The sequence below is a fragment of the Astatotilapia calliptera genome, chromosome 15, assembly GCF_900246225.1.
Source record: "Astatotilapia calliptera chromosome 15, fAstCal1.2, whole genome shotgun sequence".
In the NCBI taxonomy this organism is placed as follows: Eukaryota; Metazoa; Chordata; class Actinopteri; order Cichliformes; family Cichlidae; genus Astatotilapia; species Astatotilapia calliptera.
In genome coordinates, this window is record NC_039316.1 from 40,168,873 (window position 1) to 40,222,765 (window position 53,893).

The 53,893-nt window shown below is 44.1% G+C and overlaps 3 protein-coding genes across 5 annotated transcripts; 2 read left to right on the forward strand and 1 right to left on the reverse strand.

Moving 5' to 3' along the window:
• The first annotated feature begins 2,854 nt into the window (after nucleotides 1-2,854).
• Nucleotides 2,855-13,377, forward strand: rgn (regucalcin). Its single transcript, XM_026194470.1, has 8 exons — nucleotides 2,855-2,941; nucleotides 6,713-6,902; nucleotides 6,980-7,162; nucleotides 7,238-7,332; nucleotides 8,413-8,527; nucleotides 8,603-8,734; nucleotides 8,850-9,004; nucleotides 13,139-13,377. Exons 2-8 carry the CDS (start codon nucleotides 6,740-6,742, stop codon nucleotides 13,187-13,189), a joined length of 894 nt encoding a protein of 297 aa, XP_026050255.1. The 5' UTR covers nucleotides 2,855-2,941; nucleotides 6,713-6,739; the 3' UTR covers nucleotides 13,190-13,377.
• A 39-nt stretch (nucleotides 13,378-13,416) lies between these two features.
• Nucleotides 13,417-30,920, reverse strand: LOC113037424 (formin-like protein 2). 2 transcript variants are annotated; one of them, XM_026194466.1, is made up of 28 exons: nucleotides 30,328-30,920; nucleotides 29,072-29,155; nucleotides 27,561-27,641; nucleotides 27,350-27,426; nucleotides 27,178-27,261; nucleotides 26,860-27,003; nucleotides 26,662-26,788; nucleotides 26,457-26,533; nucleotides 26,104-26,197; nucleotides 25,434-25,508; nucleotides 25,150-25,260; nucleotides 24,858-25,007; nucleotides 24,632-24,733; nucleotides 24,177-24,397; nucleotides 23,980-24,083; nucleotides 22,868-23,053; nucleotides 21,081-21,101; nucleotides 20,405-20,529; nucleotides 20,116-20,318; nucleotides 19,261-19,495; nucleotides 19,113-19,181; nucleotides 18,926-19,006; nucleotides 17,138-17,267; nucleotides 16,897-17,057; nucleotides 16,004-16,105; nucleotides 15,807-15,905; nucleotides 14,931-15,054; nucleotides 13,417-14,846 (listed from the first exon to the last, which is right to left on the reverse strand). In XM_026194466.1, the coding sequence occupies exons 1-28, from the start codon at nucleotides 30,442-30,444 to the stop codon at nucleotides 14,758-14,760; spliced, it is 3,273 nt and encodes a 1,090-aa protein (XP_026050251.1). In that variant the 5' UTR covers nucleotides 30,445-30,920; the 3' UTR covers nucleotides 13,417-14,757. The 2 variants fall into 2 exon arrangements, with proteins under 2 accessions (XP_026050251.1, XP_026050252.1); XM_026194467.1 differs by lacking the exon at nucleotides 21,081-21,101.
• A 1,393-nt stretch (nucleotides 30,921-32,313) lies between these two features.
• LOC113037425 (cyclin-dependent kinase 5 activator 1-like) lies at nucleotides 32,314-39,079 on the forward strand. 2 transcript variants are annotated; one of them, XM_026194468.1, is made up of 4 exons: nucleotides 32,314-32,551; nucleotides 32,652-33,054; nucleotides 33,623-33,760; nucleotides 38,266-39,079. In XM_026194468.1, exons 2-4 carry the CDS (start codon nucleotides 32,680-32,682, stop codon nucleotides 38,755-38,757), a joined length of 1,005 nt encoding a protein of 334 aa, XP_026050253.1. In that variant the 5' UTR covers nucleotides 32,314-32,551; nucleotides 32,652-32,679; the 3' UTR covers nucleotides 38,758-39,079. The 2 variants fall into 2 exon arrangements, with proteins under 2 accessions (XP_026050253.1, XP_026050254.1); XM_026194469.1 differs by having other exon boundaries at nucleotides 32,314-32,513.
• The last annotated feature ends 14,814 nt before the right edge of the window (nucleotides 39,080-53,893 follow it).

Genomic DNA, 53,893 nt, shown 5'->3' on the forward strand with positions numbered 1-53,893 from the left:
TAAGGTCTCGCTCTATGCAGATGATCTCCTGCTCTTTATTTCTAAGCCCTTAGCCTCACTACCATCTGCATTGAATCTGCTTAGTCAATTTGGTCAGATTTCAGGGTATAAACTGAACCTTAATAAAAGTGAGCTCTTCCCGCTGAGTAGCAAAGCCAGTATGTTAGACTTCACCTGCTTGCCCTTCAGAGTTGAAATGACAAAAATTACATATTTGGGAATCACAGTGACAAAAAAACATAAAAACCTTTTCACAGAAAATGTGAGTGCTTTGCTGAACCAAGTGAAGCGGTCCCTTACCCACTGGACACCACTCTCTATGTCTCTGGTAGGACGTATCAATTCAATTAAAATGACCATTCTACCCAAATTTCTATACCTTTTCCAGGCCATACCCATTTTCATTCCCAACACTTTTTTCAATAAGCTGGACTCTGTCATCTCATCTTATCTATGGCAGGGTAAACGCCCAAGGCTCAATAAGATGCATCTTCAAAAATCTAAAATTGAGGGTGGGTTTGCACTTCCCAACTTTCGTCTTTATTATTGGGCTGCTAACATACGATGTTTGGTGTTTTGGTATTTTTACCATAATCGGAGTGGTTGTCCTGACTGGGTCACTATGGAATTGCATAGTGACAACAGTATATCCTTACCAGCTGCACTTTGTTCTCCACTCCCATCCTCTTCATTCAACTTCATTCCCAACCCTGTAGTGGTGCACTCATTAAAAATATGGGGCCAGTTTAGGAAATATTTTAAACTTTGTGACTTCTCCCTCCTCAGCCCCATTGCATCTAACCATTTCTTTAAACCTTCTACCCAGGACAGTGGGTTTGCGGAATGGCACAGAAGTGGAATAACTTGCTTTAAGGACCTATTCATAGCCAACAAACTAGCATCATTTGAACAACTTGCTAATAAATATATTCTTCCACCATCACACTTTTTCAGATACTTGCAAGTCAGGCACTTTATTTGTTCCCAGATTTCAGGCTCAAGCCCTCCACCAGAGCCTACACTACTAGAAACTATTCTACAACTCAATCCAACCAATAGAGGGCTGATTTCCTTGCTTTACAATAAAATGTTAAATTTGACACATACCTCTTCATCCAAGCTCAAGACACTGTGGGAAGAGGACTTAAACATGACAATCTCTGATGAAACATGGGCCTCTATACTCAAACATGTCAACACTACATCACTATGTGCCCGCCATTGTTTAATCCAGTTCAAAGTGGTGCATAGAGCCCATTTCTCAAAATCCAGATTATCCCGTATCTACCCTGAAATCACTCCATACTGTGACAGATGCAAAACTGCTGAAGCCTCACTGGTCCACATGTACTGGTTTTGTCCCAATCTCACTCAGTTCTGGTCAGAGGTTTTTCGTACCCTGTCCGGAATTCTCAGTGTGACGCTGGCCCCCGGCCCCCTTCTTGCTCTGTTTGGCATCAGTGGGAATGAGGTGCTTCTACCGGCCTCTAAAAAACAGGCATTATCATTCTGTTCCCTGTTGGCCAGAAGGGCAATCCTACTGAGGTGGCGGGACGCTGCCCCTCTCACTCACAAACAGTGGTTATATGACCTCATGGCCTGTCTAAAACTGGAAAAGATAAGACACTCACTTCAGAACTCCACTGGGAAATTTCAAGACATGTGGGGACCCTTTCTTGATGCTTTTCAAAATCTATAAGAATTTTTCAGCGAACTCTTAAGTCAGGTGTGGAAATACAGTGTGCGAGTGCAGGCAGTGACCTGGGTGGGAATGAATGGGATTGTTTTGCAGGGATTATGTTACTTTGGGATATATTATACATTTGTTTATATTATTATTTTTTTCTCTTTCTTTCCCTTTTTCCTTTTTTTTCTCTTTCTTTTATTTCACAGCCGAAGATACATTTTTGGACTCATTTCACAGCTTAAATGTACTACTTAACCTCAATGTACAGATCATCTGTAATCCTTCTCTTTTCTTTCTGTCTATATGTATAATATATATGTTGATGTTTATGTGTACAAAAGGAAACCTCTTAATAAAAAAGACATTGTTTAAAAAAAAACAAAACCATAGTAAAGGTAATAAAATAAGATTAGTCCCACGAGTGGGAAATTTCATGTTAAGGCTGCCGACCTATTGCACGCAATGGCGGCGCCAATAAGAATATCCGTGCTTTGTTCCAGACAGAATCTCTAACTGTTCTCCTTTGTCAGTGACATTAACTGGAAAAGACTATGGACAATTCCTAACAAGTATCTGGTAACGAATAAAGTAAAAGAAGTTTCCTTTAAAATACTGCATAAATTTTATCCTGCTAATCATTATATGACAAACTTCAAAAGGGACATAAATGTGAGCTGTGGATTTTGTGGAAGCCATCCTGAGACTGTGCAGCACCTCTTCTGGATCTGTTCATGCACTAGAACATTTTGGAAAGACTTCAGTAGATTCATTGCTGGACATCTCTATAAAGACTTTACTGTGAAACGGGAAAATGTTGTGTATTGTTTCTTTTGAAGGCAAAAAAAAAGATGATGTTTACTTTATAATAAACTTGTTAGTTATCTTAGCTAAATTTTATTTTCACAAATGCAAATACAGTAACCAAAAGGCTAGTTTTAAACATTACTATAATGATGTTTTATGTTACATAAAATTGATTCATGGATCACTTAACAAAAAGGCTATGAAAACTATTACTATTTGTAGTAATTACAAATTATTTGAATGTTTGTAATTCTTTGTGTTACACCCCCTGGCATATGTTAATTTTGTTCTGGTTGTATACATGTTCTGTATACTGTTTCTCAATAAAGTTTTAAAAAAAAAGATCGGGTAGCGACAGGGGTGCTCCGCTGGGAGGGGCGGAGCTGCGAGACTGGGTCAGTGTGCACACACAGAGAGCACTTCAGAGTACTGCGTCTGGTACTGCAGCAGGTAAGTGGGTGCCGGTTCAGTTGTGTTTATGTGTACTGAGTACATAGTAGCGCTCCAGAAAGCTACAAACTTAACTTCTTTACACCGAACCAAACTCCGTCTAAAAATGTGCTGATTTTTAGTGTCGCATGCTTTTCCGGAGGCTAGCGAGGTAAAAGTTTGGTGTTTCCGGATGAAAGCGAATCTGCTTTTAATTCGGCATTAGTGTTTGCTCCAAACTTCACGGGACTCCGTGAGAATCTGAATTTTGGCTTGCCAGGGCTCAGTTCCTCACTGTAACACGGTCGTTCACCTCAATGAAGACGTGCACGAGCCGTGCGGGGCAGGGGCGGATCTAGAGAAATTTTCTTAGGGTGGCATGAGGGTGGCAAAGAAATCAAATGGGGTGGCAAAATCAAAGCCTTTTTTTTTTTCAAACACATATGCAGGTGGTTACATATGGTTAGTTTTGATTATATGTACTGTATAGCCTGTATAATAAATAAGTATGTAGCCCAATAAGTATAAAATCCTGAAAGCTACACAACATGAGGCGGTCTATTTACAAACACAGGTCTAACTTGAGTTTCACTGTTTTTTGTTAGAAAACAGTCACATTGTTACAGCTTAAATTACACAAAATGTCAGAAATCTGCACCGTCATGAACAAACATGTAAACCTAATTTTTCATGATTTGTTGGATTAACTCACTGAGGTCTGAAATACAACCGGCGATTTTGACTCCTTTTGAGTTTACGTTTGTATTTTTTTCCCCTTGCCTTGTTTGGTATCTTTTCAGCTCAACTGAATTTAGTTGTTTTTTTCACTGACATACTGCATTAGTGTTACTGATCTGAAATCACACAAAGAACTTAAGATCCTAGTAGTATTTTTTTTACTGTAAAAAAACCCACAGACATGTTGAGTAAATTTTTATAACTTGAAATGCAAATATAAATTGTACATTTTGTAAACATAAACAACTATTTATCTAAAAATGCAGCCAATACACCTGCCGTTTTTTTTTTCATTTTGTATAACCATTTAAAAATCTTACTAAAACTAAAATGAGAGAACAATCAGGTGTTGCAATAAGATGCCCCACAAATGATGTGTGTCAGTAAAAACAGGAGAACAGCACAGGGAGAAACCTGCAGGCCTGACAACAGCAGGTGTATCACTCCGCTGGTTTTCTACTTAGTGACAGTGTTTACATTGCAAATGTGCCTTTGTGACATTCATTAGTGCCCTCACTGACACATAAAACAAAACAACGACTACACAACACACTAAGTATACACTCCACACTAAATGTCACAAATCTCCCACATCTAAAAACTCTCTCTCTCGCTCTGTCTCGCTGCCGTTACCGTCGCTCCTAAAACTTTTCCCTCTTCCTAAAACACCAAATCACACATGTTGACTTTTTTTAAATTGGCCGACATGGTACTTTTTCCACCGATAGGAGAGAGGTGGCTTTTCTTCCTTTCTTTACTGTTTTCGTGCTGTCCTTACAAAACGCTTAAAACACACACACACAAAAACGTGACAACAGTATTTAGAAAAAAGCGTGGCTTATATATATTATCATAACTCTGGATTTACTGGCCTGTAATTAAAATGTAAAAACTTTGAAGTCCGAATTTTCAATGTGGCTGAAACAGAGACTCAGCGTGGCTGCAGCTTGTTGCTGTGTCAGCTTACATCAGTCATGTGATTTGGAGGTGCAGCGTGTCCGTGGACCACAGAGGGTTAACAACACTCACCTTCCATTTCCACAGTGTAACATCCACCCACCTGTGTAAAAAGCGAAATTCCCATGGTGTTGTTCAGAATGTGCTCTGGCACAATCATAAGCATCGCTTGCTACTGAAAACAAGAAAAAAGCCGGTCCTGCTATGGGCTGAACCATTTGTTACTGGTGAGGGGGGTTTATATTCAGTTTTAGCATTTATAGTCACTGTTGACTGTAACTACGCTCAAACTGTTAATGCTATCTTATTTTAGTAAACAACACTGTCATATCCAAAACTGGGGTGGCAGGGGATCATTTTAGGGTGGCACTTGCCACCCCATGCCACCCTTCTAGATCCACCCCTGGTGCGGGGACGAGCGACGTCAAATTCACGTAGTTCACCTGTAGTTGATGAGACAGGTGAGGCCGACACGTACAAAGACACAGAAGGCGGAAGCAGCGTGTTGGTCCTGCAGGACTCTGCAGTCTTTAAACTTTTTTTATTCTGCATGTGCGCACGCGCGTGGTTGCTGGATGGTCAAAGTTAAAGACTGTGTCCTCCCTCCGCTGAACTGTGCGATCCTCACGCACGTGTCACTGCCGTGGCAGATGTTTAATGATCGGATCCAGAGCAGTCTGTGCACCTGGAGCATGATGAGGAGGACACGGAGCCATGAAACTTGAGGAGGTTCCCCTCATGTGTGGAGGCGCAGCCGTCACGGCACACTCCTGCTGGGACACCACAGAACAGATGAAAAGTGTTGAGGTCACAGTGGGCTGTCCTAGTTTGGGGCATGTCCCTGCTGTCCTCCTGCACCTTCACCTGTCTCTGTGAGCGTCTGTTGTTATGCCTGAACCTGTGAGGTTTTATGGGACATCAAAGTGACGACCAGAATGCTATCAGGCTCATCAGACTCCTGCTGATTTGTTGTGGGGTAATAAAGACAGCAGTTTTCAGTTTTATTTGTCATATGCAAGTTAGCACAGGGTCAACATTGCAATGAAATGTATTTGATGAGCAGAAGACAGTCACTCAGCAGAATGGTACAGTGGAAAAAATAGTAAAGAGCAAAATGTTAATAAAATATAGTAAAAGAAAAAAGATTAACAGTTAACAGACTAAATATATATATGTATATATAAATATATGTACACTAGTGATTGAATAAAGAAAATCTTATATAGGAATGTGAGGGGGGGGGGGCAAATGGGATATTGCACAGTGGCAGGAATGAGCAGCAGTACAGACTGAACAGTACAATAAATTTTTGCATTTAATACAGTATTGCACTTTTTTTTTCTCTTAATATAAATACCAATAAAGTGGAGTGACCAGGGAACCAGCAGCTCTTTAAAGTGTCTGAGAGATGAAAGAAAGCTGACTCACTCAGTTTAATGTTTAACTCACCAGTTAGTTAATAATCAATCAACAGATCAATATAAAAAAAACTGCATGTCATGTAGGCTGCATGTTACATAAGACTGCGTGATGCAGTACTCCTTTCTGAACATGAGTAGTACTACTTTATGTAAGACCGCAGTACCTCCCAGCACAGAGCTCATGGTCGGGGTCATTGTCGGGGTAACGGCTGTCCTGTGGGCACATTTCCATTTCCACAGTGTCAATCTGGACTGTACAACTCATAAGGTCAATGTTTGTGTTTCGCCTGTTGCCCTCATGTTTATGACATCACCAGGTGTGTTAATGACATCAGAAAGTTTTTTATTCTGGGATCAGGGTCTAGCCCGACTCGCCGTCAGGAGAACTTCCTGTTGTTATGAGTGGAGGTCACGAAGGTCGTGTCAGCGTCACGCTGTTGTCCAGGTGACCGTTATACTTCGCCCACGTTCCTCTGAGCAGTACAGGGAATGTCCCATCAGACCTGTTTCACCAATCAACAAGACACCTGCTCAGCTGCTCATTCATAAGGCGATTAGTTGATTCTCCTAGCAGCTGATTGGTGATTCACTAACACAGTACAGGTACATGTAGTACAGGTGAGTTCAGTACATAATTTGATTTAAAACAACTGACCTGCTGTTTCCATGGCTACAGTGTCCTGCTCTGTGATTGGCCCCAAAGATGTCGTCAGTGAAGGTGCACCCCATAGTGAAATCAACCGCTCTGATTGGTGAAGGGCCGGTGTGGGAGGAGTCAGAGCAGACCCTGCTGTTTGTTGACATCATAGGGCAGAAAATCCACCGATGGAGTCCTGCGACCAATCGCATCCAGTCTGTGGAGACAGGTGGGCCAATCAGCATTTTCACCTGTCTGACGCTTACCTGAATGTTGACCATGTCTCACCTGTCCTTCTCCCCTCAGCTGACACAGTGGGCTTCGCGGTTCCTCGCAGGTCGGGCGGGTACGTTGCAGGTGTGGGTCGCAACATTGTGGCTGTTGATTGGCAGACGCACAAGGTGACATCACTGGTGGAGGTCGATGAAGACAAACCGAACAACCGCCTGAATGATGGGAAGGCTGATCCGAGTGGACGACTGCTAACGGGTCAGTCTGCACACCTGGTTACTGTCTTACCTGCCTGTCTCTCTGTTGCTATGGTAACAGTGGGATGTGTTTTAGGTACGATGTTAAAAGATTACCCGTCCGGGGAAAGGAAACAAGGAGCTCTGTTCTCTGTAGCCCCTGACCTCACTGTGACCAAACACCTGAGCCAGGTAACTTAACCTGCCTGTGATACTGACTAAGATAATCCTGTTGGTGTTCTTAATCAAGTGGCTGTATTAGGGCTGTTCGATATAACGATATATATCGGATGACGATATAAAGACATCTATCATTTCATATTACGCTATTGTTTGTTTCGTGGTGTCATAAAATAAACTGTTTACGGCAATATTTATTCATGGTTTTGATGGTCACTGTAGTTATTATTAATTTCTTAAAGTTCTCTCTTTCTCTTATATTTAATATAACCACACTACGGACGGACAAGCGCCTGTTTTTACGTGTTGTCGTTAGCAACAACGACGGTAAAACCATCGCGTGGCTCCGCTGTCCGCTTGTTTGTTTTCCACGTAAACCTTTCACAATAAAGCTCAAGATCCTGTTGAGACTTTTCAAAATAAACTGAATCACGTGAAAGATGCAGAGAGTTTACGGATGAGAAGAAAAAAAAAGAGCCGTCAGGTGCTAAAAAATAAACCTTAGACTCAAACTTTGAAAGAAAATGGTGGCCGTTACAACTATCCATCCATCCATCCATCCATCCATTCGCTTCCGCTTATCCTTTTCAGGGTCGCGGGGGGCGCTGGAGCCTATCCCAGCTGTCATAGGGCGAAAGGCGGGGTACACCCTGGACAGGTCGCCAGTCTGTCGCAGGGCCAACACACAGGGACAGACAACCATTCACACTCGCATTCACACCGCCGTTACAACTAATGTCTAAAAATGTATAGTTTCATGCATCAGTAAAAGCACTCGAATCCAGGTAAAGGACGCCCAGCTGGAAAAACTTCACACAAGTCGAGCTGCCCGAGATTCACAGAATTTACAGAAAATATTACATTTTTGTGATTTATATCGTTGTCAGGACGATAAATGTCTTATATCGGGATATGAGATTTTGGTCATATCGCACAGCCCTAGGCTGTATTAATGACATCAGCCAGGTTGGCAGCTCATTAAACAAGACAGTCAATGAGCCGTTGATACCTGACCATGTAAAATAAATGTACAGTCTCACTGTACCTGTCTGTCTCACCCGTACCTGTCTGGCTCACCTGTCTGCCTCTCAGGTGGACATCTCTAATGGGATGGACTGGTCTGAGGATCAGAAGACGTTTTTCTACATCGACAGTTTGGCTCTGACTGTCGACGCCTTTGACCACGACCCCAGCACTGGACACATTGGTACCTGTGTACTTATGCTGCACATTGTGTGTGCTTATGGTGTAGTACATCTGTATTTATAGCCGTGTTTCCTAGGTAATCGCCGTGTGGTATGCCACATTCAGGAGGGGGAAGGGATTCCCGATGGGATGACTCTTGATGCTGAAGGTCGTCTGTGGGTGGCCTGTTACGACGGAGGGCGGGTCATCAACATCGACCCTGCTACTGGTTAGTTCTGGTTCTGATGATTAGTTCTGGTTTCTGCCGATTCTGGGTGTTTCTGTAAGTGCGGTCATTTTAAAGTGGTGGTGATGATGATGATGTACCTGTCATACACTCACAGGTGTGCGGCTGAAGACGATCTCTCTGCCGGTGACGAAGACCACCTCGTGTTGTTTCGGAGGTCCAGACTACTCTGAGCTCTACGTGACCTCGGCCAGTCTTGGCCTCAACCAGTCTGAGAGCAAACAGCAGCCCCTGGCTGGAAGCACCTTCAGGGTGAGTTGGCAGCTCATGTGTTCCCTTTTAATAAACTTTTGACACTTGACTGTGAGAAGATGATGAAACACAAAGAGCTCTCAGACTGTTTACAGTAGATGGACGTACTCAACTTTTATGTCACTGACCCAAACTGGAGCTCAGACTTCTTGGGTCATGTGTAATATTGTAAGGTAAAGACCCTGCAATAATACAGAGATATCCCAACAATCAGACAACCCCCTACAAGCAAGCACTTTGGCGACAGTGGGAAGGAAAAACTCCCTTTTAACAGGAAGAAACCTCCAGCAGAACCAGGCTCAGGGAGGGGCGGGGCCATCTGCTGCGACTGGTTGGGGTGAGAGAAGGAAGACAGGATAAAGACATGCTGTGGAAGAGAGACAGAGATTAATAACAAGTACGATTCAATGCAGAGAGGTCTGTTAATACATAGGGAAAGGAAAAACTCAATGCATCATGGGAATCCCCCGGCAGCCTACGTCTATTGCAGCATAACTAAGGGAGGATTCAGGGTCACCTGGTCCAGCCCTAACTATATGCTTTAGCAAAAAGGAAAGTTTGAAGCCTAATCTTGAAAGTAGAGATAGTGTCTGTCTCCTGAATCCAAACTGGAAGCTGGTTCCACAGAAGAGGGGCCTGAAAACTGAAGGCTCTGCCTCCCATTCTACTTTTAAATACTCTAGGAACAGCAAGTAGGCCTGCAGAGCGAGAGCGAAGTGCTCTAATAGGGTGATATGGTACTACAAGGTCATTAAGATAAGATGGGGCCTGATTATTTAAGACCTTGTATGTGAGGAGCAGGATTTTTGAATTCAATTCTGGATTTAACAGGAAGCCAATGAAGGGAAGCCAAAACAGGAGAAATCTGCTCTCTCTTTCTAGTCCCTGTCAGGACTCTTGCTGCAGCATTTTGGATTAACTCAAGGCTTTTCAGGGAGTTTTTAGGACTTCCTGATAATAATGAATTACAGTCGTCCAGCCTGGAAGTAATAAATGCATGAACTAGTTTTTCAGCGTCACTCTGAGACAGGATATTTCTAACTTTAGAGATGTTGCACAAATGGAAGAACTCAGTCTTACATATTTGTTTAATAGGTGCATTGAAGGACTTGTCCTGGTCAAAAATCAGAATCAGAAAGGGTTTTATTGCCAAATGTTGAGCGGGTTTACAACATTAGGAAATTGCTGCGGTGCTTCAGTGCAAACATACTGTTATAAATTAAGCTTAAATAGACATGAAAATAAAAATGAGAATAAGAATTAAAAGTGCTAAGTAGATAGATATATACATGATATATACATGAGTGCAGGTGGTGATCAGTGCCAAACATGGAATGATGCAGTGAACACAGCGTAGGGTCATGTGTTAGTGGTGGGAACAGTTATACGGTTATTGTTCATGTGTTCAACAGCAGAGGGGAAGAAACTGTTCTTATGGCGAGAGGTTCTGGTGCGAATGGACCGGAGCCTCCTGCCTGAGGGGAGCAGGTCAAACAGACTGTGTCCAGGGTGAGAAGGGTCAGCTGAGATCCGAGCTGCATGCCCCAGTGTCCTGGAGGTGTACAGGTCCTGCAGAGATAGGAGTCTGCAGCCAATCACCTTCTCAGCAGAGCGCACAACACGCTGCAGTCTCTGTTTGTCCCTGATAGTGGCTCCAGCGTACCACACGGTGATGGAGGAGGTGAGGATGGACTCGATGATTGCAGTGTAGAATTGCATCATCGTCCGTGTTGGCAGGTTGAATTTCTTCAGCTGCCTCAGGAAGTACATCCTCTGCTGGGCTTTCTTAATGACGGAGGTGATGGTGGGCTCCCACTTCAGGTCCTGGGTGATGGTGGTACCCAGGAAGCGGAATGAGTCCACAGAGGTGATGGGGGTGTCAGTCAGGATGATGGGGGGGAGTGGAGCTGTGTGCTTCCTGAAGTCCACAATAATCTCCACTGTCTTCTGGGCATTCAGCACCAGGTTGTTGTGGCTGCACCAGGACACCAGACGCTCAACCTCCCTCCTGTAGGCAGACTCATCCCCGTCCGAGATGAGTCCAATAACGGTGGTGTCATCTGCAAACTTGATTATCTTGACAGACTGGTGGGTGGAGGTGCAGCAGTTAGTATACAGGGAGAAGAGCAGGGGAGAAATGTCTGTGAAGGTTCTCAGTCATCCAGGTCATCGTAGTCAAAGGAGCTTGCAAAGAAAAGCGTCTGGACTTCTTTAAGTTGCTTGAAGACGTTTCACCTCTCATCCGAGAAGCTTCTTCAGTTCTAAGGTCAAATGGTGGAGAGTCCCAGATATAAACCTAGTGGGAGTGTCCCCCCCACAGAGGGACAAAAGGACCCCCTGATGATCCTCTAATCGCCTGAGCCAAGGTGGGAAACTGGGCATGGGTCCCAATCAGCCAGAGTTTCGGGTGTGTTCATTGTGAAACCTGGCCCCACCTTATCATGCGAATTCCTGAGGTCAGATGGCCCAGGATGTGAGTGGGCGTTAAGGCGTCTGGGAAGGGATCTCAAAACTGGATTATAGATGGCAGAGAGTTGGTGTCGTAAACCCCCGCCTCTGTTCAAAGATGGTCGCTCACAGTGGACATAGATGGCTTCTTTCACTCCTCTTTCAAACCATCTGTCCTCTCTGTCCAAAGTGTGAACATTGGCATCCTCGAAAGAGTGACCTTTATCCTTAAGATGCAGATGGACTGCTGAGTCTTGTGCTGTGGAGGTGGCTCTTCTGTGTTGTGCCATGCGCTTGTGAAGTGGCTGTTTGGTCTCTCCAATGTAGAGGTCTGAGCATTCCTCGCTGCACTGTACAGCATACACCACATTGTTAAGTTTGTGTTTTGGCGTTTTGTCTTTCGGGTGAACCAGTTTCTGTCTGAGCGTGTTGCTGGGTCTGAAATACACTGGGATGTCATGCTTGGAGAAAACTCTCCTGAGTTTCTCTGATACGCCGGCTACATAGGGGATGACAATGTTGTTGCGTCTGTCCTCCCTCGCTGGTGTCTGGTCTTCTTTTCTGTGCCTCTTTGCTGACTTTAAGAACGCCCATTTAGGATAGCCGCACGTTTTGAATGCTTCCTTTACATTTGTGTGTTCCTTCTTTTTCCCTTCAGGCTTAGAGGGAACATATTCTGCCCGGTGGTGTAGGGTCCTGATTACTCCAAGTTTGTGTTCCAAAGGGTGATGGGAGTCAAAGAGGAGGTACTGGTCCGTGTGTGTGGGCTTCCGGTAAACTTCGATGTTGAGTTTGCCGTTCTCTTCAATGTGCACAGCGCAGTCCAGGAAAGGCAAACAGTCGTCCTTTGTGCCTTCCCTGGTGAACTTGATGTTCTTATCCACAGCGTTAATGTGCGCAGTGAAGGATTCCACTTCTTGTGTCTTGATTTTGACCCAGGTGTCGTCCACATATCTGTACCAGTGGCTGGGTACTCTTCCTTTGAAAGAGCCAAGAGCCATTCCTGCGGTTTAACTCATTGGTGTGTGTTATCTGGCTTCATGGACAGATAGAGCTGGGTGTCATCTGCATAGCAGTGAAAATGCATGCTACGTATACTAATAGTTGGCTCAACAGTGCTCTGACTGTTTGTCAGCCTGGCTACAGAGCTGAAGAGAAACCTGGGGTTCTTATTTTCTTCAATCAGTGACGAATAGTAAGATGTTCTGGCTTTGCAGAGGGTTAGTGGTTAGGGTTAGGGGTTATGTCTCTAGGGGCCACCGCATATATTTATATGTAAACATATAAATAAATCCACTTTTTTTTTTACATTAGTAATTTATTTTGTGCATAATTTTATATTGTTGTTGATAATAAATTAATTAAAATGGTAAATGGCCTGCATTTGTATAGCGCTTTTCTAGTCCCTAAGGACCCCAAAGCGCTTCACACTCTTCACACTACATTCAGTCATTCACCCATTCACACACACATTCACACACTAATTAAAGCAACAAAACAACCTGAAGAGCTGGTTGGGAGCCGAGAGAGCCGGCTGTTTTTAGTGAGCCGAGCCGAAAGAGCCGGTTCTCCAAAAAGAGCCGGAATTCCCATCACTACTGCCCTGACTCGTGTGTGTGTGTGTGTGTGTGTGTGTGTGTGTGTGTGTGTGTGTGTGTGTGTGTGTGTGCGCGCGCGCATGCACAGGTCACAGGACTCGGGGTCAAAGGTCGACCTTCATACGCTTTCTCCGGATGAACTTCAGGAGAAGACCTGATCCATCAGTGACCTCTAACAGCCAATCACAGCACAGATCAACATGATGAACTAATCAACATGTTTACTGATTACTTGTCAATCAATCAGTGTACTGATACATGATTAACAATCATCAATAACACAGATTAATGATGCTTTGTGTTGGAAATAAAACCTGAGTGACAGAGGGATTGTGGGTAATGTAGTGTCAAACAGAACACACTGCATCATGTTGACAAGGTGCGCTTTATTAACACACCAAGTGCAGAATCACCACCAAACACAAACACAGACACGTACAAGCATTGCTACACGGTGATCTAGAAAATGTCTGTACATGTAGAAAACGTTGTGCTGCCATTTTTTTGTCTTCTTTGAATCTAAATGATGAAGAGGAGAGAAGGGGAGGGGCTTCAGTCTGAGACTGGACCTCTAAAAGGAAACGGGGACTGCAGAAACATCAGTGGGAGTCGAGGTGTGTCGAGCACAGAGCCCCACCTGCCAACTTCACTGTCGTCGTGAACCTGCTCAGGTGGATTCCGGTCCACAGGTGGGAGCTCCTTGTGTTTCAGCTACAGCGGCCCCTCGGTGCCACACTCCAGATTGCAGCGCTGAGTCGTGACCTTTGGGTGACCAGCTTTGCAGGTGTGTGTGCATGAACAGCTGGAAAACAGCATATTGTGGCTGGTGAGGCTCTGCAAGTTAACAGGCTAACTGACAGATGTGGGCTCAGGAGGGTGGAGAAGGGGCGGAGCCACAGATAGAGTGATACTTCAGTGAGGCTCTGGTACCTGCAGTAAGGCCAGTAGATACAGTAGAACACAGTAGAATATAGTGAAGGTAGAACCCTGTACAGTTAAAGAAACAGACCGGAGAAGCCCATGCACTCTGACCCCCCCCCCCGACCTTTGACCCTTCGGATGTTTGTTAGCCCTCGTGGTGTGAAAAGGCATGTATGCACCTTTGCTCCAGTCCAAACCCAAATGCTGCTCTACAGCATCGTCTGTGGCGAGGCACAACTTTGTTTTTAGCACCGCGGGTTCTCGGTTGTCACGCCAACGGCGTTCAGAGCCGCATGATCTGATTACAGGAAGTGGAATTCTACCTGACCACAGACCACATGATCTTTGTCAGGAGAGGTCAAAGGTCAGATTCAGTCTGTAAAGTGCTCTGAGTAACATCTGCTGGGAAGGTCATGTGATCTAATCAAGTGTTATTTTATGTCTGTGGCGAGGAGGAAAGGCAATGATTAGGACTATATCAGTTCAGCTGGAGGGACGCTGCCCCCTGATTGTTCTGCCACGCTGCTGGACTTCAGTCAAATGGTGTTTAAAACACCTGCTGAAGTGTTTAGCTGACAGCCAAAAAGCCAATCACAGCAGGACAGGGCATCCTTCCGATCGATCCGGTTTAGCTGAGGTCAGGTGTGTGGGCGCCCAGTCTATGCACAAAGAAACCAATAAAATAACATAGAAAACATGATGTCATCAGTTAGAGCGATCAGAAAAGTTCAAAGTGCTAATTGGTCCCATCAATGAAAAGTGGGCGTTGTCACTCTTCGTGACTTCTCAGTAGTGCTCCTCGGTGTGGGCGGGGTCACAGAAGAAGCGAGAGCTGCGTTTGGCAGTCCGAGCCGTGAAGGGGACGGTCTTCAGAGCTGTAGATAAGCGAATAAACAGTCAATCAGAGGACAGCTGACACGCCTGCTGTGGTCACTCACGTGCCTTGGCAACATGTTTACCTGTTATGATATCCTCGATAGCGCCGTCCTTCCCCTCATAAACATGGCGGCTGTCTTTTCCTTGGCGCCTTCTGAGCTCCGTGATCAGCTCCTGCTGCTGCCGCTTCCCTCTGTGGGACGGAGACTGAGAGGGGGAGGGGCTTCAGTATTAGACGCTGTGACACGTCACGTCACCTGATCGATCGATTAGTGATCTGAATAAACCTAAATCTGACCCCCTGGAGCCTCCTGACCAATCAGAGACTGTTGGAATCATGATGTCAGTGAGGACAAAGAATTACTGAGCTTCTGTCATGGTCTCCATGCCTGCCCAGCTGGCCCCGCAAGGCTACATGTGTTTGTTTTGTTTTCTCTCTCTCTCTCTCTTTCTGGGCGGAGCTCACTGCGGGCTCCCGCCCTTGGCCCACACACCTGTCCACTATTTGAGGCTGGGACACAGATCTTCTCGTCGCTGGATGATTGTACTACAGACTTTTCCTTCCCGTACCTGTGACCTCCCTGCAGTGCGTGTGTGTGAGGCTGGGCATGAAGACGAGAGCGAGTGTGAGAGAGCTTCCCCTTGGTCCCTTGGAGCCTGGATTTTCCCCTCACTGTATATATTGTGCACCGGTGTTGTAAATAAACTGTGTTTGGAAACGTCAACCTGCTCTGCTCTTGAGTCCTTACTCTCAGTTGTGACAGCTTTATTTTTAAAAACAAAGATGTAAAGAAACTTTCAGAGAACCGAGGTATTTTAAAAATACCTGAAAACTAAACATTTTGGTTTAATGTAGGAATTCAACATGGAGGTGCAAGCATAAGCTCCTCCTCCATCAGGAGGTCACATCCAGCTGACATAATGGGAGCTAAGTAATGGATTATGTCATGAAGTTTCACCCTGGTCTCCTCTTCCTCCTCCTGCTGCTCCTCCTGTTCCAGTTTCTCCAACAACATCTGCTCCTGACGCCTCCTCTGCTCGTTCTCCTCCTCAGCCAGCTGGAGACACACAGAAACATATTAATGCAAAACTAAACTCAACTGATATAGGCCTACTATCAGAGAGGGAGCATGGTCTATAGACAAAGGTTACCCACCCTGTAGGCTTTGATGAAACGAACAAAGATTGGGAAGAAGACAGACGGCGGCATCGTCTTTGAACTCTCTCCGAAAAACTTCACGGCATCTTCAAAGGCATCCTAAAGTTTATATATACACACACAAACACACACACACAGAGCTGGTTATCATCAGTCTACCTGTTCTCGTACCTTAAAAAGACAAACAATACATAAAACTGATTAAGAAACAAGTTAGGAACATGTGTAAAGCTTGTAGGTTTAGTGTTGGTAGTGTTGTGGGTTTACCCCTCTTCTTCTCCTTCTACCTCTTCTTCTTCTCCTTCTTCGTCTTCTCCTACCTCTTCTCCTCCTTCTTCGTCTTCTTCTCCTCCTTCTCCTTCTACCTCTTCTTCTCCTTCTACCTCTCCTTCTTCTAATAATAATAATAATGGATTGCATTTATATAGCGCTTTTCGGGACACCTCAAAGCGCTTTACAATACCACTATTTATTCACTCTCACATTCATACACTGGTGAAGGCAGCTACAGTTGTAGCCACAGCTGCCCTGGGGCAGACTGACAGAGGCGAGGCTGCCATATCGCACCATCGGCCCCTCTGGCCATCACCAGTAGGCGGTAGGTGAAGTGTCTTGCCCAAGGACACAACGACCGAGACTGTCTGAGCCGGGGCTCGAACCGGCAACCTTCCGATTACAAGACGAACACCCAACTTGAGCCACGATCGCCCTTCTTCTCCTTCCTTGTCTTCTCCTTCTTCTTCTTCCTCTTCTTCTCCTCCATCTTCTCCTTCTCCTACTCCTCCTATGTGCTCGGCTGTTTGGTGTTCACAGTTTGAGCTGATTCTGCAGGAGGAATTGCACCTGAATCATGGCTGTGTGGTAACACATGGTGTATGTGTGTTTCTCACCTGAGCAATGCGTGCGTCCTCCTGCAGTTTGCTGAGCCGTGATTCGTTCCTGCTGATGAAGTCTTTGAGCGTAGCATTGTGCGACACGCTGAACTCTCTCCAGGTGAGCTCCATGCCGCGCTGGAGCTCCTTCACATCACTCAGCACGTTCTCCAGACTCACTGCACAGTACAGGTAAACGAGCTCAGGTAAACGGGCTTCTCGCAGGGAGCGCAGCGTCCTGATTGGCTGTCAGACTCACCTGCGGCAGCCTTGTCCACGTAGTGAAGCTCGTTGTAAAACAGAGACACAGCAGGATACTTCTCTCTCACCACGTTGCTGATGTAATGAAGCAGAGTTTGTGTCCTGTCGGTTGACTTGGTCTCCAGTAACTATGCAGAAAACGCACAACCATGGTAACCGCAACAAACAACAAGGCTCTAGAGCAGGGGTGTCAAACTCAAATACACTGTGGGCTAAAATTCAAAACAGGAACAAAGTCGCGGGTTAACGTTAATATTTATTGAAATATATTTATTCCTCCAGATATAAGAATGAATCTTTTCTTATGGACTCAAACACGTTTTGCTGAAAAACTGAATATGGAACAAGCAAAGCTTAATACTAAACAATATATATATTAGCTGTATAATACCAGTAGGCCAGCTCTAATAGTAATTTGGTATGGCTTCGCGGGCCAAATGTAGTTAGGCTGCGGGCCAAATTTGGCCCGCGGGCCAGAGTTTGACACCTATGCTCTAGAGTGTGCTCCAAATAAAGAACTTTGTGATGAGAAGATTGTTCGTTAATCATTTACAAATCAATACTGTCTGTATGGACAGCAATTAAAAACAAGGTGAACATGTAAAGCTGTGGTGTTAAGCGATGCGGTTGGAAAATTTGGGTGCACCTAACTTTTGTGCTGGTGCACCTAAGAAAAAAAGTTAGTCTAGAGCCCTGAAACACACAAACAGTCACAGCTGCGTGTTGGGGCCTATTAAAGCTCGCTCTGGGGATATGTCCACACTAATGCGTTTTTGTTTGAAAACGCATTGTTTTCTCTCCGTTTTGGCCTCCCGTCCACAGTGAGATGGCGTTTTCCCCAAGGAAAAACGCAGCGTTTTTGAAAACGCTCTCGAAAACGAATAAATATGAAGACAGTGCATTTGCGTCGTAGTGTGGACAGTGAAAATGGAGACTTTCGAATCGATGATACATTTTAGTCATGTGATGCAGTCATGTGACCAATTAAACAAAGATAGCAGTTGTTTTGTTTGCTATCAATTTTGACAGCCCTATTAAAGATAAATATCAGCTTGTACATGCTTCAGGTAGCTTTTCTTCAAATTATTTAATTCTCACACGCTTTTGCAACTTTGTTCTTTTGTGTTACTCGCAGCAACAACTCCACCTCATTGTTAGTCCATTTAAAAAACGTGGTGCTTTTCCTTGACGCTTTGCCGCAACGTTTCAAGGAGTTGGAAAGTAAATAAACGGCTGACGGAAATGAAGGGGGCCGAATCTTCTTGCGCTTCACGCAAGTACTGGAATGTAAGCGTTCTCGTCCGTTTCAATGTGGGCGCACAACTCTGTGAAAATAACTGAAAACGCTAGTGTGGACGTGGATTGTTTTCAGATGAAAACACTGTTTTCAAATCTATCCGGGCTAGTGTGGACGTAGCCTGAGCCTTTTGGTGGGATTCACTGTATCAGACTATAAATAAACCCACCAGCAGGGGACGCCTGTGCTGATGTCTGATGGAGGTCTGCGAGAAACTGGTTCAACCCAGCTGCCATGGCAACACACCAAGTTATAAAAGTCAAGAGATCTATGACTGACTCATGTGACACAAGATGTGATGTCATTGCTTATTTTGGTACATAAACTCCAAACATGTCAGGCAGTTAAACGTCAATTATTAGAAATTAAAGCTGTTTAAGTGATAAAGATACTAAATTCAAAATAAAATTAATTAAAATCATGTTGTGCTGATTGGTCGGATCAGTGATTCAGTGTGTGTGTGTGTGTGTGTGTGTGTGTGTGTGTTACCAGGTCTAAGCTCTGCAGCTTGAATCCATACACCGCTCCTCTCTTACTGCTGTTCATGTAGTTTCCCAAAGCCAAGATGATCTACGACAACACACAGCAGCTGAGCATGAGTATTGATGACACTGACTGATTATTGATACAGAAACAGAGAATCAGGCAGAATATCCACAGGTAACCTCAGACTGACCTCGAGGATCTTCTTCAGCTTCTGAGAGGACTTTATAGAAACTGAGGCCGCGATCATGGCGTGGAGTTGCTGAAAGGAAACAAGACGGTCAGATGGGTCACACCTGTCGATATACTTGCATACCTTCCTATCTGTATATCTGTCTCACCGGTGTTAACATCTGGATGTTGTCGTTGAAGTTGCCCATGAAAGTCATGATGGTCATGCGCTGACTGAGTCTCTCAAGGCGACTGAACTGCATCATGAAGCGATCTTCGTCACTTAGTGCCTCCAGAGGTTTTCGGTCCCTCTCATATTGCCGTAGCAACTTCAGCTCAGCCTCCGTCGGCAGGAAACGTGTCAGACACTCTACAAAGTCCACCCGAACGGTCCGGAGGTCAAACCTGGAGAGATGATGGACTGGGTTGATTTGATAGAGTGACTCGGAGTGTACACAGGTACCTAATAAGCCACTTAAACACACCTGTAGAGGGTCACCTGATTGATTTCAGGCACATTGCAGTATGGCTGACTCAGATTCAGTTCTGAGGCCTGAATCTGAAGTCTGATTATCACTGATGGAACCCAGGCCAGGCCAGAACCGACTGCTTTTATTGGGGTCATGGGATGCTCACTATGATGCTGTTTAAACTCTAAAGTACTCTGAGACAGAGGAACTTCTATGATGTCATCTCAGGCTGGGTGTGAAGGCAGTTTGTCTGATGAATGGAAGCCACCATGAGTAAATTCTCAGCTAACAGAGGTAACAAACTCCAAATGTTAAAAGCTCTGATATCGGAGGCAGAGAGAAGAAGGTCAAGGATCAAAGCTAGGAAGAGATCGATGGATCATAAAGCAGCAGCTCTGGTGGACAGAATCATATGCCCACCTGAACTCACCTGTAAACACACTGCTGTTGTGCACTGCTGTTATATAAACATAGCTACATTCAATTTTGCCTATTTCTGACTCTGGCACCAAGCTGGCATCGCTGGCACCTGTAACCTGGTGCAGTTCCACCTACGTTTGGATGGCACGGCAGATGACCTCTGACCCCTGGCCGGCCTTCCTCAGCGTGATGGCCAGGTTTTTGGCTCTGTTGGCCTCCAGCAGAGAAACTTTGGACGGAGCTTTCTGAGGAAGCTTCTGTCTGGACAGCGTCAGGTCCACAGCTGGACCCTGAGCCTTGGTCTTAAACATCTCCTCGAACTCCTCCACGTTCAGGTCCTGAGACACACACAGGTCATCGCAGATTTTAAACAGGTGAAAAGCTTTTGTCAGCCCTGAGTGATGCCTCTTGCTGTGGATGTTACCTGCAGGATGGACTCGTCATCAATGTCATTGAAGATCGTTCCGTTTATCTGACTTGGCTTCAGAGCTACCCAGTTCAGCACCGGCATCCTGAACTTGGTCTGGATTGGCTTCTTTATCTTCACCGCTGTGCGAGACATGTGAGCAGGGAGACATGTGAGGAGAGGACGAGACTGGCCTCAGATTGGTACTGCGAGTGACTAAAGTCCAGCTGTGTGTTCAGACCGATCAATCAGTTTGTGCCAAACTGCTGAAGGTTAACAGGCATCACTGCACCTGTTACTATTGTCAGGTACAGGTGCGACAGGTGAGCAGGTCTGTATGGGACAGACCAACAGAAGTCTGTTTTTCTAGCATAACCAATATAGGTCTTCAACTTAATTCATGGATGAGCATTACTTTGGGTCTCATCAGAGCCAATCTATCCCTCGGACTCTATTTTATTTATTTATATCTTTTCTCTTCTCAGGTAAGAGTAGGTATGATCCTTCAGTCTGAACACACATCATAGAAGTGGGATCAAACATATGACTCTGACTGACAATTGTGGCAGTTGATTAATTGAGAAACCAGCCACTGACTGGCTGCGGCTGGTTTCCAGGTGATGGAGGAATGGAAGAAGATGGAGGGTGGGGAAGTAAGGGTGTTTTGTGAAGATGTTAGAGAAAGTAAACGTACAGAACAATTTGAGAGCACCCTCTGTGAGCAAAACAGAAGAAAAGAAACAACATGTTAGTAAAATGGCAGTTAACATACACATTTATCACACTGACTAATATTTCTGGACTCTCATCGGCTGAAGGTGTGACATATTTAATTGTAAGGAATAGACAGCGTATATAAAGAGATCTGAACTGTGGTTATTTGTGTAAACTGAGAGCTGAGTTCTGGTGAAGCTGCTGAAGTTGAATCAGTTCTGTAAATTTTATTTTGATAAAATGTGATGGAACAAATATCTCTAATGTCTTTTATTAGTGACGATGGTATAAGTAGGATAACAGTCTGAGATTTGAGCTCCATTTCACTTCAGTGGTTCTTCATCAATAGTACAAACAATATGCAACTTTTTCTGTATGAACAGAACATTAAACTGAGAAAAATCCAAAAAAGTAATACTCTGTATATATCAGCATCCATTCACCAATGGAGACTGTTGGAAATATTTAATATTTAATAAGAAATTAACTTCCCAGAAGTAAATATTAACCACCAGAGAAGACCGTCATGACTGAAATTTGCAGACAAGGACTCTATGACCTCTTGGACTTCAAGGACACGTGTTTATTTAAGTCTGACCATCAGCCACCTGCAATCCAAAGCAAAGCATTCATCCAAGGAAAAATGATGCAAACCAAACCTTAACCAACCTAAACTCCAAACCAAACAATCAATGAAAGCCAAACTCCAAACCAAAACAAACCGAGCAAAACCAAACTCTCAATCAAACTAGAGTCCAAACCAAACTAATCCAAGCCAAACCAGCCAAAGACCAGATCAATCTTAACCATGTCTGTTGTTGTGATTTGGTGATGTATAAGTAAAACTGAATTGAAAATTGAATTGAATTGAACTGAATCAAACCAAAACAGTCCGCACCAAACCAAACTCTCACCTAAATCAAATCTGGACCCAACCAAATAATCAATACCAACCCAACCTAAACCAAAAGAATCCAAGCCAAAAGCCAAACTCTCAACCAATGGTTCGGTCAAATCCAAACTTCAAACCAGACAAAAACAACCCGAGCAAAACCTTGCTCTTAACCAAGCTAAACTCCAAACTTAAACAACCTTAACTCCAAACCAGAGCAACACAAATTCGAAATCAATCCAAATTCTCAACAAATTCAACTGAGTTCAATGTCACCAGTTATCACCACCATCATCAAACAAAGGCTCACTGACTACCTGCTCTGCATGAGTACCATCTGGCCTCAACAGATCTTCTATTTATGGCTTTTCCCTGATCTGATGTATTACCTCTCCAACATTTCAGAAACAAACTCTGACTATGAAGAAGACAAATCTACAACCAAGGAAGAACAACCAAAGGTTGAAAACCCCGGCCTCAAACTAACACAGATTCACTGAGATTTGCTGACCCAAACTACAACCACCTCCTTCTGTTCAACCTTTGCAGACCTTAGTTTTTCACCCAAATGTTACCAAAAACCAACTTCTCAACTGAGAAAAGTAAAGAGAACTAACAACTGGCTAAAAAACAAGAACAGCTGGTGTCAGCTGGAGTCAGCATGTTTATAGTTTCTATTATTTTTTTTTCGTAATAATGATTTGAAACTGATGTCTATAGTTCATGTCCTGATTAACTGTAACTGAGTTTACTCCTCACCTGGCTGCAGTAATGTACAGGTGTAGTGTTGGTGTGGTTACAGGGGAAAGGACAGTTTGATGGTCAGGTTTGGTTCAGTTCTAAACAGCCTGTGAACCCACTGTTTGCAGTCTCACCTGCAAGTCCAGAGTTAAAGATGACTGTAGGTGACCCCCCTGTTCCTGGGAGTGGTGGGGCCACAGGTGGAGGAGGCGGGGGCATGGGGACGGAGGAGAGCTCACTGGTCCGACAAGGTGGAGGAGGGGGAGGGGGAGGAGGAGGAGGACCAGGTGGAGGAGGTGCTGGGTACGGTCCGTTGGACACTAAAGAGGAAAAAAAAAAACAATGTTATTACTCATTATACAGGTGATACTCAGCAGTAAAGTAAAATAAAATTAACGAAGTGCTTCACAGAAACGGACATACAACCTCAAACAAACAAAATCAACCAAAAGCAAGTTTAAACAGATATGTTTTTAACTGCTTTTAAAAGAAATGACTGAGTCCACAGATCTCAAACTCAAAGGGAGTGAGTTCCAGAGTCTGGGGGCCACTGATACAAACGCTCTGTCACCTTTTGTTTTTAGCCTTGTATGCTGGACAACCAGCAAGCCCTGGTTGCAAGACCTCAGGGACCTGCTGGGGCGATAAGGAAGAAGATGATCGCTGATGTAAATGGGAGCTACACCGTGCAGGGCCCTATAGGTCATGATTATAATCTTAAAACGGACCCTGAACTTGACAGGGAGCCAATGCAGTTGAATCAGCAGGGGAGTGGCATGGGAGTATTTGGGATGCTTTGTCAGAAGCCTGGCAGCAGCATTTTGAACACCCTGCAGTCGTTCCAGGGAGGCATTACTTAAGCAAGTAAACAAGGAATTACAATAATCTAAGTGAGATGAAACAAAAGCATGAAGAATCATTTCCAATTCAGAGCGTGACACAATGAGCTTAGCAATATTTCTTAAACGGTAAAAACAAGAACGAACCAAAGATTTAATGTGTGTGTCCAGCGTCAGAGCTGGGTCAAATGTAACACCAGGGTTCCTAATGGAGGGTTTAATATAAGAAGCAGGAGGGCCTAGATTTTTAACCACGAGGGGAACAAAATTCTCAGGAGCAAAGACAATGACTTCACTTTTATCAGCATTTAGTTGAAGATAATTATCAGCCATCCAATCTCTAATGGGATCTAAGGACCGCAAGATTTGAAGCTTAGAAGCATCAGTACCTGCAAGGTTCAACTCACTTGTGCCTGGCATTGGTGGAGGAGGAGGTGGAGGAGGTGGGGCCAGCATGCCTGGGGCTCCGCCCAGCCCCGGTCCCGTACTGTGATAAGCTACAGTCTCAGGGCTGCAGGAATCAATCAAAATCAATCAAAAACAAAATCCTTAGCCAGAAGTTTTTAACTGTGAGATACTACAGTTTCTAGGTCCTGTGATTCACCTAGGGGACAGGTTAGGACAGGGTGGAGGTGACGGAGAGGCAGAATCAGCCACCCCTCCATCGCCCTCTCCTCTCTGTGGTTGAGGAGCTCCGGGTCCTCCGGCCTGCTGCGCTTCCTGAGCCTGACGCTCCAGACGACTCTGACGTCGGATCGTCTGGTCCTTTTCCCGTACCATACGCCGCAAGGTATGCACCTGTGAGTTAGCACTGGCATACACATCCTGCAGAGGTAAGCGGTGATGGTGAGTCAGGGGCAAGAGTGGTGCCAAAGAACAGTCCAACATTTTATAAAACCCATGTTTAAAAAGTATTTCAGCCCTGTAAACTCCACATTATTCCCTGTAGATGTCTCTTCATCATTATCACCATCTGACCTACTCTTATACATTTATTTGCCTCATTTATTTGCTCCATGGTGACAATGTACATGTGGTTTCCACAGTAACAAGACTGACCCGGAGTTGGTCCAGCTCTTTGTTGGTCTGCATCAGCTGTTTCTCCAGTTCCACAATCTTCAACATTGCTTCGTTCTCCACATCCAGCAGACGTTCTGACATCTGAAGGCATATAGAGAAAGAAAGAGGCTGGTGAAGGTCAGCACAAAACCAGAGATTTATCATAATGTCTTTTAAGACTTGACCCCTTTGTTTCCACCTGTCTCCCTCCACCTGGAGGTCTTACCGTGGCCAGGTTCTCCTCCAGTTCCTCGACTCTCTCCAGAGCAGCAGTTTTGGTCTCTGCATCCTCCAGCAGTGTCCCGACATCAAATACGTTGTCCAGGTACGCCTGAATCTGAACCTGCAACCTGTCACTCTCTGTGTGCTTTAGCCGCTGAGGTGAAACAGGTGAGGGCACAGGTGAGGAGACAGGTTTTGGTGAAACACATCATTTTCTGAACAGCACTAGATGTAAATTAAAACCACATTCTGTCTGAGAGTGACTGTGATGCTCTGATTGTGGGTTTCTGTCTTACCTCCAGGTGTTCTTCCAGGTTGAGTTTGGTGAAGTCATATTGCAAGTGGACTCTGAAGTTCATGTCCTCTACAGAGTGAACCACAATGTTGATGAACTGCATGCAGGCCACCTGGAAACATGTTTCACTGCCCATTATTAACCTGATGATGTCACACCAGGCAAGTCTGACGTTACCAAAGTCACACAGATGTAAACTTTGTGAGCTGAATGGATCTTAACTTTCATGCAATTAATTTAAAAGAAAAATCTTGAAATATTAGGTCCCATTTGAGACAACGTTACCAAGAAGTCGATGTTGTCATCTTCATTCTTAAAATGTTCCATCAACTTTTCAAAACGCATTGACTCAGAGCACACCTGCAACACATCAATCAATCAATCAATCAATCAATCAATCAATCAATCAATCAATCAAACAAACAAACAAACAAACAAACAAACAAACAAACAAACAAACAAACAAACGTATGCTGTTTACTCTCTTCTCATTTTCCCAGTTTGTACCTCCTTTCCTTTAATATAATTTCCTCCCATCTGAGATGTGATGGGAGGAAATGCAAGAAGTCGAATCAACAGGTTTTTAACAACAGGAGAGCTCTTTAGTCCAGAGCCTCATTTTATAATAACGCATACAGATGATCACTCTGGATGCCATTACCTTGGCCTCCAGTAACACCATGAAGAAAACCTTTAGTTGTTCTTGACCAGGATATGTCCTTCAATGCACATATAAACAAACATCTTTAGGACTGCAATATCTCTAAAACTAGAAATGTCCTCCTCCCTTCATGGTTTGGTGATTCCAGCTCTGTGGCACACCTGTTTCATACGTTACTTTCTCCTTCTCATGTATCCTGACAGAGACCCCAAGACAACAGGAGGCACAAAGTGGAGAAATGACAAAAGGATTACTTGTTGTTTTATGTTTAGAGTGTGTTGTTATTTTGTTTACAGTTTTAAAGTTGTCGAAGGCCGACAGGATGATCTCGTGCCCTCCTCTGACCAAACACACTGCGGCCAACAACTCCAAGACCAGAGCCTTTGTCCTGATGAAGAAAATGCATCAAATAAATTTTTAAAAAGCTATTTATAGAGAGAAAAACAAGCTTCACACACTAATTAACAAACAGTGAACAGAAACAATGTCTACATCTGTGGTTTAACTGACTTTGTGGCTTTCTTCTCAGGAGCTGTTTGAATTCACTCAAAGTTTGTATTTTCTAACACGCAGGTGTATTTTGTTCTCTGCCAGCGAGACAGATACAGCAGTGGTAATATTTATATTAGTTGTATCTGCAGATGTACCTTGGGTTCCTGTTGTTGAGGCTGAGAGCAATTTCATTGACAGCGTGAGGATGAGACATCACCATGTTGAAACCGTACTGATGAAGATGAGGACACAGATGAAGGTCAGTAATGTTTCCGGCTCTAAAATCTAAACTTTACAGATTTAGGACAGGTTTGACTTCAAATTGACACAAACGTTCTGTCACCGGGCAGATTAAGTTACCTGGTAGTTCATGATGGCTCTCAGACACATGATACAAACGTGAACATCATCTTTCTTGCACACAAGTCGTGAGTTCTTGAGAGTTCGACGACTCGGCAGCGTGTTGGATCGAGTCACCAGAGTCGAACTACAAACAGAAAATTCACGTTAGCACACCTAGGTGACTTCTGGTTTTATTCATACATTATGTTCTGCTACCTGATGGAGTGTCGAGCTGCTCGGGGTACAGAGGAGGATGGTGAGGGGAGGCTGCAGTCACCATGGAGATCTTCTATCGAACGACTCCAGGGAGAGTCGATGGACGACACCTCGCCTCCAGCCTCTGACTGTTCTCCATCAAACCTGAGCACAAAAAGTTTGTAAAATGTTTGTAAGTCCCAAACCTGCTCCAAACTAATCACCTGAACACTACATTTCATCTGTCGGTGTGATCGCACCATAAAAAGATCCGACATGTGAAGTTCAAAATTCAGACCGAAGCTCAGAAAGCAAAGAGGAAGCCCTGTCTTTACTCACGTGACAGCGTACTGAGCAAACGACAAATATTCAACCAGAACATCAAGACCCCTATTCTCCTCATTCAGAAACTCTCTCACCCACCTGCAGACAGACGGGAGACAGATGTTAGACAGCCATGAGACTGTTAGACAGGTTAGAGAGACAGACAAGTGTTCTGACAGACAGGTACCCAATGTGGTTTGTACGAAGAGAAATCTCGAGTTCTCTGAGCGTCTGAGTTGATTCCTGAACTCTTCTCCTGAACTTCTGCAGACAAACACACAAACTGGTCAATATTTTAAAAAAATATAAACACAGGCCGTAACTGAAGGACTACCAGCAGGACTCTAAAAGAAAGTTTTCTCTGTCAGCGCAATAAACTTTAAACTTTGCCATCTTACCTTCCGTGTGACGGCCGGGTCGAGGAAGCCTCTCAGTTTCTGGATGTAGGTGTGAGGAGGATTCTTGACCTGAAACCTTTCCTACATCAAACATAAAAACAGTGGGACTAGATGGGATCAGATATGAAGCCCCACCCACCACAACGCCTGTCTGACTTTTACTGGGGAAAATAATTCTAAATGTCATTTTTTAAAGAAACTTTAAAATGTTATTAAATTTGCTCTCAACTTTATCAGCTGCAGGATTTTGTCAAATCTCAAATCAACAGAAGTGGGGCAAATTACAGACTGGAACCAAAGGTACGGGGACCCAGAAAGTCCAAGAACCCTAGTCAGGGCTCTAGAGTGCGACCAATTTGGTCGCAAATGCGACCAAATTTTTCAGTTGCACCTGTGCGACCAACTGTTCGAGTAGCAAAAAAAAAAAAAAAATCTGCAACCTTCCCTGTGGTCAAAAAGAGACACACATTATGCCCCTATCGTGGACTAAACCAATCAGAGATAGTAAGGGGCGGGACCTCTCTGATTGGCCGTGGTCCCGTTGAAAGTCCAGGTGGAAGTGGGAGGTGAGTAGCTTGAATAAAGCGATATCAATTCATTAAATCCTGAATCGACTTTTAAATATAACTGTGTTTTGCCAGAAACGCCAGATTCTCAGATTAAAGCTCACAAAACCATTTCAACAACAACCAAACAGCAAATGAGAGCAGGTACACGGATTCCACACAAAGACGTAAACACAGACCCGACGCATCAGAATCAACTTTGTCTTTCTCGGCTGAAGAAGTCAGTACTGATAAATGATCAGAATTATAATATTTCTGTCTGAGGCTAAGTTGAATCGAATCGGGACTTTGAAAACCAGAATCGAATGGATTATAGAAATCAGTGATGATACCCAGCCCTAGTGAGCAGCCTGGGCACGACAGAAGTGGATGTAGCTGTAATAGGAAAAGAACTATTGCTAACTTTTCTGTTAAGTTAAGGCCTGATCCTTCTGAAATTCATAGCCAGTGCTCTGACACGGTGTCATCAATCTTTGAATGCTGAAAAAGCACAGTGTATCCAGAAAAACACATTATATTATAGAAATTATTATAAAATTTGTGTGCGCCTAACTTTTGTGCCGGTATGCCTAACTTTTTAAAGTTAGGCGTACCTGTACGCCCAGGCAAAAAGTTAGTCTAGAGCCCTGCTAGTCTAAACCAAGAGATATGACATATAACCCAGAAATAACTAAAATGACATACAGGAGAGATGTAAAATGACCGTGAAGAACAAAAACAGCAACAAACAGCTGGAAAAAGTCTAAAATTACATAAAATGCCACATTAGAAACACATAAAACAATCTGTTTTGTAAAATGACCAAAATGGGATAACAAATGACCCCAAAGTCACACAACAAATCATATCTGCACCGTTTATGATTCGTGTCTCTTTCAATATTCAGATCAATGAGTTGAAGCTTCTTAACAATTTGTTCCTGCAGTCCCATAAACATCCACCTACCTGATCACAAATAAGCTCCCACTTCTTTTCATTGTCGTAGGAACGCAGCAGACGCACCTTGTCAGGTGGCAGGTTCATTGAATTCTGAAAATCAGACAGTTTTATTGCTCAAACACGTCTAGAAACAAAAAAGACAACATTTTGAACCCTTAGTCCATGAATACAGACACAAACCCTTAAAGAAAATCAAAGTAATATGTAAATCTCAACCCCCAAACCCTAAATACAGAATGAACTCTAAACTCCCAACTCTTTTTTTTTATTCACTAAACAGCCCAAGACAAAATCTGGATGTTCCAATTCACATGTCTGTACTTAAATCCACAGATTAAATAAAAGAGTCAGTCATACCAAAGGTTGCTCCAAAAACAACAAGATTTGAGCCTTGAAGATTAAAGTGATGACGATCAACTGATCCTGGATCTGCTGGTTCATCCATGAATTTTTCCATGACATGAAACTTTGTACCAGTTTTATTCAGTGTAAACACAATTAAATGATGGCTGTCAACCAACCATGATATGCTACTCCTGCAGGAGGATCCTGCTGTTACTAGTGGACCATGTGACCACTATTAAGTGATTCTTTAGTTAGCTTGACTTGTGACTTTTAGAGATACTGAGTCAGGTCGTATACCTTCAAAGGTCAGCTGTTTCATATTTTCAGTGGATAGCTAAAGTGGCTTATAGCCCTCATACTGAAGCTCATGTCAGGGTGAAACTTCGAGCCCTCCTATTGGTCCAGTCCCAGAGCTGCTGATCATGGTTTCCAGTATCAACGTGTTTCCCCTGTCTGACTTGGCTAATCTAATTCTCTTGTGTTTTTGAAGACCTGAACAAACTGTAGAGGGGCTTTGAGCGTGAATCTGAAGACAAGCGTGTGAACAGACTCTTGAACAGACCCAGCTGGTTCTGATGTGGTTCTGAATGTTCCTCCCTTTAGATCCAGATTCAGACCAGGATCTGTGTCTCCTGAGCCAGACTACATCACAGTTTACAGAATGAACCTGCAGAACTATAGACCTCTAGGACCAAAGACCACAGGAGAAGTGACCTGGAGAACCAGAAACCCAAAGAGGGGAAACTTACAGATCCAGAGCCCTGCAGAACCACAGGCATTTAAAACCAGTAGATCTGGAGACCAGGATCTCATGGCCTGGTGATCAGGTTCTGCAGAGACCACTAACCCACGCCAGACCTGCAGAGTGTGACTGCATATTTTCAGCATGCCTGTGTGTGTCTGTGCGAGTATCCTACCAGTGCGATGGAGAACCTCTCCTCTAGCTCGGCCGGGTCTGGCATCGGGAGTCGAACCGGAGCAGCTCTGGACCGGATGACGGCCAGCTGGCTCTCCATGCTCTCGGCGTTACCCATCACATGCGCCGTGAACACACACCGAGCAGGAACACGGGAACACACCCACCCACAGCAGCACACACACTCAGCACACACACAGGAACATGTGGTCGACCATCACTATGAACGTAGATGGGTGGTCGAGCTGCTGAAGGCCTGTCTCTCTCTCTCTCCTGTCTGACTCCTCAGACGATGAAGAGCGTCTGCCTCCTCCTCCTCTTTGCCTGTCTCTCTCTCTCTCTCTCTGTCTCTTTGTCTCTCTCCCTCACCGCTGCCACTGCCGCTGCTGATGCTTCTGCTGCTGATCCAGATGAAGCCTGCTTGGCTGCTGTGTTATTGTGTGTTTGTTTGTCTGAAATGTGTGTGTGTGTGAGCGCGCGTGGCAGATCAGTCGGTTAATCCTCCCCCTCTCCTCCCCCACACGAAGAAAGAAAGAGAGAGTCGGCCTCCCCCCTCTTTGTCTCTCTCTCTCCCAGCTGCAGTCTCTGTGCAGCTTGCTCCACCCTCCCTCCACCCTCTCTCTGCCTCCTCAGACAATGAACCTTCTGCTGCCACAGGCCCCGCCCACCAACACACACACACACACACATGCAGCGCTGTGAGTAATCTGACTCTGGATCAGCTGTGTGTGTTTTCATTAGTCTATAATAAACAAGATTTGTTGTTAAACATGTAAATCTTGGGTTTGATCCCAAGATTTGTATTGTAGTTTTATGATTTTAACTCTAAAACAACAATATTAAATTACACATGTACCAAAGAAAACTGCAGACTAACGAACACTCCTCCTTCATTTGTCACACAACTTCTTCACAAGTAACATTTTTACCATTAATTCAAAAATGACTGATCACCATCTCACAGACGTAACTTTATGTACAGCTACTTTCAGTACCATTGATACTCATTTAGACTCTTTATATAATATCCTATTAGAGCGATTAGAGCACACTGTAGGTATTACAGGTACTGCGCAGCAGTGGTTTGTATCATATCTATCTAATAGACTCCAATTTGTGCATGTAAATGGAGAGTCCTCTTCACACACTAAGGCCAATTATGGAGTTCCACAGGGTTCAGTGCTAGGACCAATTCTGTTTACAGATACCCAATAACACACACCAATGAGTTAAACTGCAGGAATGTCTTAAAGACATAAAGACCTGGATGACCGCTAACTTTCTGCTTCTTAATTCAGATCAAACTGAGGTTATTGTACTCGGCCCTGAAAATCTTAGAAATATGGTATCTAACCAGATTCTTACTCTTGATGGCAATACCTTGGCCTCCAGTAACACTGTGAGGAACCTCATTTTTGACCAGGATATGTCGTTCAATGCACATATTGAAATATGTAGGACTGCTTTCTCACTTTCCTCTGAAAGCTCCTCGAATATCCAGCCTGAAAATAGCTAAATGCCTTCATTAATTTTTACTTAATAACTCAGTGATTTAGTAAGTGTGACTTAAAAATGTATTCAAATGTTTTAGAGTTAAACAAAAGCTCATCAGCAACAACCAGTTCTTTTCAGTCACTGCATCTCTTCCTACTCCTCCTCAGCAACAGGACAGCTCCCTCTGGAGGACACTGAGAAAACTGCAGGTCAAACTGAGAGGTCTGATTAGTGTGTTTGTGGTAATAGAGATCAATAAAGCTGATTCTGAATCTGTACTAATAAAAGCTCCACCGAGCAATCAAACAGCTGAACCGTCACACAGGATGAATCTGCCTTTAATCTGACAAGCTCATGATCTCCGACATTTTATAGTGTAAGGTTCCGGCTTTGGTTTCCTGCACAATAAAAGCCTTGCAGCTTGTCTCTTCTGAGAGGCTTTTATTGTGAAACATCCACAGGAAGTGGGGTTTGAACTGCAGATCACAGATGAGCCAAAAACATGTGGATCAGTACTTCTGTTTGTGTACCTCAGTGTGTATTTGTACACAGTATGTCAGTTTACTTTCTCCACCTCTCCAGGTGTATCCAGGTGTTGCAATAGATGCCTCGCAGCTGCTTGTCTCTCCAAGTGCATTGTGGGTGACTGCATCTGTTTCTTTGTTGTAAAAACAACGGATCAGAGACTAAAACGTAAGCCCTGCACGCCAGCCTGCACCACACGCGGACAGGTGAGACAGACAGACGGATGGGCTTTCTCTCTCCTCTTCTCTCTTTCTCATCCCCTCCTTGTTCCTTTTCCTCCCTCCTCCTCCTCCTCTGTTGCTGCAGTGCCTCTCGCCTCCATCTGGTTGTCGTCATGGGAACGGTGCTGTCTCTGTCTCCGGGCTCACGGAAAGCCGCTCGGGGCCCGGAGGAGCTCGCGGTAAAGAAGCCACTGGAGGAGGAGGAGAAGGACGGAACAAGGAAGAAGAAGAGGCACCCGGTGCTCCTGCACGCGCTCAGCTGGAAGAAACGGCTCGTGGCCGCGCGAGCGAAGAGGAAGGGAGGGAAGAAAGTGAAGCCCGCAGTGTCCGAGCCCAGGCACGTGCAGCAGGAGCGCCGCGAGCCCAGAGTAGCGAAGCCCGGACACAAACACGGACCCATCCCGGTGCCCGTGCCCACGGTCCCAGACCAGAACCAGAGACAGGCCTGGCCCGAGCCGCTCGTGTCCCCACGGAGGGTGGTGGTTCAGGTGGGTGAGTCAGTGAGGGGTGCTCATGTGTGTTGGCAGAGGTCATCAGCTGGTTTTTAATCAGAGACACGTAGACAGACAGACAGTAAGTGCATGCGCTTGAAGGTCAGAACATTAGGAACAGTGAAGGCAGAAAAACGTGATGCTAAATAATAAAAATGGAGAAGCCGTGAAACCTAACAAAGGAATCAGGAATAATAGATGTAAAATAATTAATATAAATTCATTCATAAAATAAGATTTTGATAAAATGGGGGTGTAAGAAGAATTATTCTGAAATTAATAATAACTAGAAACTCTGTGGTGAATACAGTTTTATTGTTAAGGGTCTGAGGTGGTTCAAAGACAGTTTTCAGTCTAAAAAACCCGGAGGAAAAAAACTCCCATCTGATTATAAAGTTTAAAACATCAGAGGGCACCACACACATCCACCCAGAGGACAGGTTCCACCTACAGAACCTTCAACAGAACCTCAGGTTCTACAGAAACCCAAACACTTTGTTCTACTTCCTGTGTTACAACAAAAAGCTTCCTCTCCTCGCTCCTTGTTTCCTTGTCTTCTCTGCAGGCGTCCACAGGTGAGCTCCTACGCTGTCTCTCCGACTTCATGTGTCGCCGCTGTGTCAAACTGAAGGAGCTCTCATCCAATCAGATCGTTCTGTGGTTCAGAAACGTGGACCGAGCGTTGCTCGTTCAGGGTTGGCAGGTGAGAGCCCATCTGTGTGTCTGTGCTAGTCTCACCTGTCCAGAGCTGTTATCTGCATTCATTTACCTTAACCTCAGGGTTTAACATGTGTGCTTACATGAAAGGGGCAGGGCTTGTAACTCCTCTGGCCAGTCACGGTGTTTACAGTGGTGACAGCTGAGTGGCTTATTTCCAAAGGAAGACAAACTGTATATTAGAGAGATATGAAGGTTTCAGACATGCTACAGACTGAAAGTAACAGACTGCTCCACACAGAGCACTGTCGGTGGAAACGTGTGTGTGTGTCTGTGTTTGTGTGTGTGTGCACTTTAACTTCATGTTGTATGTTTTTATTTCATATCTACTGTGGTATTTAATAAACATGTCATGTTACTGTAGGTTGTTGCTGTGTTTACAAACTGCTGCTGAAAATTAACCTCAGCATCGATGTTTGGGCGTTGCATGTTAAAAATGATAAAACGTTACATTCAGGTCATGTTAGCACAGCTGAAAACTGGAGGAGCATGTTTGGTTTTGTTTGGCTTGGTTTGGTTCTGCTTGGTTTGGTTTGGTTCAGTTTGGCTTTGTTTGGTTTAGGTTGGTTTGGTTGGGTTAGGCTTGGTTTGATTGGCCTCCTCAGTTTCTGTGGGCTCGATTATTGTCTCAAGAGAACATCAGACTTCAGGGAGATCGATGGTTGGTGGCAGTTCTGAGACATGAGTCTCTGAAGCCTTGATCTCTTTCAAATCCCTTCTCCAGAAATTTGCAGTGGCAGTCAGAATGAAGGAAGACGGGTGGACGAATAACTACATGAACAAATCAGTCCTCCTCTTACTTCCAAGATAAGATAAGATAGAACTTTATTAATCCCTCGGGTGGGTTCCTCTGGGAAATTCGACTTTCCAGCATCAAGTCTGAACTGGGTTGTTTAATCTTCAGTTTGCAGCCGTCTGCTTTTAAGGGGTTAATGATGTAATTTTAATAAGGAGAGATCACTTGGATGAATTGAATGTAATTCACTGAGATAGAGAAATTATATTATTTTAAATGTATTCTGCCATTAGACTCTGATGACCCGTCATGTCAAAGTGGACTACCAGTGGTGATAGGATTTAGAACAGGACTCCTGGGAGTCTAGACACTGGTTTGGATGGGGCTCCAATTGAGGTGTCTATGAGGTGGAGATGGGATGGAGGTGGGATGTACAAATGAGAGTCTGAAAGGGAGAATGACTGAGAGTATAGATTGAATCTATGCAAATTGGGGGCTGATTGGCTCAAAGATGGCGGGCGATAAAATGATTGGACTAACCATGTCAGTACTGAGATTGACAGCATGGGAACTGATAATGATGCATAGAAAAGAAAAAGAGCCTAACACCCAGGAAAGCAGGTGTATGCTTATTGAACTTAGGCATAAGCTTCATAATGATGTCACTTGGATGTCTTCTGCTATTGGTCAGTCATCATCGGTGGAAGTGTTGTGACACTACGAACTATAATAATAATAATAATAATAATACATTTTATTTATAGGCGCCTTTCAGACCCTCAAGGTCACCTCACAGTAGCACGTAAACGTGAACTAATAGATAACAATGATATTAATCCAGAATAATTCACCTATTAGTTCAGCTGCTCTTTCTGTAGTACTAGTACTGTTGTCCCTTCATTGCCCTGTCATTGGCTGGCGTTGGCCAGGTGATAGAGCATGTTGTCTGCTAAATGGAAGGCTGATTGTTTGATTGAGATCAGTCCACATTTTGAAACGTGTCCTTGGGCATTGTACCGTCCTCAGAAAGACCACTATAGTGGGTCCGGGATGGGCGTGAGGTTCTGGGGGCGCTCCGTCTCTGGGCTGGGGCCTGGGCCGGGCCTCGGGGGCTTGGGTCCTGGTTGGTGTGTTGCTGGGGTTGTGGGCGGGTGGGTGCATGGGGGCCCAGCCCTGGAGCAGGGTGCCGCCGGTGCATCGAGCCACCTGGGGGGCTCTTCAACTGGTGGGGAAGATTGTCACATCTTGCAGGAGCTTTCCTCTCCTCAGGGGCTCTCTCTGCAGGAGGGGGAGATACAGGAGAGGTGGAAGAAGATCTCAGCCTGGGTGTTTATTGTCTTATGTAGTCTGGAAGAAGAGTGGATGGTGGGGTGGGTGCAGTTTTCTCTGTGGTGGGGTTGGGTGGACTGTCCCGGGCTCTGTGGGGCCGGGAGGCGCTGCTGCTCTGGGCCCCGGTCTGGATGGGCCTGGGCCCCCTTTCCCTGGTGGATCGCGGAGTATGGGGGTGCCTACAGGGGTCAGCAGGGGAGCTGGCCCCAGGGAGGGGTCACTTGCCCCTCCCTTCCTTCCCTCCCCATCTCCAGCTGCCTCCCTCTTCCCGCTCCACCACAACCACCCACACATGCAGGACCTTGGAGTAGGGGTATGTCACCAGGGTGCAGGGGAGGCTACCCCCCCCCCCCCCGTCCCCTTCTGGCTGCCTCTGCCTCAATTTTATCCCACAACTTAGACATTCACATTACTCACACTCTCATTACACATACATATAGGATCTTGGGGGTGGGCACGATACACGGAATCCAAAGTACCATCAGGGTGTACACCCCACCCCTGGCGTCGTTGCCCACCTCTCAATTTTGAATACACGTAGACATTGAGGGCTAGCAGGAGGGACCATGCGCTTACCTGCTGCTCTCTGGCAGGTAGCTCCATGCCCTCCTGGGTTTTAAATGCACCTTAGAACACACATGCATCAACACTACAATGAGCGGGTGGAGGGAGGTTTGGAGTCTTCTCTCACCCCCATTCTCTGCGACCTGCTGGAGCGGGGGGGCTAGGAGGAGGAGTTGGCTGTCCGACTGCGGTCTGGAGTGTGGGGCCTTCCTGCTGCTGAGGAGTCGGGGCGGTCTGCCTCCCCCCACCGCAGGGAAAAGGGTAACACCACCTGGGTCTGGGTGCAGTTCCCCCAGTTTGTAGAGTACGCTTGGGGAGTGTGATTGTGTGTACAGCGTCTCTTTATGTCTGTCTCCACGTTGTTTGAGTGTGGCGTAAGTGCATATGAGAGCATGAGGGTGGGAATGGATGTTTGTATATGTGTGTGCCTGTATTTCTGTGTCTATATGTCAGGTTGGGTGTCAGGCGCCACCTCTCTGGGGACATCTTAGGCCCTCCAAGGTTTGGAGGCCTATCTCCCCCTACCACCACTTCCCTGCCAGTGGCGGACTCCCTCAGACATCGGTGCGTTGGTGGTTCTTTGTGTCCGGGGATGGGCGTCCAGGTACACACCGGCTCACTCCTTGGCGGCTGCTTATTGGGGCCTGGGGCCTGGGGCTCGCTCGGGCCACTTCGGAGGTGGGGTGCCCCCGGCCTCTCGGCCTGGGGCTCGGTCACTCAGGCACGGCTGGCTGGCGGCGGAGCTCACGGGCGCGTCACTGCAACTCCCCCTGGCTTCTGCTCCGCGGCTGCTGAGTGAGCCCTCATCTGGGACTCTCCTCAGCTCTTTCTGGGACAGTGGCGCGGCTGCCCCTCTGTTGGTCTTCCTTGGTCTCTTGTGTTCTGGGGGCCTCTGGATGTCTGGAGTTTTGATCTCCTCCATACCTGCTTCATGCCCTGGAGGACGGGGCTGTGGCCCCCCCACACCCTCTAGCAGATCATTACATGAAGGAACCTTTAAAAAAAACAAAACAAAAACAAGCGCGTCCATGCTCACAGGTGTACACACGGGTGATCACACCCACAAACGACACCCTTTTTGGCTCCTACCTCAAAGCACACTGTGTTCTGTTGATCTTATGTGCTGCACAATAATGTTTAATATTTAGTATTTACTGTCATATTCCCATATATCATTGTGATGTTGTTTATTCTATTACTCTTGTTCTCTTCTGCTTGTGTTCTTTTTTCTTTCTCAGCAGGTGACCCAGGTGATCGATATATGCATTTTTTTTTCTTCTTTTTTTTTTCTGCTCATTCTGTTGGTTTTTGTCTTTTGCCCTTCTCCCCTGTCCCTCTTCTCAGCTGTTTCTCTTTCCCTCTTTCTTTCTCCCCTTCTTTCCCCCAGTCAAGTCTGTCCCGTATTCAATAAGTGAAAATAAAATGAACAATAAAAGGTGAATCAAATGGACCATTACGGCAAGGCTGGGATGGTCAATTTGGTAAAGTAAATCCGTTGGGCATCTTTCTTTGCCTTTAGACAAAAATTCTGATGGCAAAAGAGCCAAACGGGACAGGCAAAAAAAAAAAAAAAAGAAAAAAAAAAAAAGAAAGACCACTATAGTGAGTGTAAAACAGCTCTGTGTGAGTGTGGATGGACGTGTGGATGGATGAGTGGACAAATGTGTGGACAGATGTGTGGATGAATGAGTGGATAGATGTGTGGTTGGATGAGTGGACAGATGTGTGCATGGATGTGTGGATGAGTGGGTGGATGGACGTGTGGATGCATGTGTGGACGTATGGGTGGACAGATGGGAGGATGGATGGGTGGATGACTCTAAGACTGGTTGTAAAGTCCACTCTCGGTTGTCCCCCTGCAGGACCAGTGCTTCATCAGTCCGGCCAGCCTGGTGTTTGTGTACCTGCTGTGCAGGGACGTGGTGGATGAGGATACTGCTTCAGAGCACGAGCTCCACGCCACATTCCTCACCTGTCTCTATCTGGCCTACTCCTACTTGGGCAACGAGATCTCCTACCCCCTGAAGCCTTTCCTAGTGGAGTCCAGTCGTGATGCATTCTGGGATCGAGCGCTAGAGCTGATCGAGCGCCTTAGCGGCAACATGCTGCGAATCAACGCTGATCCACACTTCTTCACCGAGGTGTTTCAGGACCTGAAGAAGCAGGGCACATCAAGAGCGAGGGAAGCGGAGAAAGATGGGAAACAGCAGAAGGAGGAGTTGAAAGAGGGGCAGGAGGAAAAGATGGAGAAGAAGGAGGACGTCAAAGAGAAACCTGAGGAGCAGCAGCAGCAAGAGAAGGAGGGGCCGAATGAAGACGATGAAGAAGGCAAGCTGGATGATCTGGACCGCTAACAGAGAGAGGAGATCGGCAGTGTTTGTTACAGAGACTTGCCCAGCAACCATTGACCCGCCAGGGTCTGAATGTAAACCGCTGTTAGCGCGGCGACTGACAAGCGGCAGGCGCGATGCCAAAAGTTTTACAGACACTAGCTCACTTTAACTGCATGATGTCAATCAAGCTTGTAGACAAGTTACCATGGCAACCCTACCATCTCAAGCCTTATTTTGTTTAGTTGCACAATTTGGGGGTAGGGACAGAAAGCATCACACGTGACAGCAGCATGTCCAGGTCAACGCTGGTTTTGGTTCTGTTCTGAGGTTTCGTTTCTGAGTTGGTGGGGTTTTTTTGGGGGGTGGGTGGGTGTTTCTGGGTTCTGCCATTCTTTAAAAAACAAACCATGTATTGTTTTTTTTTAATGGGACTGACCTGAATGCTGCCCGTCTGAGGCGGTCCGCTGGTTAGAGTTGGGGTAACAGGTGACAACCCCTACAAACATGCAGGTTAGCATGTGGTGATGCATAATGATTAAATCTGGAGTTTTAATGTGTTAATGAAATAGTATCACTTAGTTTTATAAGGACAGAGGCAGTGATGCTGTACGCCCTGTACCTGCACAGGTGTGTGCACGAGTGAGTTCCAACCAGAAAGAAAACCATCTATTTTCTTTTGATAGAGTCAGAAAAGCTGGAGGGGGCAGACATAGAGCTTTAAAACGACTCATTTTTTATTATGTCTGACTCATCGTAGATGGAGTGCACAGGGAGATGTTTGTGGTTCATGAACTGCAGGTTTTTTTGTTTTTTTTTAAATCATTGGACGTTGATCAGCAGGACAATTGGTGATCGTCTCAGCTCTGAAACTGTCCTGTGCTGATCAGCAAGCTGCTTCAACTCGTTTCCTTCCTTTACTTTAGCTGGACTGAAGTTACTCACTGAGAGACAGGGATGCAGGAAAGGTTCCAGGTGTTTCACTTCATGTGGTTGTGCAGATGAAATCGTCTTTGAAAATAACTTGTTATTGTATTTATTCAGCTCATCAGAGCCCAAAGTGTATTTATTGATCAGAATCAATATTATTGAATGTTGAGTGGAAGATCTCCTCCTCCAGGAGGTTAGGGATGAAAATCTGACATTTTAACTTCCTGTAAACATAGTCCCATTAACAGAGCTGTGTAATGCAGATTTTCTCAGACAGGTCGTGTGACCTGGCAGTCAGCTGACGTGATTTTGATGTTTTCTGTCTCTGGTCTGAAAGTTGAATGTAAAAGCAGTCAGATCGACTGACCCTGCTGAACCATCATCATAAACAACAAAAGTCAGCTGTGTGTGTGTGACCTCTTATTTCCCTTTTCACCTGTGGTTTCATCTGCAGGCCACACTCTGTTCTACCTGCCTGTATCCATGGAATGAAAGATGAAGGTTTGAACCTGTCTGCTTGTGTTGTTTGGGTAACCCTCGGTCTTCAGACGGGACGAGAGTTCAGACCTGAGTCCCAGTTCATCCTGTTAGCCCTTTAAACTAGATCTTAAATGTGCCACTACGTGCACACTGCTAAATCTGAAGTGGCCAGAAGTTTGTGATGTGATGACAACTGCAGTCGTGGTTATTTCAGCCCCCTGACTGATGCCGAGACTGAGAGACAAGACCCTAAGTCAGGGGTGGGGAACTCGAGAGCTGGTGTCCTGCAGGTTTTAGATGTGTCCTTCTTCTTCTGAATCTGAATCTGTGTAGGGTTTATTGGCGGTTGGCAAACAGCAAGATGGTGCATTACCGCCACCAACTGGTGTGGAGTGTTAGATGTGCACTTGATCCAACACAGCTGATTTAAATGACTAAATGACCTCCTCAGCATGGCTGTATCCCAATTCAGGGTCTGCAGCCTTAAAGTACGCAGCCTCAACGCTCCTCAAGGGCCGCGTACTCAAAGACCGCTAAGGCTGGAAGTGTGAGGCTTGTGAAATGGGACGGTCTAGCCTCCGTCGCGCTGCCCAGCTTGCCTAGCAACCATGATAGCTGGAAACGTGTGGTTGACAGAAATGAAGAAGAACATATTTTGCTTGTTTGTTTTTTTTCCACACGAGCTTTGTGTGATTTAATAAGTATCTGAGGCTGAGACCACAGGACTAAAACATGATTGTTGGGCTTCATATCTGTACTGAACAGTCATATAAGATTAGTTAGTAAATAACAGTTAGCTAATGTTGTTCATGAGACTAAAGTCAGTGTAAATATGATATGGCCAATATAATAGTTATTATATTAATCATTATTAGTTATTACAGCAGTGAGTTTGAACTCTCAAATCAAATCACTTCTATTGTCACATCACATGTGCAGGTACACTGGGACAGCACATGTGAGTGAAATTCATGCGAGTGAACTCTGTGTCAAATACTGAGCTTCAGTAAAGATTCAAGTTGCAGTTATTTATATGTCCTATCACCTTAAATCTTCATTCAAAGACACTCAAGTATCTTTGACAGTGTATATATAGATGTATCATATATAAGAGACAAATATTGTTCGTTTAATTTGTTGGCATTACTAAATTTGTCTCAATGCTTACATATATGTGTAAAAAGAAAATGTACGAGCTGTGATAACTGTTTCTGATAGAATGAAGAGTAGACGGATATATGAAATATTCCTTTATTGGGTGAGAAAATCAGACCATGTCATAACTGCTTTAAGTCATACAGAATAGACATCAGAGCCTTAAACAGGCTGACTTCTGCTAAATGGGTCAAACTGGGCAGAAAGTCTACAAACTAGGGCTGCACGATTTTGCATAAAATGAGAATCATGATTTTTTGGCTTAGAATTGAGATCACGATTCTCTCACAATTTTCTTTTCCAGTATAAATATTTATTGCACATATTAACTGCACATCAACTTCGTAACAGTTGAGACTGAACATAAAAACAATAAATAAACATAAAAACAACAAATGTCTCACGTTTTGTTGTTGCTGCAAAATGTTGTACTGCTTGAAATTCCGTCTCCACCATTGCTCGACACTGCGTGTATAGAGCAGGTAGTGCAACAATAGAAAAAATAGTTGCGGGACGGCACTGTGTAGCGTTTGTCTAGGGTGTTGATCATTTTCCTGAATCCCTCGTTTTGCACAGTGTTGATGGGAGCCATATCTTTGGTCAGGTGATAAGTGATAGCCTCCGTAATTTCTTTGTGCCTGCGGGAGTTCGACGGGTATAGGGAAGCGCTGTATAAGGTTCCCGCTATTGATGTTTGGGTGGTTGACCGGGACGGATTTTCTCCTGTCACTTTCTCGTCATCCCTGACGTGCTCTCCGTTGTTTTTTCCCTGCTAATTTTAGCATCACACGGCACAGCTTCTGTATCACGTGGTATAAGGCTCCGCCCTTGTCATTTGTTGAGCAGGAAGAGTGAGCGCTTGTTTTCATGCAGAGTACGTCCCGGATCAAAATGCGGTACAATCGTCGTCGTTGTCTTTTTTTTTTTTTTTTTTTTTTTAAATCGTTGTCATTTGGAAATGAGATCGCACATAAGTATGAATCGAGATCGCGATTTTCTAACGATTAATCGTGCAGCCCTACTACAAACGCATAACATCCTTACAGAATATGATGTAACACTATAGATCAACTTAGCTCAGAATATATAAAGCATATAAACAATTACAGCAACATGATGCAACAAACACAGCAGCTACTGATCCAAAATACTCAAAGCTTCATAGAACTGAAACCAACATTTATTTTAGCTCCATTCTGCTGCTGATACAGACTTTAGGTTTCTGAACATTAAACTTGTTTCTGCCTTTCATGGTGTGTAACCTGAAGGCCCTGAGTACTTTCTCCCACACTGAAAACACTGGGATGATCACATTATTTGAACATTACCTAATAAGACTGATTCAGGACAGACAGTTATGTTAAACTTTCCTAGCAGTCCTTCACAAACAGGGAACAGTGTGGAGGCCTATCTCCCCTCACCACACTCCCTGCCGGTGACTGATGCCCTCAGGGGCCGGTGCATTGGTGGTTCTTGGTGTCCGGGGCTGGCCACTCAGGTATGTACCGGCTCACTCCCGGTGGCTACTTGGCGGGGCCTGGTGCCCGTTGCTCGGTCAGGCCTCTTCCGGGCAAAGGGGGGCCCTCGGGCCTCCGGCCTCTGGGTCTGCGACTCGGTTCACTCTGGCACAGCTGGCTGCCGGCAGAGCCAGCGGGCACGCCGGTGCAGCCCCCTCTAGCTTCTGCTCGGTGGCTACTGGGTGACCCCTCGTCTGGGGATCCTCAGCCCTTCCCATGAGGGTGGCACGGATGCCCCTCCGGTGGTCCTCCTTGGGCTCTCGCACTCTGGGGCCTCTGGATGTCTGGGGCCTGGATCTCCTCCATGCCTGCTTCATGCCCTGGGGGACGGGGCTATTGCTCTCTACATCCTCTAGCAGACCATTACATGGGGAAACCTTTTGAATACAAGCATGATCCACACAGGTATGCACACGGGTGTTCACTGTTCATAGACGTAAATTACACCTTTCTTGGCTGCTACTTCAAAGCACATTGTGCGCTGTCTGTCCTGCGTGCTGCACAACAACATTCAATATTTAGTATTTACTGCTGTTTACACTTAGCTAGATTAATGCGATGTTTTTTTTTGCTTGTTTTCTATTCTTTCTCTCTCAACAGGTGATCCAGGAGATTTTTTTTCCCTTTCTCGCTGTTCCTCTCCCCTTCTGTTTTTCTTTTCCTTCCTCTTTCTTTCTCCCTTTCCTATCCCTCACTCATGTCTGTCCCGTCTGTAACAAGTGAAAATAAAATAAAATAAAAAATAAAAACAAAGGTCGATTAAATGGACCAATACGGCAATGCCATGATGATCCATTTGGCAAAATAAATCCATTGGGTCTCCTTGTTGGTCTTCAGACAACAATTCTGACGGCTAAAGAACCAAATGGGACAGGCAAAAAAAAAAAAGAGAAAAAAAAAGAGAGAGAAAGAAACAGAGAGAGAGTGCAGGACAGACAGACAGGTGACAGTCTCAGGTGTACACACTGCTACACAACAGCACCAGAGAAGCAGGATTTAGTGTTTGTGTTATTACGAGTGCTAAACAAGAAGAGTTCCAGATGGTGCAGTGGACACATGTGTGACTGCTGTGATTAAAGCATCTTTCTTTCAGCTTAACGAGTGAACCGTCAGCTTGTTCAAACACACGTTAAAGTCCGTTTGGCTCGACACCACCGAACAGAGGCAGCAATATAACATAGCTAACATTAACAGTGCAGTGAATCCTGCTTGTGCCGTGATATTCAGGACTGCAAACCGAGCAGCATCACTCACTTTCAGCTTGTTGTGTTTGTGGATATATGACTGACTTTAATTATCCATAAAATCATCAGATTCTCTGTAAGATTAAGGTCGACTATTGAACGGCGTATATTTTAAAGTGAAGGCTTTAAAACAAAGTTGGTACTAACATCGCTAATGTTTGAAACTTTGCCGACCTGTGGCCAACAGTAATGATTTAATGTTCTTCGTTATTAAACGTTTGCACGTAAATAAGTGACACAATTCAGTATTTACTTTTAAAAGTTTACTCTTCGGCTGCCTCGCTTCAGCTGTCCGCTTTTTTTTCTGCAAAATTATCCACACCCATCGCCGCGCTATAAAGTCTGGGATAGGTTTGAAGGATACACCAACTCATCCTTAAAATTCAGGGAAATAAGGACTCATTTGAGGGCCGCATTTTGAGCAACCTTCGAATTGGGACAGCCTCTGTCTCGTCACTGTGACGTAATCAGCCTTAAAATGCAGCCTTTGAGGCAGCAGACCCTGAATTGGGATACAGCAAACATGTCTTGAAGTTCTCCAGAGTCCTGGTAATGAACTAATCACTTGATTCAGGTGTGCTGACCCAGGGTGAGATCTAAAACCTGCAGGACACCGGCCCTTGAGTCCTAGAGTTCCCGACCCCTGCACTAAGTCGAGACCTGGAAAGCTGAAACTTGGATAATCAGTGTCTGTGTTCACTCGATTACAAAAGAACTAAGTTGGTAAGGAAAAGACACATGACAGAAAGACAGGCGTGTTGATGGATGGATAACTTGATGGATGGATTACATAACACAACGTAAGCACATCTACAGATGTGAACACAGGTCACATGATCCCAGCAGTCATGTGAACACAGCCTGGCATAAACTCTTTTTTTTAAAAAAAGAGGTCCCAGTGTGAGTAATCCGTCCAGTGTGCCCGGTAGTCCATGGTTATGCTCAGGTTTACTGCGTGAACTGGGGCTCATCTCACGCAGCATTACAGGTATTAACCTAATCCAGCCACAGATGTGTTTCTCCAGCTGTCTCTGTTTCACTGCAGAGCCGCTGCATCACTGCTCCGCTTTTTCAGAGTAACCCAGGCACAGGTCATATGATGCAGCTCTGCTCACTGCCCATTGGTCCAGATTTGCTGCAGAAAGAGAGAGATGAGAGTGGGGTGAACAAGGAAGTAAAGTCACTCTTCTTCGTCTGTTTCATTCAGCAAACTTGCAGTGCTCCCTGCAGCACTGTCAGGGTGAGCGCTGCACTTTTCGGTTTACGTGTTTGTACCTCAGCTGCTGCTTCATTATTAATAAATGATGACTAAATCAGACCAATATCAAATTCAAATTCAAAATTCAAATTTTTATTTGTCACGTACACAGTCATACACAGTACGATATGCAGTGAAATGCTTAGACAACTGCTTGTGACCTAAAGACAAAAAAGGAAAAGGCTATGAATAAGATAGGAAATAAATTTTAAAAAATTAAAAAGTGTAAATTTAACTAGGAAGGAATAAAATATAAAAAATTAAGGTTAAAAATGAAATAACTGAACAACACAAATTAGAATGAAGGGTAAATTTAACTGGGAAAGAATAAGATAAAATATATAAATTAAAGTTGAAAATAAAATAACTGTACAACAAAATACACAATACACAGTATAGAACTATATAAGAAGTATGAAGAAATATAAATAAATAAATAAATAAATATATACACAATAACAGCAGCTGTACAAGTATTAACTGGAAATGAAGAATATAATGTCCAGTGTTGTGCAATCCACATTATGTCTTGTGCAGTGCAAATATGCTTAAAGTGATTTTAGTGATGAAGTGAAAACAATGTCCAGAATGTCCAGTGTGTGTGTAAGAACTATATGTGTGGGTCAGTACTGTGTGGTGGTGTGATTGAGAGACCGTATCGCCTGCGGGAAGAAGCTCCTCCTCAGTCTCTCTGTGTTGGTCTTCAGGGAGCGGAATCGCTTTCCTGACCTCAACAGAGAGAACAGTCTGTTGTTGGGATGGCTGAGGTCCTTCACGATCTTCCTGGCCTTGGTCCAGCACCGCCTGCTGTAGATTGAGTGCAGGTCAGGGAGCTCGGAGCGGATGGTGCGCTCAGCTGACCGCACAACCCTCTGTAGAGCTCATCTGTCTTGCATGGTGCTGTTCCCGAACCAGGTTAAGATGTTTCCCGTCAGGATGCTCTCTATGGTGCACGAGTAAAAGTTCCTGAGCACCTTGGAGGGCAGTTGGAAGTCTCTCAAGCGTCTGAGGTGGTAGAGACGCTGACGGGCCTTTTTCACCACGGTGTTGATGTGACAGGACCATGACAGGTCCTGCGTGATGTGAATTCCGAGGTATTTGAAGCTGTCCACTCTCTCCACTGGGCACTCGTTGATGACAGGGGTCTGGTAGTTCCTCTCCTGCTTAGTGCTGAAGTCCACTATCAGCTCCTTTGTCTTACTGACGTTTAGAAGGAGGTTGTTCCTCTGGCACCAGTTCTCCAGATTCCTAATCTCCTTCAGGTAGGCCGTCTCATTGTTATCAGAGATCAGGCCCACCACGACGGTGTCGTCAGCAAACTTGATGATGGTGGTGGAGCTGGTAGTGGCCACACAGTCATATGTGTACAGAGAGTACAGTAGGGGGCTCAGAACACACCCTGGGGGGCTCCAGTGCTGAGAGTGGTGGAGGCTGAGACATGTCCGCCCATCGTTACTGCCCGTGGTCTGCCAGTTAGGAAGTTGGAGATCCACTGACACATACAGTGGGGCAAAAAAGTATTTAGTCAGCCACCGATTGTGCAAGTTCCCCCACTTAAAATGATGACAGAGGTCAGTAATTTGCACCAGAGGTACACTTCAACTGTGAGAGACAGAATGTGAAAAAAACAAAATGCATGAATCCACATGGTAGGATTTGTAAAGAATTTATTCGTAAATCAGGGTGGAAAATAAGTATTTGGTCAATAACAAAAATACAACTCAATACTTTGTAACATAACCTTTGTTGGCAATAACAGAGGTCAAACGTTTACTATAGGTCTTTACCAGGTTTGCACACACAGTAGCTGGTATTTTGGCCCATTCCTCCATGCAGATCTTCTCGAGAGCAGTGATGTTTTGGGGCTGTCGCCGAGCAACACGGACTTTCAACTCCCGCCACAGATTTTCTATGGGGTTGAGGTCTGGAGACTGGCTAGGCCACTCCAGGACTTTCAAATGCTTCTTACGGAGCCACTCCTTTGTTGCCCAGGCGGTGTGTTTTGGATCATTGTCATGTTGGAAGACCCAGCCTCGTTTCATCTTCAAAGTGCTCACTGATGGAAGGAGGTTTTGGCTCAAAATCTCACGATACATGGCCCCATTCATTCTGTCCTTAACACGGATCAGTCGTCCTGTCCCCTTGGCAGAAAAACAGCCCCATAGCATGATGTTTCCACCCCCATGCTTCACAGTAGGTATGGTGTTCTTGGGATGCAACTCAGTATTCTTCTTCCTCCAAACACGACGAGTTGAGTTTATACCAAAAAGTTCTACTTTGGTTTCATCTGACCACATGACATTCTCCCAATCCTCTGCTGTATCATTCATGTGCTCTCTGGCAAACTTCAGACGGGCCTGGACATGCACTGGCTTCAGCAGCGGAACACGTCTGGCACTGCGGGATTTGATTCCCTGCCGTTGTAGTGTGTTACTGATGGTGACCTTTGTTACTTTGGTCCCAGCTCTCTGCAGGTCATTCACCAGGTCCCCCCGTGTGGTTCTGGGATCTTTGCTCACCGTTCTCATGATCATTTTGATCCCACGTGATGAGATCTTGCGTGGAGCCCCAGATCGAGGGAGATTATCAGTGGTCTTGTATGTCTTCCATTTTCTGATGATTGCTCCCACAGTTGATTTTTTTCACACCAAGCTGCTTGCCTATTGTAGATTCACTCTTCCCAGTCTGGTGCAGGTCTACAATACTTTTCCTGGACACAGGACACAGAACAACTTCCCTCAAGGGCATCCACACTATTGAGTTCCTCTTGGGACTTCCGTACACTTTTTGGCACTTAACTACTTCCACAATTTTCAGCCGATTTTCACCGTTCAAATTTTAAACTATTCTGCTATTTCTGCTCATGATGGCTATGTCTTTTGGTATTTTTCACTATTATACTTTTTAAAATATTAAGCTTGATTTGTCCCATTGAAATGAATGGGAAACTTCTGCAATTCTGCCAAAATTTGCTTGTTTTTGAAACTTAACTACTTCCTCATATTTTCACGTAGAACAACCATTCAAACTTTAAAATGTTCTCAAATTATTGGGCTATTCAGGTATAAATCAGCTTTTTCAAATCTTTTACCGTTTTACTTTTATGCCTTTTAAAGTTTTCAGTTGCAAAATTGTGATTTTTCACAAAATACATGCGTTGTTATGGTTGCTATGCACTTGGCTTCCAGTGTGCCACTGAAGGTTTTGCAGTCTTCTCTTCATGTCTGAACAACTTCTTGCTACTTGCTCAATTTTCATTGCACCAAACTCATTCGCACAAAGAAGAGGTGGAGAGACTAACAATTCTGGTGAAATTAGCAGAAGCTGCTTAGAATTGTGCTGATAAGAGGTGAAAAGGCTAAATATTTGGCAGAAAAGAGGTGAATCAGAAGAATTTCTGCTGAAAAGAGTTAAAGAAGCAAAAAGATGAGTTGAAAAGAAGTGTATAAGCAGAAGTGCTTGCTGAAGATGGCTGTATGTGTAATGACACACTGGAGAGTGTCAAGAAAGCAGAGCGCATGCAAGCAGGGAACATGTGTAGGATGTAGGATTCGAACCTCTGCCACCGGGTCTCACGGCAGCTGCCCTACCCTCTGAGCCAAATGAGTTCTGGTCACAAGCAAAGATATGATGAGAGGGAAAATGTGCACTGTGGAGCAGAAGCTCAAATTAGCAGAAAAGAGGTGAAGAGGAAGAACTTTGTTGTGAAATGAGATAAAGAAACTGAAATTTGTGCTTAAAACAAGTGAAAAAGCTGAACTCTGAAATCCTGCTAAAACAGCAGAGGCTGATATTTTTCAGCTACTCATTGAGCCAAACTGGTTCTCACGTAACTGAAAAAAGGTGGAAAAGCTTAAAATTCCAATGAAAACAGCAGAAGAGGCTGAGATTTGTGCTGATAAGAGGTGAAAATGCTGAACCAATAAGATGTAGTGCTTCTGTCTGCTTCATCAGGCTGTGTACTTGTATGTATTTCTGCCATAGACTGTTAACAAGAATCTAAGGTCCATATTAGAAAAGCTGCTAAAATCATAAAACTTTGCAGAATTATAATAAATTATCAATATGAATTACCGGTCTGTGATAGTGTATAAATTTGTAGTTAAAAAAAACATGTGGGCCAAGGTGGAATCGAACCCACGACCTTTGGTCTGAAGAGCCGTGTCATTACCAATCGTGCCACCCGGAAAGGGGGCGGGGCGTCTTAAAAAGCAGCGTGATCAGCAGTCAGAATTTGATCGCGGTGAGAGGTGAAAAACGCCGTTTTTTGGAGTTACAAAGCGTCGTGTAACTCAAAAACTAGGTGGGATAGAAGCATAATTCTTGCACTGGGTGAATCAGTGGACTTTGGTGTACTTTGACTGCGATTTACATAGCTCTTTGTACCTCCGTCGCGGAGATATGACGAGAGAAGAAACGGCTTCATTTTCAGAGTTTGAAAAATGAGAGGACATATTTCCACCCCTCAAACATGTTTTTGCAGAAACACTGTAATTTCGCTTAAAAATAGTATGAAATAGCAGTAATACTATGATTTGGCAGAAATACTACTTTTTAGCACAAATACTATTGTACAGAATGGTGTACGTCAGTTTAATGCTGGGTGGTGCTGCAATAGTAACTATCCTCGGCTGACATCCAGGGATTAGATTACCACAGGTGGAGTTTATTGGCGGTCAGATGGATGGTACAGGATGTGGAGAGGTGATATGGTGTGGTTTCTATGATTAAGAACAGGGTATGCATTACAACATGCATACAGATTAAAGATTAAGAAAACTGGCAACAAATTCCTCCACTACAAATCAGTCTGATACCACTTCTTACAGGGTTCACGTTTACTAAGTCACTACCCAGAAGGCGCCACAAGAGGGCACTCCAACACAAGAGATGACCTATTTACACTGATGCGATTAGTAAACAGTCAGCCCCTTACTGACTATGATTTGGCAGAAATACTATGACTTAGTAGTAATACTATAACATAACAGATTTCCTAAAAAAAATATGAAATTGCAGTAATTCTATGACTTGGCAGAGATACTACGTTTTAGCACAAATACTATAACAACGCAGAAATACTATGACTTAGTAGTAATACTATAACATAACAGTTCAATGTTCTTGCACAAATACCACAATATGGCAGAAATACTATGTTTTAGCACAAATACTGTGATTTGGTATAAATACTACGATTTGGCACACATACTATATTCCGCAGATAGACTATAACATAACAGATATTCTACGACTTAGTAGTAATACTATAACATAACAGAATTATTAATTGGGCACAAATACTATGATTTGGCAATAATACTGCATTTTAACACAACTACTGAGATTTGATTGAAATACTATGATTTAGAAGAAATACTATTACTCCATACAAATACGATGCTTTGGGACAAATACTATGTTTTGGTTCCAATACTATGATGTGCAACAAATACTATGATTTGGCACAAGTACTATGATTTAGTACAAATACTATGATTTGGCAGAAATACTATGCCTTAGTAGTAATACTATAACATAAGAGATATACTATGGTTTTGCAGACATACTATGTTTTTGCACAAATACCATGATTTGGCACAAATGTTATGATTTAGCAGAAATACTATGATTGGGTACAAATACTATGATTTGGCAATAATACTGCGTTTCAACAACTACTGAGATTTGCTTGAAATACTATGATTTAGAAGAAATACTATGACTCCATACAAATACGATGCTTTGGCAGAAATACTATGATTTGGCAGAAGTACTATCATTTAGTACAAATACTATGATTGGGCAGAAGTACTATGTTTCAGTACAAATACTATGATTTGGCAGGAATACTCTGGTTTAGCAGAAATACTCTGATTTAGCAGAAGTACTATCTTTTGGTAGAAATTCCTGCTAAAAGGTACTATTTCTGCGTTTTAGCAGAAATACTGTAATTTGGCATAAATACTATAATTTGTGATAAATACTATGATTTGGCACATATAATATATTCAGCACATATATTATAAAATAACAGAAATATTATGATTTGGCCCCAAAACCATGATTTTGCACAAATACCATGATTTTTGCAAAAATACTATGATTTAGCAGAAATACTATGATTTGGCAAAAGGGTTAGGGGAAATCAAGTTGGGAGTCCGGTCCCCGAAGGGGGCCGGGCTCCAATGCACTGTCCATACCTGTTCCCATCCCGGGCGTCAAGGTCCCCCATAGCATGCCCCAAGAGGCTGTGATCGTCCAACGGATTGGTATGATGTCCCTATCCCGTTTCCAAAAATTACCCGTAAGTAGGTTATTATTATAATTATTATTATTTTTTTGTTTTGTGTTTTAATGATGTGTTTCTGTGTCATTGGGCCGTCGCGACGTTTCGGCCGGTTATAGGCCTTCCTCAGGCTGGCCCAACGTGTCTGTGTGTGTTTTTTGTGTGCCTCACTTGGCTTTTATAGTGTGCTGTCTCCTCCCACTCTTGGGTTTTCCGTTTCATTATTTTTCTGTTTAATATTCTTAATGTTTTGTCCTGTCTTTTCTTTGGCTTTCTTTGTTTTTAGGGTTAGGGAGAGGAAAAGTGTTCCGGCCCCCGAAGGGACGCGGAGGTGCACGGTCCTTCCCTTGGGCCCTCCCGCTACTCCACTGCCTGTTACGGCCACCAGGCACAAGACGCCGTCCCCGGTACCGTACAGGGATCCAATCCTGGTCCTCATCCAGGTAGACCATTATTGTCTCGTCTGTGATGAAGCCTTTGTTATCTAATAATAAAGTTTTGTGTGGATGATGCAGCCTTTGGTATTATAATTTAATAAATTTTGTTTGTTTGTTATTTATGAATGTAGGTATGAATGATAATGTATCTAATTTATAGTGCAAAAAAAAGGAGAAAAAAAGAAAGCGTTTGTTTTTTTAAAAAAAATAAAAATAAAGAAAAACTGATTAATTTTTAATAAATTCAAAATAGGCCAAATGGTAGTGTGCCCGGGGCAACGTTTCGACCCCACCGGGTCTTCTTCAGGCCAGGGCACACGCGGTACAAAACGAAAAAGTGGCTGCTGTGAATAATCTGGAGATGTTGCTCCTTTGGCTGTCAGGGCTAGAATGAGGGTGTTCAGCACTCCTCTCCTTATATAGCCTCTGACGAACTAAACTAAAAATGCAGTTTTCAATGAACTGATGTTTTAAAGTTATGCAGCCATGCCTATAATAATGAAAAAACACAGAAAATGGAAAATACGTACATAGTCAAATAATACAAAATTGTTTTTAACGTATTTTTTTAATCCTTTTTAACCACACTAAATGTTGTAGATAAAACTATGTTTTAAATTGTTTTTAGTATTTTATGAAATGATTTTAAATGTTTTTTTTGTTGTTTTTTAATGGTTTTTTAATTTTTTTGTTGTTTTTTAATGGTTTTTTAATTTTTTTGTTTCTTATTCATTTTTGGTGCTTTTATTTACATTTGTAAACATGACAAAATTGTTTTTAACGTATTTTTTAATCCTTTTTAACCACACTAAATGTTGTAGATAAAACTGTGTTTTAAATTGTTTTTAGTATTTTATGAAATGATTTTAAATGTTTTTTTTGTTGTTTTTTAATGGTTTTTTTAAATTTTTTTGTTGCTTATTCATTTTTGGTGCTTTTATTTACAGTTGTAGACATGAAGTTTGCATGTTTTGAAGATAAACAATGCTTCAAACAGGAAAAATTATTTTTAACTATTTACAACCGTATGAAACATTGAAAAGAAATTTTAACTAATGTGAAAAAATCGAAATCAAGATTTTTGATGTTTTTAAAGATATGTGATGCGTTTTTGTGTATTCCTTTGTGTTTTTAAATAGTTTTGCATGTGGTCTTAATAATGTTAGTAACACAACAAACATGAGGGTTCCCCATGTGAGTGGGGGTTGGGAAATGAAAAGTAAAGACCCCCATGGTTAGGGTTAGGGCTTGTGAATCGGGTTGGGGTTAGAGACAAAAGATCAAAATGGTTAGGGTTAGGGCTTATGACTGGGTCGGGGTTAGAAATAAAAGATCCAAATGGTTAGGTTCAGGGCTTGGGGTCGGGTTGGGGTCCAAATCCAATGAGGGTTAGGGTTAGGAATGAAAACGGGGTTGGGGATCGAACGTCGAGCAACCCGAATAGTTGCTGTCAATTGTTCTTCATGTTCAATCCCCAAGGTTCCTTTGTGTTCAACCGATGGATCCATTCTCTCTCCCGTTTCTTCCTTTGTCCATCTGTCCAACCTGAATTGTTCTGGATTCCAGCAACCCTCAGACTCTGCCAACCATGAGAAATAAAGTGTTTAACCAAGACTGTGTGGGTTTCTTTCTTGTGTCTGATGTTGTATCTGTGTTGTGTCATCCGGGTGGAGATCGAGTTCTTTGTTTCGCCAATGTATTGTTTCCCACATTGTGAGCAAAAGATAATATATACACAATTGCAGGTCTGAGGTGTGAAAATTTGTGTAATTTTGTAAATAGTTTTGTTGATCCTGTTCTGTAGATACTCCAGTTTTACTAATGTATCCGATAGAATGTTGGTGTTCTCC

What these genes read in the sequence shown, in the direction of transcription:
- rgn (XM_026194470.1), top strand. Translation starts at nt 6,740, where the DNA reads ATGTCGTCAGTGAAGGTGCACCCCATAGTGAAATCAACCGCTCTGATT. An exon ending in CCCCAGCACTGGACACATTG is followed by an intron (nt 8,528 to 8,602) that starts GTACCTGTGTAC and finishes CGTGTTTCCTAG; the next exon opens with GTAATCGCCGTGTGGTATGC. An exon ending in TGGCTGGAAGCACCTTCAGG is followed by an intron (nt 9,005 to 13,138) that starts GTGAGTTGGCAG and finishes GCGCATGCACAG; the next exon opens with GTCACAGGACTCGGGGTCAA.
- LOC113037424 (XM_026194466.1), bottom strand. Translation starts at nt 30,444, where the DNA reads ATGGGTAACGCCGAGAGCATGGAGAGCCAGCTGGCCGTCATCCGGTCC. An exon ending in ACCTGGAAGAACACCTGGAG is followed by an intron (nt 25,008 to 25,149) that starts GTAAGACAGAAA and finishes GTTTCACCTCAG; the next exon opens with CGGCTAAAGCACACAGAGAG. An exon ending in TATCGAGGATATCATAACAG is followed by an intron (nt 14,847 to 14,930) that starts GTAAACATGTTG and finishes GCTTATCTACAG; the next exon opens with CTCTGAAGACCGTCCCCTTC.
- LOC113037425 (XM_026194468.1), top strand. Translation starts at nt 32,680, where the DNA reads ATGGGAACGGTGCTGTCTCTGTCTCCGGGCTCACGGAAAGCCGCTCGG. An exon ending in CACGGAGGGTGGTGGTTCAG is followed by an intron (nt 33,055 to 33,622) that starts GTGGGTGAGTCA and finishes TCTTCTCTGCAG; the next exon opens with GCGTCCACAGGTGAGCTCCT. An exon ending in TGCTCGTTCAGGGTTGGCAG is followed by an intron (nt 33,761 to 38,265) that starts GTGAGAGCCCAT and finishes GTCCCCCTGCAG; the next exon opens with GACCAGTGCTTCATCAGTCC.